Genomic DNA, 52,743 nt, shown 5'->3' with positions numbered 1-52,743 from the left:
ATCACCTCAGTGATTGTGTTCACTGGGCGTGGTCAAAAATAGGGTGTTGTTGTTGTTGTCCAGTGAGTGTGGTTAGTGAAATTATTATCCTACATTCCAATCAGTGGTTCGAAACAGCTTGTTAGGGCCACTCGTGATCTTTGAGCAGGAGAGAGGTCAGGGCATTGTTTTGGAAGATGATAGGTGATGTCTCAAACCTCTGTTTAGAGATGGCTTTTCTCGTTTAACAAAGATGGCTTCTTTTACACCTCTTTCCAACTAATGGTCCTCTCTATGCAAAATTTGGACGTTGTTGTCCTCCAAGGAACGTCCGTTCTTCTTGAAATGCAAATGAACCGCTGATTCTGGACCCATAGAACCCTCCTGTCGATGCTGCGCCATGCGCCTGAACAGCGGCTGCTTAGTCGCTCCGATGTAGAGGTCATTGCATTCCTCAGTGCGTAAACAACTTTGCTGAGTTTGCTTTTTGGGATTTTGTCCTGGAAGTGGAAACATATTTCATTCAAGAGGAGACTGAGGGCAGAATGCTAACTCGCAACAACAGAGGAGAAGAAGGGCCTCCTACATTTTTTTTCAGCGTGTGGCTGTTGACCACAGTAAGGAAGACTGAGGGCACCACAGCAGCAAAGTATTCTTGACATTTGAGATTCTATTCGGCTTGCTAAGCCTTCTAATTTCACATCCTGTAAGGTTTCTGTAGCTGTAAATGTAATATGGCGCTAGCGTTTACATAATAAAGTCAGCGTGAGTGCCAGTCAGAAAGCGAAATGGCTGCACAAGACGTGACGTCGAGTTTGCCTCCAAAACAGCTGTGGTGCCTCGTTTTTTTCTTTTTTTTGGAAGGCCTGTTGGCACTGCTCCATTCAGGGCTTTCACACCGGTCTCACTCACTTCTCACTCCACAGTCGCTGCCTCGCAGGTCATAAAATAGGTCGGGGAGGGGGCGAGGGAAGGGCGTGGAGGTGGGCGGGGGAAGCGCTCGGATTAAGGAAAAATATCATATACGCTACGATGGTTGATGTTTCAAACGCGGGTGAGAGAAGCAGCACTGTAGTGGATCGAACGCAAAAGCAAATCATTAGATTCGGGAATTGCATTTGGGGTTATCCACTATGGCAGGGGTGGGCAAATAAACAATGTTTGTTGCATTTGTATTTTTTTTTTTTTTTTTTTTACTAAAATGAGTTAAAATATAGTCACTTTTTAAAATGTATGTCATTGAATAATAGTGTGTTTGTTTTAAAAATCAAACGTAGCCCTTCAGCACAAAGCTCTTGACCACTGCATGGTGACGGGAAAGTTTATATTATGACAGTTTAATGCAGGGGTGTCAAAATCATTTTCATGGTGGGCCTCATCGTAGTTATGGTTTCCCCTCAGCTGGCCGCTATGACAGTGAAAACCATATAAATGGATAATAATAATATAATAATATAATATTATTATGTACACACAATTTAACATATTTAAACAAACTAAGTGTGAAAGTCATGGAAAGTAGTGACAACGAAATATAAAAGGTCTTGTACAATTTATGTTCAGAAGGGATTTGGTGAAAAAAAAAAAAAAAAAAAAACTAGTAATAGCTCTAAAAAGTGACAAGGTTGCAATTTTTGGACAGATTTCTTGCCTAAATAAAAAGAAAAAAATCCATTTAACAAGAAACATGAAGTAGACACTTGATTTGGCGGTCCAGATCTGGCCCCTGGGCCTCGGGTTTGACACAATGGTTTTATCTAGTGTTGCAGCATATAATAGGTGGTGTGTATCATAATATGGTTATGGTGACAAGCGCCGGGATGACGACCCTCGTCAAAACAAAGACAACAATGACGTGACTTTGAATGAAAAGATACATGATGGAATGCTTTCGGGTGCCGCCGTACTTATTCACATTTGTAACGCACCGTGATGGACGCACATTGTCCTCAATAAGGCCGCCATACTCCTCCCAGACATACGACGATGACCTCGTGACCCGGATGAGTGGGGGGGTATTGAAACCAAACGGGGTGGGAGGGTTAGCATGCTGGGATGCAGAATGATCCATATTTTGGAATTACAGTATAATAAGACGTATGGATGCTATTGCTAAAAAAAAAAAGAGAGATCGAGAGAGAGAGAGAGAGAGAGAACCTCCCATAGAATATGAGTGAAACTGCTTTGCGTGAGAGCGCGCACGGAACCATATGGGCGCCCTCCATGTCTCCTCATTTCATACATGTTTCTTTTGACATCAATAACGCCGAGGCGTCCAGCCGCGCTTGGACCCCGTCCAAAACAATTATAAAGTTGCCGTGGAAACTGAGGTCCCGTGCCAGAGCGAGGCATACTGTCTCCGCTCAGATAACCCCCGTTGGAAAGTCACGGTTGCACAAAAGCACTTGACGGGGGTTGGCGAGGTGGCGGGTGGGGGTGGGGGGGGGCCTGAAAAGCAGGAGGGATGGGCTGAGGTGAAGAGACAAAAGCTCGGACATCCATGGATGATGCAATGACATCACAAGAAAGTGCATAGTGCACAAATAACTCTCAGCAAAAAACAAACAAATAACACTGCACACAAACTCCATCAAACAGTTTTTCCCATTAGATATAATGGAAACACAGTGTCGAAAACCTGGCATTTGAACAGGGGTGTGTAGACTTTTTAGATCCACTGCATCTAACTAGAGCTGCGAAAACAGATCGATGAAAACAAATTGTTGGCAACGGATTTCATTATCAATTCGTTGTGTCGCGCGATTATGACATCAGTCACAGATGGTGCGTCGCACACAGCAGTGGACACAAAGGCTTCTCTCATGGCATGACATATTTGAATCTCTAAACCAATGAATACGCTGAATTTTGATGAGGTCATGACTGCTGGTTAACGATTGGATCGTGATTAACCAATAACAATCAAGTCCTGACTCTTTCAGTGCGAGCAGGTGGCAAATATAATTGCACAATTTCATGCTATGCTAGCCGAACTCAGGATAATTTTGAGTGTTACAACTCCGTGACAATGTTCAAAAATATTTTGAAAATATTATTGCGCCAATAATGTAAGGATTTTTTTTCCACCCAGTGGACATCTGTGGAAATGCAGTGTAGAGCAGCACTCGGCTGTTAATTGTCAATACAATACATGAATCATAAAAATACATTTTTCACTTTTTTGTTTATTCCTGATTTTGTATTTTTATTCATTTATATGTTTTTTACATGACATTCTTGTAGTGTCATGAAGTCAAAAGACTTTGAACGTTTGGTAAATGGAGAATTATTTGAACTCGACTCCTTGAATTCCGAAAATGAGGAGCATGATGAGCTAAGAGATGCGTTTTGAAATGAAGTGTTTTAACTTCTTAGTATGCTTTCATAATTGAAAGTCTTATCTGTAAGATCAAGATGGAATGCATAAGAAGTCCAGAGTGAGAATGTAATTGTTTTGTCAATAGATTCACAGAGCGACTTTGTTGAGGTTACAGGCACACAAAGGATGACAGAGGATGACAAAAAGCATACATTTGTACAGTATGTGTTGATTCATGGCCTATTATAAATATACTTGACCCCAACTTTTAGTTTTTTTTTTTTTTTAAATCACAATTAATTACTTGAAGAACTCTGGAATGTTCACGCAGCAACCTGTTTGTGAGATTTTCTGCACTGCCAATTTAACCACTTATCCGCCATGCTGCCCGAGTAGAGTCGTATTTACAGTAAACATTTGTATGGAAAACACTTGTTGGCCAAAATAGAAAACCTTGAAACGTCGCACGACAATAGATTGTCACTATAAAGATACCATCTTCAGAACATGCCTGTACCTTTTTTCTGGAAAAGCTGCAAGAAGTTAGTTTAATAATTAGCCCCGTGGGGTTCATTAGTGTAATAGAAATGGACTCTGACTCTACCCCTAATTTTGACAGTGCAGTGAACAAAATAAAAACAAAAACATCAGCGTGAAGTACTATCCAGCCTCCCTTGTGACACTTGCAATTTTGAGCTGGGAACACTGGGACCGGGCGTAATGTATTGTAACCTTACGCTAACCTAATGAACAACAAGACGAAAGCGGCGTAAAATGGAGGCCTTTTTCCACATCCATCTCGGTCGCATCCTCATTATGCGGCCGACGCGACAAGCTCGTTAGGAGTGCACGAAAGATTACCCGTGCTGCTAAAGAGCACGGCGCAAACACAAACAGACACAACAGACGGATTGTAAAACAGGTAGGAATGTGGCGAGCGCACACACAAAGAGAGCGCGAGAAACCCCCGGTGGGTGGAACTAGGCTCTTAGAGTCAGAAAGACAATCTGAGCGGCTTTCAAAGACCCCCTGACTATCCACTGTGTTTATTCAGATGGGAGCAGAGAAGGCCGGCCTTGTACTACTTTGTTTTGATCTCACTGATGAAGAACATCAGGTGATAAAATGCTCCCTTGATGGTGCAAGACTTCTGTCTTTTTTGTGTTATTGCTCTTTACATGTTTGATAGCTTGGCCGGAACATTAAGCACAATGGAATGGGATCTAATACCTTACCAGTATTTAAAAATAAATAAATAAATAAATAAAAACTATACAAAGAACATTTTAAAAATATGATAATGTAACATGAATAAATTCCTCTTAATGTCTACTTACAATTTACTGTTTAAATGCAAAGTAATCGAGCCATTCAATTGTAAGATTACGAGAATACCAGAGGAAAATTGCAGAATTTTACAGGAATAACATCATAATATCACGAGAAATAAAAATGTGAAATCTTACATAAATAAAGTCATCACAATAGGAGCTTAAAGATTCTAAACATCAGTGTTGAAATGCCAGGTTTCTGTGAGATAATAATATGAGATAAGATCAAGCATTTCAAAACTGTTGCCACCATTAACGTGGCCTTCAACCTTTACAACTGAATTGGGGGGGGGCGGGGGGGAAATGAATTAAAAGTGCGCTAATGTGGTTGCACAAGTGTCCGTGCACCCACTGGGGACGTGGCCGCATGTTCAGAGTTCACCAATCGCAAAAACTCATGTCAGTCAGTCAGTAGTACACACCTGTCACCGTTTAAAGTGCCTCTGATTAACCCCAAATAAAGTTCAGCTGTTCAGTGGTGCTTCTCTGGACATTTTGGGAGAAATTTGGAGAAATAGCCTCAAAGCATGATGCTGCAACCTCCATGCTTCATGTGTATAATGTTCTTTTGATGATAAACAGTGTTTTGTTTGTTCCAAACATACCTTTTGGCATGACGGCCAAAAAGTTAAACTTTGATTTCATCGGACCACAATCCAGCTTCTCACATGCCTTCGCGAGAGATCAAGTGTCCTTTTGCAAAATGTAGCCTGGCCTGCATGTTTTTCTTGGTAAGTCTTCCAATTTTCCAAACTTCCCCCAAGCCCAAGACATTTCAAGAAAATGTCATGTTTTGTCGGCAAGGCAATAAAGTTAAGGTTTTAGCGCGTTCCTGAGAAAGCATGACACAGAAATCAACCTTACTCCCATAATTTCTCTGTTTTCTTTTCATGAAATGTAGAAATGTATCCACGCAGAATTGTTCTTTCAGTTCTTGTGTTAGACCTCATTAGCATGCACAGGCCTTCTAATGTTGCGGCTCGTGATGTGAAGTCTTAATCAAAAACATGGCTAAAGTCTAAAAAAAAGGCATGTTGTATTTCCACATCCACATTTGTCATGCTACGGCAACACGCTAGCGATGGTGCACGCATTGTTTTCTGGGTTACGGCGGGTCACTCGGGCAATTTGTGTTACTCGAATCAATTAAAAGAAGGTTTTAGCCGCCGGAAACCAGCTGAAGTGTCAGCAGATCTGCGCCCGAGTCATCATTTGTTCTCATTAGCGTTTCTCTGGAAGAAATCAGCACTGCTTGAGGGAATCCGGTGATTTTTTACTCGCAAATAGGGAAAGTCGACCCGCTGGCGTCGCGCAATTTGTCACACAGGCACGGTGCACAACTCCGTGTGTATGTGTCCGTCTTTGATATGTGGGAATATTGTTGTTTGGAAAAATGGAAAAAGGCCATTTGTGCATGAGACTCAGTGGTGACCGTGAGGTTGTGCATTGCTAGCTCAATACTGCCCTCTAGTGGAGAAAAATGACAATATTTATTAGTACCACTAGGCATGCACAAAGGATAGATAGATAGATAGATAGATAGATCAATCACACAGACTCATATTGAATTATAAAAAATATAGATACAATTTAAATAATTTACTAATTAATGAGTGTATATATATACACACACACACGTATGTAAAATAGCCTATGATATAAGTAGTTGACGAGAAAATATTTAGAATACGTATTAAATTGAAAACGTAGTAATAATACAATAGTGTAGTAGGTAAAATTGGGTTTGTATATATAGATATTGATCAGTCATATTTTTTTAACGTATTGTTATTTGATTGCGTAATCTACGCTATCTCGTTGTAGTCTGTTCAATGGTCGCCTCGTGATTGGCTGCGGCGGACCGGAAGTGATGTGACGTCGGCCAATGGGATTACACGTTTATTCCAAGGGTTTAGTTCCGGAGTGGCCCGTTATTGATGCGAGTCGCTGGCCGAAAATCGGTGAGTTGTGGCGCTTTTCTGACACGCATGACAGTGACAAGTGGAGCGCGCGCGCGTGCGGATGCTCCTCTCGCCGCCTGACGTGACGTCGGACGTCTTCGTCACGTTTCACCCACTTATTGGCCGAGAAACGCGCAATATTGTGGACCTGGGTCCCGTTTGAGCGTCGTTGTGTACGTGGAAACAAATGATTATTGAATGTAATGATAATTTATGGTGGGTGGGCTGGAGGATTTGGGGGGCCTCATACGTCACTTGTTGGTCCTCATAAACGTACTATTCATCCAGGGATGGCGTGATTAAAGAATACCTGCCGCGGATTAATCTCCGTTTGTTTATGACTGTCCTCCCTCAAATGAACTGAAGAGGGCGCCAGATGTCAGTGTTGACTGTCCTTCCTCAACAGGTTGAGAAGACATGAACATGTACGAGGTTCCCAGCCCGGGAATACCAGGCTGTCCGGCTGGATTGGAATACCTAACTCAGGTAAAAGTGACATATTCTATTACTTTATGTACTGCACATTTAGTTTACAGAGCTTGAAAAAGTAGACAAACTCTGCAGCCTACTCAAGTAGAAGTACACATTGATATATATATTTAAAAAAGTCTCTGGTAAAAGTATGCATTGAAACAGAAGTTCAGAACATTCAGAGAGCGCTTCGGCTATTCTGTTCACCGCTTGTCTTAAATTATTCATTAGCCAGGCTGGGTTCCTATCCCCCATGAATAGTGAGGGTTCACCGTCGTGCAGATTTATAGCAATATTTTCACCGTCTGTTTTTTTTTTTTTTTTTAGGTGGACCAGCTGCTCATCAAACAGAAGGTAGAGCTGGTTGAAGGTAGGAGGCAAGACACTATCATGTTTGTCAGTTCTGAAGCCTAAATATACATGTTGAGTTGAGGCGTATCGTCGGTCCTCGCAGCTCTCGTCGGATTCGAGAGCAACAACAAGTACGAGGTGCGCAACTCTCTGGGCCAGAACGTGTTTTATGCCGTCGAGGAGAACGACTGCCTGAGTCGACAGTGCTGCGGTCCCATGCGCCCCTTCTCCATCCACGTGCTTGACAACTTTGGACAGGAGATCATCACAGTCACCCGCCCGCTCAAGTGCATGTCCTGCTTCTTCCCGTGCTGTCTACAAGAGGTGAAGTTCTAATAATCTACCTATTACTGAAGTCAGGTGATCCATCCCTGGTAATAAAATACTGTGATAGCTTAAAGTTCCAATGCACCATAAGTTGTACAATTTGGAGTTGAACCAAAATCCGTCGATCCTTGTCCTCATTAGAGTCGATGGTGGGCTGGAGCCTATGCCGGCTGATTTGGAGCAGCTTTTTGTCAACATAGAACGTGGGATATTTTGTGAGTGGGGGGGAGCTTTTTCATTCCATCTCAACGAGGATCCCAATAAATGGGAATATTGTAGAAAACATTCTTTTATTTCAGTAGTTCAATTCAAAACATGAAACTCATTATCGTTAGCCTAATAGCATGGTTGCCCAAGTCATATTTGAACTGTACTTGACTAACAGCCACACATTTCACCCTAATTTAGCCTGTAACAACACAAAGACATATAGTTATAAAATCAAACTGACAAGACATCTGAAATGATACTTTATCACACCATCACTACTTCTTTTTAAAACTCATTCACTGCCAGCCTCCCCAGTTAACATGGATATTTCACTTCTCGAGCCGTCAATGGCAGTGAACGTGTTCTAATCTGGACGCTGTTTTTAAAAATGTGATGAGCAGGATCTCTCTCCATTGCTACCCAGGCAGACTTGATCCATTCATTTTGCAAAGCATAATTTGTCGTCTGCTAAAAGTGTTGTCATTCATGTCCACCTTGTAGTAGCCTCCACATGGCTCACACGGTTCCTACCAGGAAGGTTTACGTCAGGCCGGTGACATGGTATCGGTGTCATACTATGGGAGCGTGTCAACGAGGCCGAGTACCGACGTACAGTATTCGTATCGGTGCATCCCTAGTATTTTTTACTTACTTACTAACGTTATACAGACTCATTAAACACATGGGAATTTTTTTTTCAGAACGCCGATTCCGACCTCATTTCAATATTCAAGACCCTTTTGATTCTTTCTTTCTCCTTTAAAAGTTGACTGAATCGAAGTATTGTGGTCTGCAAAGTACCACTGAAGTATACATTTTATTATATCCTGCACGCAACTTTCAAACACAATCCTTTGTGCAGTTGGAGGTGCAGGCCCCCCCAGGCAACACGGTGGGCTACGTAGTGCAACAGTGGCACCCCTTCTCCCCGAAATTCATCGTTGCTAATGAACACGCAGAGCCCGTCCTCAAGATCCACGGGCCCTTCTGCGGATGGAGCTGCCTTCCAGATGTGGACTTCGAGGTGGGTCAAGCCAAACACAGCAGCAGTCCGTTAAAGTTGTCCAAACACCGTTCCGTCAAGGGCATTTCTTGAGATGTTCAGGATTTCTCCCGGTGCTCCGAGGTAAGGAATGTGGTTCCAATCAGCGCTGCAAGTTGGTCTTTATTCCACGGCTCAGCTCGTTTTATTTGATTGAGCTAAGCAGGGAATCGAGCTGGTTGATACAGAGCTAGAAGTAAGCGTAATATCACAATGCTCTCTTTTCCCTCGCTGCCTTTAAGAGACACACAACTCGAGTCAGTGGGCCAGCGGGCAGGGAGCCTAGAAATGAATGGGAATTCTGCCATGGTTTAGAAACCAACAAGTCCAACAATTGTGTGTCTTAAAGATCCAGATGTCAGCAGTTTATATCGTATATGACTCTTCTTCCAGATCCTGACCATGGATGAGGTCAGCAAGATTGGGAAAATCAGCAAGCAATGGACAGGCCTCCTTCGGGAAGTGTTCACCGATTCCGACAACTTTGGAATCCAGTTTCCGATGGACCTGGACGTGAGGATGAAAGCAGTCATGATCGGGGCATGTTTTCTCATTGTAAGTATCCCACTGCGACACAATGGATTTACGGTCACTCATCTGCCTCTCCAGATATTTTTAGGATTATAACAGTGCTTTGAGCTCTCAGCATGAAACTTCTTTCTTCAATTTTGCCAAATTTATGACACTTTTGTCAAAGAATCTGTCTAAGAAGAGTTTTACCAGAACATCTAGAACATGTCTGGAAGGATATAAGGGTGCCTCCAGGTTTAAGAAAGCAAGATTTAAATGCTCTCATTCCCTTAATATGACCATTGGGAGTGGGCAATGAAGGCTCACTATTACTGTATATAACCAGAAGCCATTTTAAATCAATTTTGCTCCATTTATGATAACCATACATCGTACATTTTGTTTTTCTCTTGCTGTCCGCAACCAAGTCGGCATTGCAAATGAGATAATGTTCTAATTTGCTTTACGCGGATAAATAAACGTTTAAAAAAAAATTAATAAATAAATAAATAAAATACCAAGCAAAAATACCAAAATGCTTGTCTGTTGTTCTGCTCATTCCGTTCTGTGTGCTGGTGGCAGGCAATGTGACGTTTTCAAGTATAGTCAAATACAAGTTGTGCCTTATTAAGGATTCACAGACATCTTTTATTTGGTTGTATCCAACAATGCATTACTAGTTATCATTCCTTTCAGGTAAGGTACGCAAAAGGTCTGTTCTGTGTCCAATTAAAGTCGTAAAGGCCTCAAAGAACACGGCGCTTCTCTCACATGCTTCCCTTAGCTGGCTGTCACAAATGTTCCCGTAGTGGCCACTCTTTGTAGCGCTTAGTTTACATTTAGTGTGGAAGTGTGACATGAAACCAAGCCCCTCCACCGTGAACTCAAAACAGATTTTCAAATCTCTCTCTCTCTCACACACACACACACACACACACATCTGCCAGCCATATTTGTTCCGAAGCGAAAATGTCAGAACAGATTTCACAGTTAATTTAGAGGACATTGCAGACATTTCAACTTCAGTTACGCGTTGCATCATCGTCACTTTGCTGTGTTTTCCCTTAACATTCGTTCTCGTTTTCATGCAGGATTTCATGTTTTTTGAGACGACTAACTAAGGAGTTTTACAAAATGCTATCATGCAACGCTGCTGGAAGGAATGAGGCCACGAAGTCCCGCAAAGTGAGCTGACCCCAATGCCATAATTTGTCACGACTGTCCTCCAACGAATCGTGTAAGGAAAAGAACGTTTAAAGTTCTAAGAAAGTACGCCGTGAAGATGCATGGATGCGGAGAACAAGGTTTGTTTTAGTCTTTCGGTACTACGTTTTTTTGTTGTTGTTTTTTTTTTTTTTACTTTTTTGGCTTGTGCTCACATTGGGACGCCTCAGTTATGATGGAAATCACTGGAATTGTTTTTTTTTTTCTTTTTGTAATGCTTTAGTAAGACTGCATAGCTTTATGTGGCAAGGTCCTATTGATACAGATGTTAATTCCAATAGCAAACTACATGTTTTAACGTAAAAAAAAAGGACTTAAGTGTGTTTATTTTCAACAGCGCAATGTGTTTCTGCACTGCTTTATATGTGTGTGATTTAAGTGAACGGTTAAGTGGAATTTAAATACAATGATTTGAAACAATCAAAAGAATATGAGTAATAAGGATTTAAAGCGTATGTTTCAGCCTGGTCCACATGAGGTCGCTAGATTTTCATGTAAGGCACATTCGCAATGACCTCTAAATCTGCTTTGTGCCATGTTTTTATTGCGAGACCAGTGAATATTTTTCGGACAACCTCAGGTTTGAAATGCATGCTACTTGAATTTAGTGTCAGTGACTGCTCACTCACTTGCAACTGACGATGGATTGTACACATAAAAAACAAGAACATCTTGTTTTCTTCTAAATAGTTCTATTTTATATGTTGAGTCAACATTTGGTTCACTGTATAGTACATGTATTGTAGCAAGAACTCAAGTATAAGTTACAAAAGTAATTACTGATATTATGAGTCAATTGTGTAGGTTGATATTTTTCTTTGCCTTGGTTGAAAAAAAAAGTGAGTTCAGTTAAACAATAGCTTTCTTTATTTATATGGAAATGTTTGTATTTTGCAAAAAACAATTTTTGTCAAGTATATTTTATTGATATTGTGGGTGAGTTTTGCTGTCTGTTACAATTTCATGTCAAATAGTTGGTGGAATAATTTATAGAAATGTGTGATTAGCATTATTTATGTCTCGTGGTGGATAATAGATGCTACGGAACCTTCAGGCTTTGTGTTAAAACCTACTTTGTGGGTAAAATACTCTGAAAATGTCACAAATTGAAAGTACTAATCTGTTTTGGAGAAACACTGAGCGCACATAAACAATGGAATTACCAATGAATGTGAATAAACTTTTAAATGGCGCAAACAGTCAATGGAAATGTCAATAAAAATTCTTTGGAATCAGGTCTTGTGAATGATTGTGCAGAACCACATAATTGTTCTTAGAACATTTTGCTTTGGTGCGGACTGCCTCCTGGATGTCAAACTAATGCAAGGACACCACACTTTTGTTTCCAATAAACTACTTAAAACTGCAAAACCTGAATGACTTGCAAATGTAGCACATGGTATGGAAAAGCCACTTTTCCACGGTGATACAAATCAGACAACTACATGGTGGGCCAGCAGCTCGCCAGAAAAGACCAAGTTTTAACAGTAAATACAATTTCTCTGTTGTGCACTGGCACTAAAATTGTCGCTACCACCAATCCCGGCAGCATAGACTACCTGGAATATGTGGTATCCGTATCGCAACCCAGCATGATAAACAAATGGCCTAAGCAACATCTGTGCAAACAGAAAAAGGACAATACCATGTACGCATAATTGGGATAGTGACAACAGCTGCAGGATATAAAATGGGGGATGGTTATTTGCATAGAGAGACAGAAATCATGCAGAATAAAGCAATACCGACCAAAGCAATAGAGTAGATACGCAAATAGAAGTGAAAGCTGATCTTCTAACCCAGGCACAACCAGAATTGTCAGATAAGTTCTGGGAGGACTACATGCAAATAGATGAATTTAGCATACACAATGGGACAAATCTATGATGAATTGCGATGGCTGATTTAGCATTTTAAACTCTTCATTTTTTTTTATTTTTATTAAACAATGTTACACAGGATGGGCACATACTTGTAACATCCTATTTCTAGGCAATTGCAGCGAGTTAAACAAATTATGGCCTTTAAGTGGTTGCCAACTTCCCCAAAATGATCGCCATGGATTTCTTTTCTGTAACTCAGTAATATTTTGTTTGCTTGCCTTTACCACTTGCACTTCCAATTCCATCACATAAAACTTCATTTTGCGTTTGCAGTGCTCTCCCAAATTTTCTGTGGTGAAAACCATCAGAGCTACTACCTAAGGCACAAAATCCTCTTTTATATAGTATGGTTTCCACCACTTTTACAGCTGTTGCCAATAGTGCACATCATTTAGAATGAGTGCACACACAATTTAACGCCCGCTATTTGGGATCTTAGTAGTAAATCGCAATGTAGATTAGTAAATCAGGCGCAAAACGCCCACCAACAGTGCACGCTATTTTGGATTTTATGTTAAACTTACTGCTTATATTTTAATTGCAAATCTTAAAATGTTACTCCAAACATTGCTTGTACAGTTCACAATTTTATGATAAATTCCAACTATAGTGTCTCTCAATTGGACGTTTTGATCTGAAAGTCAACCAAATTAATTGTCACAAAATATGACTAACATGCCAACTTTAGCATGTGTTTAAGAAATGTAGACCACTATATTAAGAATCCAAACTCCCCCACCCTGAGCTCGGCTCTCTGATGTCTGGGTAATATATATATATATATATCTAAAAAAAATGTCACCCTTGTAACGAAAACGCTAATTTCTTTTATGAGAATCCAGGCAGCAGACCGGACTGACGTAATCCAGAATTCTGTTCTTCTTTTAATGTTTATGCAGCCCTGCAGTATAAACAATGATGAGATTCAAATAAGGGAGGTCATCCTTTGTAATTTTAGGAGCCACATTGTCCCCAAATCCCTAAACATGGTAACCAGTCTGGGAATCCATTTCTATCTGTGAATTTAAAGTCATTTGCAGCTCAAGTCTTCATGGGAATTGTCTCACTTTCTTCAACGCCATGTCCACACGAAGCGGCAATCTTTTTCTATATGTTTTGTCCTCAAGGAAACTTTTAAAGTCACTAGAAACTGACGTTATGGAAAGCTCAATTTAAGCAACAGACGATGAGCGTCACAACGAGAAAATGTGTTGGTCGTGGCTTGTCACCAAGAGTATGACATCACAGGGCCTTTTTACGTCCATGCCTTGAAATTGCTTAGTTTCGTCATAGTTATTCTTAGGCCAAATAAATTACTTAGGAACATGAAATTTGGTAGACATGTCAATCGTGAGCAGACAACTTGTCTAAGAAAACGATGCCTTAGAACAAACATTAAAACCAACATTTTGTTTTGACTGGTCATTTCCAGTTTCCAGGTGTTCTTCAAAGACTATTTTGTCCGATTGGGACTAAATGTGAAAAACATGCATGACAGAACGGCGACAATTAATCGGGAACAGTGGCATCATTGCGTGTGGTCAGAGCATGGCAGAGAAATTTGATGACTCGCCATAAAAGTAGAAAGTCTAATAACTCCACCAGGTCTGAAAAAAAAATGTCTTAATGGTAAGTGTGATGAAGACGCCCTAAGGAAGTGTTTCAAATGTGCCCGCTATTACCAGAAATGGATCAACGGAACAACTCTGACACTCGGATTTGCTTCAACCGTCCTGCACCTCCCTTCAACAGACATTAACTTTATTGTCCAGTGTAATATTCATTAGTACAGTAAATATAGGGGCCAAACACTGCAGCATAATAGCAAAAAAACTTGATGCCCCCCCCAAAGGTTCATAACTGCCTACATTCAATAATTTAAACCTAAACACACAAATAACTATAATCCCAAAATATTTTTACTATAATTTCAAACTCATTTGACAACATTAGCCTTAAAAGGAAGTGTCTTAGAGATGATTTAGAAAAAGATGCATCGGAAGTACGCATGTATACGGACATATGCAGCGAAGACTCTCCATAACCTCCACTCACAACCCAGACTAAATTTAGCTTAGATCTTAGTCTATCAGTCCAGTTGTATCACTTCAGCAATACTTCCTTGACACCAATTATTACTTTCCTATCATCCGGGGATTGGAAGCCATTTTGTGTAATCTTAGATTACAGAAAATGTTGCCATTAGGGGTTATTGTGCCACCAGTTGGAAATGACTCCGTTCCAAATTCCAATTGCAAAATAGTTTTTATGTGGTCTACCACCATTTCATTTTATAAATAATCATGTGGATGCAAGACATAAATAAAAGTGGACTTGTGTGCTTGCAAAAGTATTTTGGTCATAGATTAAACACGGCGTTGACAGTAAACCCTTCCCTTGTCCACTCTGGATTGGCACCATCACTTTTGAACCACACCCTCAGGCACCACACAGGCCTCTTTAAGTGCAACCAACGTGGACGGAACTGATGCAAAGACGAACAGTCCGTGAAAACCGACTGACTGGAAGATGTGGAACTTTCCATCGATCTGGTGGGAAGTAACTGCACTTGCGGTGTGATCAAAGGTCTAAAAAAGAAAATAAAAAAAGCTATTCTTTTCCGGTCATGGTGCAATTGTGGCTTTTCAGGCAAAGAGGAGGGGACCGAGTATCCAGGATATGTGACTTGCCAATGCAATTGCTAAAGCAGCCAGATATACCACCAAAGAAGAGTAACGTCATATTCAAAGTATCACCAAACCACAGACAGTTGCGTGGCTCAGATGCTGCATTTAGCAGATCATTCACAAGAACAGACAAGACTTTTTTATTATTCAAATGAGGTCCAACAATGTTGATGGGAGCCACCTTTTAAGGAATCACTTCATTCCACCTGGTTTGTCCCTTTTCTTGTTCCGCATTTCGCTTCCCTCAACGAGGTTTTCTCATTCATCTTCACGGAGACATCTACTTGGCAGCCTGGTGCATCATCTGCTTCTTCTTTCAGTTGATTAAATACAAACTCGGCCTGTTAAGGCAGTCTCCGCGACGGTGCAAGGAATAGAGGACGTTCCATGTAGTCAGGAAGCTGCCGCAATGTTTAGCACTTGAGCTCATGCGAAGGACAGCAAAGTCTGGATGTTTGGGGCTTTGTGACACCCAAAGGAGCTTTAAAGAAAGTGCAGCGCCAAGAACTTGCCACCTGTGCTGTACTCTGCTTCTCAAGTCTCCTCGTGGCCAAGTAGACAGACCGTGAACGATTAAATGCAGGTGTTGCTCTACATCTGGGATTCACACAAAATCATTTACCACAGCGGCTTTCCTGCTTCTGTATTTTGTATCATTCGATTCGTTTTTTTTTTTTTTGAGGAGTTGATAAGTTTGCACACCTCGAACTTCAGTGTCACGGCCAGTAGTGCTTTAGAAAGGTAGAGGAGATCTGTCATATCTCACAAAGAGGGCTCTGGCTGGACATGCACCAACAACTCTTGGACACTTTCTCAAAGCGTAATGAAATCCAGCTTTTCCAAATGTTCAGATCCTTTTTTTCCCTGAGACAGGATCCAGTGCACTGAGGCGAGCGAGCAAATTTCTATTTAACACGCAGCCAGGATCCAGAAGAGATTCGGCATGACAAACATTTACAGTATTTTCTGAGTAACTTACTGAATTAGTAAGAGCTAGTAAAAATTGGTTACCCAGAAATTATAGACTACTGTATTGAAGGGGTTTCTTGTGTTTACAATCAAAGTGATACTCAACTGCCAAGTCTGCTTTGTGTCAGCTCGGTTTGTGTTCGGTCGACATTCGAGAGGATTACAGTTTCATCTGAATGTGTTTCTACTCAAGAGGAGCAGCTACGGGCAGTAACTGTGTCATGTCATGACACAATAGTTTCCAAACATCATCCCAGCACTTGTTGAATTACTGTAAAATAACAATGAGTCGAAGTCAAATGATTTCTGGTAACATTTTCTGGCATTGTCGCTCTGGACAATTTTAAGGTATATCGGGTAAGTAATCGCTCTTGTTAAAATTTAAGCTGCCCCACATTCAGACCGCAGCCTTGTGATGTCATTAAGCACAACAATTTGAGCTTTGCCTCGCACAGGAACGATTTGCCAGATGGGGAGATTCTGCTACCCATAAAGAGTAAATGAGCCAAAGGTCAGCATGGCCTTGCGGCATTCACTGTATATACTAAGTCACAGTTTAATGAAAATGAAATTGTTTCGTTTGGATGGTGGTTCGCTTTTCAAAAAAAAAAAAAAAAAAAAAAAAACAAAGTGTATGGCTGAAGCAAGAAGTGTGTTCACTTGTTCCTTACATCTGAGCCCCACCTTCCTTTCTGCCTGTTTTTATTCCAAATGCATTTACTGCACACTTAGCCTCATTACTGCTGGTTGAGTTGTTGTTGGTATAATTGCAGTGACAAAATCTTTCCACTGACAAAGACGTACAGGCAAATAGTAGTACCACAACAACATTGCTTCAAAACTGACTAAAACTAATACGGTAATACATGATACAAACTACACTACACAGTTGTGGATTATGTTTTTTGTTTTTTTTCGCCCCGTTTTGACAGAATTCTGTTTCTATGGCGGCAATATAACCTGAGCATAGTTTACCACTAACCTATCCAACACAGTAGTAAAGTCACCATTACAGTAAATTTTGTATGAAGAGATCGAACGTTTTTTTTCCCCCCTTGAAACCTGATCGTCAACGGGGTGAGGGGTGTGACTTCCAGGTAATTTCCTGAGGATTCCCCACACACGTGGTGGTTGGCGGTCGGGGCGCCCAGCTTTCTGTATAGGGTGGCCGCAGCCAACTGTGTCCACCACATAGCTACGCCCCTGGTCTATGCCAGCTCACTTTGTGCAAGCAACGGGGTACACCCTAGATTGGTCGCCAACCAAACAACCATTCACATTCGTTGATATTTGAGCCCTGAAGCTCAGAACTGTTAGGCAGATATGCTAATATCTACTCACCTGTGCCCCCTTGTATGTTTTGTTTTGATATTTATAAATATACAAGTACATTTAATTGGGTTTTTATGGTGTACAGTATCTCCTCATGTCTTGCACCACTGAATGTGTACGGTTTAGTGGAAGAGGGAGTGGTGTGGAGAGGGGGAGGGTGTAATTAAGTGTGGAGTCTGGAGAGAGGAAGGAGGGGAGGGTTTGTAAGGGGGCCTCAAATACAGCTGCACTTGGCCACACTTTCACGCCGGACGTCCGCGTGTCAAGCACTGCTGCCATCTTCCCTACCTCCTCATCCAAGCCTCCGAACACGCTATCGCTCCATCTGGACCGCACTACGCTGCAGCAGTAATTAACAACCGGAGGTGCACCCTCCAAAAAAAAAAAAAAAAAAAAAAAAAAATATATATATATATATATATCAAACTTGGAGCTAACTTTCTCCCCCCTGCCTCACTTTTTTTCACAAAAAAAAAAGAAAAGACCCTGCAGGGTTTTGCTTTTAATTCAGACCACCTCTCGCCGGACTTGGAGGCAAAGTAACGTCCACTCAAGTGACCCTCAACGGGAACCACGCACTTTAACAGCGATGGAGTACCTCAAGTCTTGCATTGTGTTTTGGTGCTGGATGACGTGTGCAAACGCGGTCGTGTCCACTGACACACCCCGGGGTCCTGCGCCTATTCCTCATGGTAAGAAAAGCTGCACGACCGCCCTTCTTTATTCTTTGTGGAGCATTGTGCAAGCGATGCAAGTTTGCGCAGTGTCAACATTGGTGGGTGCCGCTCGCATGCCTGCGTGGGGGTCTATAGACCACGTCAAAACACATCACAGACTGCTTGTTTTATTAATTGCATGCTTCTTGACACGCAGTCTGAGCTGTAACATGTCAAGAAAACACTGTTAACACTCCAATATGTAACCCAAAAGTGTTGGGCACACTTTATACTAATTGCACAAGAAAGACAAATGAGTTTGATAGCCCAAAAGCACTTGTGTGATGTGGAACTGCATAAGTAGTTCACTTTTATTGCTCCTGCAAAAGGCTACCAGCACATGCAGTGTCATTGTTGGCCAAACTGAGGGTTGGGGCCCCAAAATTGGTCACTTTTTACTTAATCAGAATCATCTTTATTTGCCAAGTATGTCCAAAAAACGCACAAAGAATTTGTCTCCGGTAGTTGGAGCCGCTCTAGTATGACAACAGACAGTCAATTGACAGAACACTTTTGGGACAGAAAGACATTGACAAAAAAAAAAAACAGTCAAAGAGCAGCAAAGGGTTGCTAGTTATCTGATAATGCCGGTACATTTTTTTTTTGGACAATTGTGCAAAAAGATGCAGAGTCCTCTAGCACTTAGAGCAGTTTGAATGACTAATATTGCAATAGTCCGGTGCAATGACCATTGTGCAAAGGGCGCCGAGACTTCAAGGAGTGTATGCGGTTTTAAGTGACAAGTAGTGCGATAATCTGGGACACTGTTGATTGTGCAAATGTTGCAGATACTCCTCAATCAGTGTGCAAATGGAGCAGATGCTACTCTGGCCTGTGTGGCCAGTATTGGTCAACAACAGATATGCAAATAGTGCAGCGTGGCGAGACAACTACAGTGAGTGCACGAGTAATATATAATTGGCCCCACAGAAATGTGACAACGAACTCAAGTCAAAATATTGCCAGCATGTTGTAATGGAATTGTAGGTTAGGTGTTTAAGAAGTTGATCGCAAGAGGGAAGAAGCTGTTGGAATGTCTGCTAGTTCTAGTTTGCATTGATCGGTAGCGCCTACCTGAGGGAAGGAGCTGGAAGAGCTGGTGACCGGGATGCGGAAGTTTCTGATTGTTGTAATACAATGTTACAACTTATTGTATCAATCGTCAAGAAGGCACACAATGACTCGTTACCGTTTGTTTATGAAACGTATATGTCAACATTATGCTAATACATGAGGTATTTTAATGTGTCCCAGGGAGGAACCGCATTTTAAGCTGGAAAGTTTAGCGAGCTACCGACACGTGTAGCAACAGGCGCCTGCTCTGCCGTGGCAGCAACATTTAACAACCCGTTTGAAAACCATTATCTCCTTGACACGTAAGGAGCACAACTGGCCACAAAAAAGGGACCCTGCTGTTTTTGTTAGTGTGTTTTTGGCAAAGCTGCGAGTTGCTTTGTCATAATAAAAACAAAATTACTTTACATGACACTTTTGCACTACTTCTGGGAGCTGCCCTCAGATTTTGGGTCTAGACACACACAGGCCAGATATTTAACATCTTCAGCAACATTTAAAATGTGAGGGAGTCCATACAGGACATGACAATAATCGGGGGGGGGAGTGGGGACGACCCATCCCTCTTAATCAGATAATCATTTGGGATAATCTTTCAGAGGCAACCATGAATCGGGCTTTTGCTGCCTTTGATCGAAAGGGAGCGAAAAACTCGAATTTGTTCCGATTGTTGCCACTAGATGGCGGGAGCGAACGCCTGCCCGGCATCCCGTGTCTTAATCACAATTAGAGATAGCCACAGGAAGTTAAGGCACCACTGTATTTGTTTTTTAGAATTTCACAGCGGGCCTTATTAAATGCTTTCACTGGCCGTCTATGACGCACCGACCGCAGGTTCCTCACCCCTGTGTTAAGGTGTGTCACGTGATGCCAAATCAACATAAGAAGCCTATGAAAGCTCAGTTAATGATCCCTCGATGGGTTAAATTATAAGAAGCGAGGCAGCCCGCTTCCAAACTCCATATTATTATGCTGGCTGCAAAGTGTGCAAGGGCGCGCTTGGCTGTCTGCTAAATGCCACCTTGGCGAGTATCCGCCTGCACACTGCTTCTCTATGACTTCGAGCACAATGGGGTTGATTCTGCCGGGTCGGGCCACCTGTTGGCTCGTCCCGTTTTGGAAAGTAACGCTAACATTGGGAGAACACCGACCACCCCCCCAACTCGCTGTTTGACTGCCTGAAAGAATCCTTTGACTGATTTTAACTGACCTCGTGGACATCACTTCTGAGCCTATATACAGGATTCCACATACCCAGTGTATTAGAACACATTTGAATATACCCGGGATTCAAACAATTTTAACATAGCTACAGTATGCCAGAAACAAAAACAAGCAATAAAAAAGTGGAATACTATCAATCCAAATTTGAATTATCACCTTGAAATAGTCACTGATTACGAATGCGTTACATAGCACGACACACTGCCAACCATGCGACGCAATCACTATAGATACCAACCTATTAGTTAATTCTCACATATTTGCACTGAATATTTTGGGCTACAAGTTAGTGCCGCATTCGTAAGTAAAGTGGTGTAGACACATACTGATTTTAAACATCTTAACCGATTCTAAAAATGTCAGTATTGCCGCAGGATGTGGGAAAATGGTGTTGACTACACATTAGGATGAGTGATGGGAAATTACAACATTTACAACATAACATTTACAATTGTCGGCCCGACAGTTTTCCACCAGGGGGGGGGAAAAAAGAAAATCGTTCTTAAAATAATAATAGGATAATCGCTCAAGATTAGCTATGCTCAATGCCTGTTTTTTTTTAGACCGATATTTACTCTAGTAGTACGCACTCACAGAGAGTACCGATACTAATTTCAATTAAAACAATGACAGATGTTTGCGAACAAAGACCTTACTTTACAATGCACATAATGATTCCCCAATGTGTCAAACGGCCGCACTATAGCGCCAACTACTGGTAAGGAGGACTTACTTGTTATAAGAATGTTTTTTTTTTCCCTTCGGTTTCGGTGGCTTGTATCAGCAGCCTTCACGAGTATCCGATACTGACACTTGGTATCAGTACCTAAAGTAATACATTGCAATTCTGCCTCAAATTATATCCCCTGACAATTTTTCCAAATCGTTTCTCCATATCACAGCCAATTAAGACGATGCATAGCAGGTGCCCCCCATCCGTCCCTCCATCGCTCATAGATTCCCACTTACGACACATTCACGACACATTTTTTTAATTTATTTATTTATTTATTTATTTATTTTTTTTAGAAAAGACCCTACATCTTCCTACTTCCTGTGTCAAAAAGATCTTGGCTGTAAACTCCCCAAATCCTCGACTTTTTCTAGACGGTGCAGATTTGTCTACTGTAATGTAATTTTAGGGAAGAAACGGAAACTCCACCTACGTCCAAAATGTATAATCACACTCTCCATTGTCTCAAGCTCCAGTCTAACACACAAACAACCCTTTTGGCAGACATCGCCTATAATCATATCTCAGAACACCGCCAGCAGTTCATGCAAATAATCTGTCCAGTACCTCCTTTTGTTAGAAAAATATGTATTATATTGTCTTTGCTGTTTTTTGTTTTGTTTTTTGTTTTACTGAAAGAGTGCAAAGTCTCCCTTTTAACGGACTTTGAAAACATTCCAAATTGGCAACGTGGCCACTATTCTTGTGCTTTCCATATCTGATTTTCTATTTCTGGGCACATTATGAGCAGAAGTCAATATAGGTACTAGTCAAAGACAAGAATAAAACAAAATATTATTATTGCAATATTGAATTTATATATATATGAATCATAACCACAATACAACAGAATCTTGAACACAGTACAACACTGATCAACTTCGAGTAATTGGGAATGGGAATAGAAATAATTTCCTCCAGATTCATGTTCACATAACAACTTTGTGAACATTTTTTAAGTAAAATTTAAACGTTCTTAATTGTTGTGCAAGTGCGAGCTCACTCTTTACGTACAAACGAATGACAGCAGTTCCAACTCCAGAGAGTTATGCTACTTTCGAGGCATAATTATTTTCTGAAAATTTCAGTCGGAAACCAAATTGTACAATTCAGTACGATTTCACTTCAGTGGTGCTGATCATCCCCTGATTTTTGACAGGTAAAATCATTCCATTCCAAACAGTGACAGAAGAACTGACAAATTGAAATAATCAAATGTAGAACACACATGCATCCAATTTTGAAAAACTCTTCAACTTGATAATTGAATGTTTCAGTTAACACAGCAATGTGAGCCAACTAAATACATTCTGAGTTTGCCACGAAAGCATTTGCCTGCAATTCAGCCGTATGGCTTTTGTGGTACAGTCTTGCTGTCATTCCAATGATTACAATGACATTTTAATTTGAATATAAACATTGTTTTTTTTTGCGCAGGGGACACCCAAAACAATATCAAGGCAGTCGGCATTCTGGTTCTGCAGTCATGCCGTTGTCTCTTAAGCCAAGATAATTGCAAACACATGGAGTACTCAACCAACAGTACATGTGAAAGGGGTTTAAGACTTGGATATCAGATTTGTTAGAAAGATTGAATAGCATTTGAAAGCTATAAGTACTGTACTGTGCAATGTATCATCTGCATGCATTTATCTTAGTTCAGAGGCACTGTCATTCTCATAGGTGTTGCTAACTAAAACAGCAGCACATCAAGCACAAAAATATAGCTTAAGAATAACTTTCATTTACCATAATCGTGCAATTTAAAAAATATATATTTTACAGGGAACATGCAGACGTCTCGCCTATTAAAACAGAGGGAATTTTAGCCTGGATGTCTCGTCAAAGAAGAAATTCTGTTCTGTTATTCTCATGTCCAGGTCCAGGAGACATTCCCATGCTACGCATTTCCTACTGTCTCCGTGGATTTCGCGGCAGCCTGTGAGTCACAAACGTTTGCGCATCAAAGTGTGAACGTTGACTTTCAACAGATGGACCCCGTGCAATACGGTGAAAGGGAGAGGGGCCTTGCAGGTGGGCGACTCGAAGTCCAATTCCTTCCATGGACGAGAGCAGTGGGAGCTACATTCCACACCTTCTGTGGACACTTCGTGTTTACTCTGACGCAACACTCATTTGTCAAGAAGTGCCAGCGCTATGTCTTTCCTTCAAATGTTTGCCGTCTGTCCTATGGCTATATTCTACAATTAGTAAAATTATACTATTAGAAACAAATAGATCAATATTAGACTTATTGTTTTTTTTTTGTCTATTATTATATACCTTTCAGAGTCCCGCAAGAAGCTAAGAGATTGAATTAATAAATGCACCCTTCGATATTTTAGATGTCGATTGCCAGCATGAAATTTGATCGGATCATAAAGTATTTTAGTAGTACTTTGACCTGTCTGAAGTGATGCGTTTCTTGTACTTTGTTCAAGAGCGTAAGATTTACACTTACATCAGTGTGTCATAAATTAAGGAAGCGTATTGCATTCACTTGGATTAAAAAAAAAAAACCAAAAAAAAACCTTGTTTTTCTGAGTAATGTTTTTGAGGGCTTTTTTTTTTGACTAATTATTTTTCTCAGTTTTTCTGTCCAATTCCCTCTCCCTGTATTTTTTTCCTGTTTTCCCAAGTAATTTTTCCCTGTTTTTCAGAAAAATTGAAGAGTTTTTTTTTTTTTATTTTTTTTTTTTTTTTTAATCCAAGTGAATACAATATGCTTCCGTAATAAATAAAGAGGTTATATTAATACATAAAATGTGTTTTTATCAAGGTCTAAGTGGATTGTGACGCTCTGCTTGATAATGTAGGCCAAAGTTCAGCTCCAGCCACATAGTTCGGGCGTAATCATTCCACTGTGCCTTACTTTTATTTACGGTATTTACAGTACTCACTAAATATTTTTATTTTAGTCTTTTCTTAGTGTTTTACATTATATAGTGTTTAAAGTGTTTTTTTTAATTTCGGTAACCAAACATGGAGTTGCACTCCGATTTTATTACAATGACAATAACAACTTTGTAAAAAAAAAAAAAAAAAAAACATTTAATTCTATTCTCCCACAAATGTATGTTATCATTAAAACAAAAAACAGTTTAACTCCAACTTTCCTAGCTTGTGGACTATTTTGAGTTGTTTGGTTGATATTTAACATGCAAGGCTTCGGTTATCGTTGATAATCGTGGGGAGGAACGATCACATTGATTATTAAAAAAACAAAACAAAAACAAAACAAGAAAAAACAATCGAGATCAGGCACACATGCTTTAGCAATCAGAACGTTTACGCTACAAAATATAGATCACATCATGCCACCTTTCCCTTGTTAACCTTGTGCTTCATCTAGAAACAATGTTATATCGACACGTGGTTTCGCACGAGGCCACTGTGAATCCCAAATTTTCTTCCACCAGAAAGTGTGTATGGAACATTTGAGAGACTTTCCAAAAATGTCTTGTCTCAATTGTCAAGAAAAATAAGTGTGTCTGTTCCATCTGTTTTTACAACCAAGACATGTTCAAGCGGGAGAAAACAGGGTTGGCATGCATGTTCACCTTTGTGTTTACACGGAGGAAAGCGTGTTTTTTCAGTCGTGGAAATCCACACAAGTAGAATCGAAGGCAATTGGACTTCTTGGAGTGATAACTGGTGGAAAAGGTCTGCCTACTTCTTCTTGATTCACATGATAGGCCAGTTCATTTTCAGCATGTGGCTACTAAAGAATGATGACTGCTGCGAACCAGAGATACTGGCAATGAATTCCCTTTATTCGGTTCAGTTGACTTATCTGGCTGTAATTACATGAACAGACCATGTTGCGGAGTTTTCCAAACATCTTGATCCCAACCTCTTCTTGGAACATGCTGAGGTATTTATTTATTTTTTTTGCTCGGGTCATCTTCTCACAACAGCGCGGACGGCAGTGGGTCAGATGACAGTGTTCAGTGCTGGAGGCCTCGCTTACTGTCTTCCATCTGTGTCAATTCTCTGTGGGCCTTCTGGAGCTCGCTGTTTATCTGCCTCGTCCTCAAACTTACTCGGTAGCTCACTCTCGCTGCCCCGCTAACGTTGCTTTCTGCCACAGCGGGCAGTTGTTTTTACAGAAAACACATACTGTTCATTTATTTCGAACAGTGGACATAGACAGTCTGTGACTAGGCGGTGGCCAAGCAAACACAGATCCATAGGGGAGTAAGTGGTCATCAACATGACCACTATTGACTGATTTTGTTGCATCATCTGCAGGAAAGTGCATTTCCTGTGACTTAAGTTGAAAACATTTAAGAGTTACATGCACGGCCCCAGTGGGGAAAGATTCCGGGCAAATACAAAGAATGTAATCTCCTCAAAGAGCCATTAATATACATTATATTCCAGACCAGCATGACAGCACAGAGAACGTGTTTCCCAGATGCATGTGAGAAGCTTATCTTCCTACTCTGCCTACGCTACGTAGTTTTTACCATTTTAAGCTATTGCCGATTCGCCTGCGATTCAAAATGGCCAGTGCAGTGTTGAATATGAAACTCATATTGTCTCAAAGTCATCTTTTCCCCCCCCTTTATTACGTGTAACCTGAAGCTCTTAAGTGTAAGGCCGGGACTCATTCCCATTCAGTAACTGATCTTTGACTAGAGAAGATCAGGAAATGGAATGAGACCGTCATTGTCAGTAGTGGTGGAATGATTGGAAGGGGGTTGAATTATTTATTCATTTTTTCTACCCAATACCCAGTCCAATAACTATGTTTAGCATACTTTAGAGGGTTTGGCTTCTTCTTTATGACAGCGATACAGAGTAGCTCTGTGGTACTTGTTTCCAATTTGTACACTCAGATTGCAACCTTCTCGGTGAATTAATCAGCTGGTTTTTCCCAAAAATAAAAACATTTAACAACAACAGAGTGGGTGTAGTCCAACTCTCTCTGCGAGGTCAGTGTCACTAATTTATGTTTGGTCTCACCCTTCCTCAACCTCAGAATTTAGCACTGGGAGCCATTAGGAATGTCAGCAGTGGTTTGTGGGAGTTCTGGGGAGTGAAATATGACAGTAACCCATGTGGAAAGGCATCTTGTTTGGTATCAAATTTAAAAAAGCACTACAATGTTAATTATTTGAGACTCAACACATTTTTAAACAGTTTGTGTCATCAGTTTTTGGGTTATGCTTCACAGAAACAGAAATATTACCCTTGGTTTGAGAACGTTAAACATCCGCAAACTCCACTTGAGCAGAATATGATCAAATCTCTTTGTGCCAAAACTTGTGTGCTAATTTATGAATTCAAAAAAATAGCTGGCTGACGAAACGTGTTGTTGTTTTTTTTCCCCCCAGAAGATTTACTTGTGCTAACAGTGGCAACAGAAGAAACGGATGGCTTCCGCCGCTTCATACAATCTGCAAACTATTTCAACTACACTGTGAAGGTGAGAGATGGTCATTTCCCTGTTCTAAAAATGATCACTTGAGTAAACAACACATTGCAAGCGACTGATTCGACCTGGTAAAGAAAACAATGAAGTGGGCACAAACTAAAAAAAACTTCAACTCCTTGGTGAGGGTCCATCATTTTATAGAAATAAGACCGAAGGATAAGTGGCATAAATCAATTTAGGTAAATTAAAGTTATCGTCGTGCAATATTTTGCTGCCGATTCATACTTTGTAGAAGAGTCATGTACATTAGACACGGCAAAGGCAAGTAATGGCTGTTTGACCAGCTTGTTTAACTTGTTGATTGGTGATGACATCACATAGTCTTACTCTGGAAATTCACTCTAAAACCCTAAATGTCTCCTTTAACTGAAGGTTAAACAAATATGCGCCTATTTTTTTTTATTTTTTTTTTTTAAATTATCCTACTCTTCAGTTAGACTTGACAATGTGTTCTGTCACAGGTGTTGGGAATGGGGGAAGAATGGAAGGGCGGTGATGTTGGCCGCTCTATCGGCGGCGGACAAAAAGTCAGACTACTGAAAGAGGCCGTGGAAAGTCTAGCTGACCAGGAGGACCTTGTGGTCCTCTTTGTGGATAGGTATGTGGCATTTTAAGATTGTCATATCAAGAGCAGAACACCTTGAATTTTTCTTAAAAGCCATGCTGCGTCTGGCTCTATAATGAGACCGACAGTATTAATTACTGTAAAAGCGCTCCTGAGAGAGGTTTTTCTGCAGGTTTTCGTAAATCCCCCTCACTCATTCAAACAAAGGTATTATTAAAAAGTAAAGCGCGTCACAAAGCTTGCTAGATGATTTATGACTTTCCAAAACAGAAGGAAATTTTCACAGCGTTGATGTGGTTTGGAATAATGACCGCTTTATGAGTCAAGTGTGGCCGTCCGAGCAGAAAGTGAAAATGTATGTGACGGGTCTTGTCAATCATTTCTGTGAAAAATTGGCTCACTTTGGGAACAGGTTATTAGACTACCATAATTACTGCATTAAAAACTGCGCTTGTGCTTCACAGACTGTTCAAATGTAAATGTTCGAAACATGTAGTCCCACAGAGCCATCTTTAGTGTTCTGAAAGTCTCCATAGTTAAGTATACAGTGTTTAACAAATATATTGTAGGTTTATGCCGTAGTCACCCTAAATTAACAGAATTGGTAATAACCAAAATATTTTTTTCATGTTCCTGTCATGGTTAATACTTTCCACAAGAGTTATTTAATGTTAAAATATTAATATTATTGAGATCCAAGTTAACGTAGCTTTACAAAACAAGGAAATCGGAAATCATGATTATTTCTTGCTTAAAAATCTAATTATTGCAATTTACTTTTATTCCAGAATAGATAAAGTGGTTGAATGTTAAGATTGATTTATTTCTGACTTCTCAGAATAACCTTGTGAGCCAACTCAAATTTGGGTATAAAAAGATGAATTTAGTTCAAAATTTAGTTCTCATCGCTGTTGAAAAAGGTAAAATGTCAACATCACCGAAATTCGAGTCCACATGAAATGCTCGCTAGTCTGAGACATTTGTATATTTTTGTTTCTGGTAATCTGTTGCAGTCCAGATTTAATTAGGCTGCTGTGTGTTTTGGTTCTTTTCTGGCAAACTTTAATTTTCTTGTTTGTTTTTCCTATGTTTAACAAAGAGTACTGCTCATCCTCAACATTCTCACAAGCCAGTTAGCCAGAAACCACAAACTCACACAAAAAAAAAGTCAAGAATTATTAACTAGTGATGAGACACAACTGAAAATGCATTCATTTTTTACCAGGAGATCCAAACAATGCTTTTTTTTGCTGTCGTTTCATCATCCTTGGCTGCAATACCGGGGAAAAAAACAACCAAAAAACTTAGGTCGGTGTCAATAACGTTATCAAAGAATGCATCGCCGTGTTTTTGAGGCCATTGTGCACAGAACAATCAGTGATGATTTATGATGGACAGGTACTGTATTTGTAGGAACGTGTATTTACAGTACAGCAAACAGGCTTCATCACCTATAATAGACGCAGGCTTAATGGTGGGGTTTCTTGTGTATATTGACCGAGCGCTTTGGCACTTGAAACATTTGGAGTTCCCTAGATTTCCTGTGTAAACACTTAGGCACAATTTCTCCTGTCTGTCACAGAATTCTAAAGGCCACCTAAGCGTCAACATGGTTTGACAAAAGGTCGTTGAAGGAAAGCTCGCCAATGTGAAGAATGTCTTCTTGTTTTAAAAAAGATTTGTATCTACCTGGAGCAAGTAGGGGCCCAAAGCGGTGACAGACTGACCTTAAAGGAAAATCTGCCTCTGTTGTATTTCATCTTCCCCTTTCCCCATTCCAGCTACGATCTTATCTTCGCCGGAGGACCAGAGGAGATTCTCAGGAAGTTCCAACAAGCGAATCACAAAGTCCTTTTTGCTGCAGAAGGGCTGATATGGCCAGATAAGCGACTGGCCGACAAGTATCCCTCGATCCGCAGTGGCAAGCGGTACCTCAACTCAGGAGGTGGGTTCCAAAACATTCCAAATATGATAGGAATTTGCTTTTTATTTTGAATTCCTGTTTTAAATCGAGATTAGGGTGACCGGACAGGATGATGCAAATGGAGTGTAGAGTTGAGTTGATTTGCCTTACAATCATTTCACACCCACCCTTTCCCCGATAACCAAACATAATCTACATTTTATAGTCTGTAGACTGCTCATCACGCAACTGCAACTATATGAGGCAAGTTCAACATTCAAGTGGTGCAATGGCTGAAAGGAATGCCAACTGACTCTTGTTAGTTTTCTAAACACCAAACCACAAAACGTATATTATTATAGCTTGCTTCAAAATGAATGTATATTTTGACTGTCATTGCTTTTTTTTTTTTTTTTTTTTTTTTTGGAAAGTGGATGCGTCCATTCATATGACAGATGAGTAGGAACAACTTGCAACTTGGTCAATGATTGCCACTGCAACACAGTACTGTTGTATAACACAATCATTCAAGGAACTATATATTGCAAGACAGTTCATGTATTTTACATCCAAAGAGCTGGGTAACTCAAAGCAGAAAAAAATACACTAAAAATATTGATCGTAGTGTGGTCCAAGAGTCATTGGTCTCTAGGACGCCTAATTACAGTGGTCATCGACATGGCGAGACCTCCCATATTGGAGCCTTGCCGCCTTCCCTCTGATCACAGACTGCTTTTAGCTTTCGTTTTCACCGACATGACATGCGGCTTTGTCTTGGCTTGCCTTATGCGCCGTAGTTTGTATGAAATTGCTGGGTTTGCAAGCATTCTCATGGCTACTACTAAAGTGACCATTTGAAAGTAAAGTTTTAGCCTCCTGACTTTGAAATCAAGATACACAGTTGGTGCTGATGTGCACCTGCGTTTATTTGAACAGATCAACAACAATGTCACTAAAAAACAAACTAAAAGCTTTCAATTGGTTCTTGTGGGGCTTAACTGTACTATGAGCGTAGAATACCGTCACAAAGTCGGACTCTTCTTACAGTGGGAAGCGTCCCAGAAGGTAATCCTTTTCCAGCATTTACGCCCATAGCTTGGATCAGACACAAAAATAACATTTGCAAAAAAAAAAAAATTTAATAAATAAGTAAAAAATTGCATCATAATTTGACTTGAGCCTCATCTTCATTTTTTGGCAATTAACCAACATGTCTACGTGTTTTCAATTCCTGTGGGCTTTTCTAAATGTCTAAACCCTGCAATCAGTCCATGTGGTCAGTGTCCTTGAGGTATACGAGCAGACGGGAAGAAAGTGGGAGTGGAGCTCGCCATGAGAACATACATTTAGATGTGTTTTAATAGCATCACAATGTCCTCGACGCTCTCCCGTCAGACATTCAAATCGTATGGTGAAGTACATTCAGATTTCCTTAGGGATAAGAACGTCTGTCCTTGGGAACATTGGTCACAATTATATGTTTATGGTCCTGGCAGACATAATTAACTCCAACTGGTTGCTACTTATATATATATATATATATATATATATATATATCCTTTTAATTCTCTCGCACCCTATGTTTTTACGCTCGAAATGTGTTTCACACTGTTTATCCCTTGCAGGAATAATGGGATATGCCCCATACATAAACCGAATTGTTTCACAGTGGAACCTTCACGACAATGACGACGACCAGCTCTTCTACACTAAAATATTTGTGGATCCACTACAAAGAGTGAGTGCTGTTCAAAACTCCAATAATAATAATATGAAAATAATGGGTTTTTTTCTCAGCCAAATAAGACTCCGTGTCCCCACTTGTCTGTTAGGACTCTCTCAACTTGACACTAGACCACAAGTGCCAGATTTTCCAGAACCTGAATGGCGCAATTGGTGAGAAATCCCAGAGAGTTCCTTTATTCCGTTTCCTGTTAATGACTGATGTTTTCAAGATTGAAATACCAAATACACTTACTCCATCTTCTGAAAGACTGTGGACTGTGTGTATTGTAAAGACAAGTATGAGGTTTGGCTCTTTACTCTTTAAGTAATAAACCATTGCAGTTTGTGCCCATGCGTTATGTCCATTTCCATAACCTGGTCTGAAATGGAGTGTTCCCGCTTTTGGCAGACGAAGTGCTTCTCAAATTTGGAACCAACCGCGTGAGAGTTAGAAACACAGCGTACGACTCTCTGCCAGTGGTTGTCCATGGCAACGGGAATACCAAAGTGAGTAACAAATTATTCTCTTGAACGCACCATTTCACCTCAATTCATGCTTCAAATGATGCGTTAGATTGAGTAATCCCATCAAAGATGGCACTGTTGACGTTGGGCCTGACCTATTAACAAGGGAGTCGGACAAGTTTCTCTTGACGCTCAACCTCAAAGATTACTAATGAGTTTCCCACTTACAGAGGAAATATACACACTGTTCCTTCTCATTTATGAGTCACGCTGACAATTATTCATTGAGGGAAGAGCTCTGATCCAAACTAGGCCGTAATGCTTATGTGTCTTTTCTCTGTTCTTTGGAATAACAATTTCTGGATCATGCTCTGGCATTTTCTCTTGATTTCCTGGGTTAAAAAACCAAAATTGTTGAGTCATTCTTCCCAGATATTTCAACATCTGCTGAATAAAGTCAAAATGGTCGATGACATTACACCGATCCAAACTCAAATTCATTATCAAAATGTTATAATTTTCTGCAACTGAGAATTGTGTGCTGAGCGTCCTTGTGTTTACTGTGTAATTTTAGGGTATGATATTACAGCCGTATTAAAATAGATCTGTGGAATCAGAAAATAAAAATGCTCGAATTGTTGCTTATGATGACATTAATCTTCTGTAACCAGCTCTGAATTCTCTCTCTGCGCAGATGTACTTGAACTACTTGGGCAACTACGTTCCCAACACGTGGAACTATGAGCACGGCTGCAGCCACTGTGACGATGATGTCGTGGATATGTCTCAGTTGAAAGTAGGTCCCATTTTCCTTTGCTTGAGTCTGTGTTATATTGGTCTTGTGGAAAGTTTATCTTCAGCACACCTCCCTGCGAATGTAGGAAAGGTTTAAACACCGGCTGCCGTCCATCAGTGACGGTCTAGACAGTTGGAGTCAGGCCCTCATTGTCCTATTTCAACAGATAAGACTGGTTGTTGCTGCCACCCACACCCCCTTCACAAAAATAATAGGTTAGGTGCCTGCTGGACCTTTTGGATCCTTTTAAAAAAAGCGTCAATACAAGGGATACTACTCGGGGAAGAGAAAGCCCGGCAGGATATGGCTTCTGTGGTTTTCAGAGGATCTCATTTAAAGGGGTGTCGCTGCTGACCAGCCTTCCTTTTTGTGGGCTTCTCAGGATAGGTTTCATCCACCAATCTCCAGTTATAGTGGTCATGTGGAAACTATGTTGCAGAGTTCAGCCAAGACTGGCAACGTACACAAGGATGGAATGGCAGGAACTTGGAAACATCTCAAGTTATGCAGGGGTGTCTGCTTAATGATAGCCAAATTTGGGAGCACAATACTGATCCAGTTTAATCGTATATCACTACCGGTATCAACGGTCGTGAAGAAAACTGCTGAACGGCGATGTACATTATTTGTTATAAGAGCCCTGCGAGGCTTTGAGCTCAGTAAAATGAATGAATGCCCCTAAATAGTTGAAGCTGATTGAAGACAGCTGCAATTCACTTTTATCACAGCAGCTCTTGTTGGGCCTCATTCACAAACACTGTGTATGCAAAAATGTCTGCGATAGAGGCCCAGGTATCTTTTGTTGTTACGAAAAAGTGTCTTGCTTGCCTCTCCACCTTTGACACGATAACCTCATTTTCTGCCTTTGCAAAATTTCTTCTTTCAAACCTCCGTCAAATCTTCCTGGCCGATATCGTTTTGATGTAGCATATGAACAGAAATAGAGGTGTGATTTATGCGGACTGTAAATCACGGGCATGAGCAACTCGATTTAAGTGAATGCTGATTATCTAAGATATGCAAGGTGGTGAGAGGAAAATTGTCTGGTGCATACGTGTCATGGATCTCACGGTCATTTTACGTATACACTGAACTTTTGCGCAGCGTAAGAACATTGCTACGCTATTATTAGTGAAATAAGCCCACTGACCTTATTTTCCCATATAACTGTTACCGTCTCTTGTCTTGTGTGTTTGGGGATCATGTCATGCGGAGATATTGGGGACACAGTGTCAAGCTCTAGTTAAGACGGAAGTCTTGCTTGAACCTTTGTGTACTTTTTCTTGGGAAATGTTACATACAATTTGAGTTTTACCGCCAAAGACAATAACAAGCCAGGCAACCACATCCCGATGCTTTATTTTGTGTAAAAACACTGTGTGGACACTCGTCTGCTTCAGGGTCAGTCTTTTTTTTTTTTTTTTTTTTTCCCTCCCTGCGCACTGGCAGAATTCTTCAGTCTCCCTTCGTGTGCCTGAAAGCCAGACATTGCAAACCTTCAAATTAGACGCTTCGGCTTGCATCCCTTTTCATCGCTGTCCCAGACCCTCGCTGTGAACTGGTCACAGGGAGTTGCAGTCCAGGGCGAACTTTCGTGGCTGAAGCAGAGTTTCCTGGGAAAATGTTTCCTCTTCAATTCAGTTCCCCCCCCCCCCTCCCCTAACTGAGCATTTACAGGCTTGTCTCTGAATATAACTTTATACGTGGCGATGTGGGATAGAAGTTCTTGTAAAGCACTCGCAAGTAGAAATGAAAATCTTAACGGGGACTTTTCATAGACGTCACTTGATTATTGATTCTGTTGCTTGGTGTGAAAAAATCCTTTCCTAATTGATGTATTGACTGTGAGGCGCTGATACAGTATAATGTCTTCTCTGGAATAAACATTGCTCAGTTGTGAGTTACATACTTAAAATCATGACACATTTAAACATGTACTCCTGTGAGACATTTCGTTGGAATACGTCTTTAACACTGCTAGAAATAAGTAGGATTTGTAAGTAGGATTGAGCAATTCCATCCCTGTCTTTCTTCTTCTTTGAAATGAGGTCTTAACTGAGAAATATAATTCCCCCAGCTGGTGAACAATGTGTCAGAGTAAATGTTTTTCCTACAAGCTATTGTTGAAAAAGTCCACACGCAATACCAGATCGTAATGCAGATCACCGCAAAGGATACGCAGTATGGTTTAAATCATGTCAGCTAAGTGACAAAGTAAACCAAAAAGCTCCACTGATGACAATGCCATCCGTCACAACTTCAAACAAAGCTAATGTGAGATGTCAAACATTCCGTGATTGATGCTAAACAGGGCTCCATTTCCGAGACCTGATGTTTGAAATTTCCCTATTTTTAATATCAATAGGAGTATCCCAACGTGCTGGTCGGCGTCTTCATCGAGCACCCGACGCCTTTTCTCCCCGAGTTCTTCGAACGTTTGATGACATTGGATTATCCCAAAGATAAACTCAAGGTTTTCATCCACAATAATGTGAGTACGCTGCCACCCGATTTCCACCCCCCCCCAATACTTTCCCCATGCATAGCCTTCTAACCTATGAATGCCTGTCCAATTGTCAGGAGGTTTACCATGAGAGGCACATGCAGATGTTTTGGGAGGAACATAGGAATGTGTTCAGCAGCTTGAAGGTCGTTGGACCAGAAGAAATTCTCAGCCAAGGAGAGGCCAGAAACATGGCCATGTATGTACACATTTAACTGAAGAAGTAAATGTTGTTTCACACTTGTGCTTTTGGGCATCTATGAAGCTCCATCAGATTGGCAGAGGAGCATCTACAGTCATTTTTAGATCTCGCTAATAAATGTTCAATCGGACGTTTTCATTATGGGGTGTTGTGTATAAAACTTTGAGGGGGGGGTGCTGTAACATAAAATGTCGTTTTGTGTTTTCTTAATTACAAAATTATACTCCTTTGCGTTGAGAATGTATTGATAATGCAAATAAGTCTTAATGAAGTCTAAGGTTCATAAGCACTCTCTAATCAAAAATCTAAATTATCTATTAGATACTAAGAGATTAACAGCAAAGGCCAACTCCATAATTGAAATTGACATCCAATGCTTTGGACCTGATGTGTGTTTTAATGTGGTTCTGTAATGACCTGTTAATTTGCTGTCTTTAGCCCCGCATTTAAATAATGACTTGTTTTCTTTGCCTTGTTGTCTTTAGGGATCTTTGCCGCCAGGATGCCACATGTGACTTCTACTTCAGCATAGACTCAGACGTGATGCTCACCAACACACAGACTCTGAAGCTCCTCATTGAGCAGAACAGGTAAGTGCGGCACTAACTGGGGGGCGAACCTCCCGTTTTGCTGTTAATATCATTGGACTGTTGAATTTATTCTGCCAGTGGCAAAACCACAGGCGCATTTCAGCGGGGCAACGGAGAATTTAAAAATAATCTCCACCGTCTTCCTGTTTTCGCCGACCACATGGAAACGGCGAAAGCGTCTACTGCGTTAACCCCGGAGTGCCACTTTGCATTGCGCAAAAAAAACCATGCAAACTCCTGTCTCCTCACTGCAGCCCATTAGATACAAAGACAGCTACCCACAAACTAGATCTAGTCACTGTGGTCATTGCTTTGTGTTCCATGCAAAGCAAAAGTCTTCCTGGGTTATTTCAAGGGAGCATGGGAAGTCTCTGCTGACCGTGACGTTGCTAAACAAAAACAAAATAAATCTGGCATTACTGGAGTATTAACAGTCAGGTTTATTGTCATATGCTATAAAAATGTGTGCAGTTTGGTTTGAGGCTAAAATCAGTGGGATGGACATATGCTTTGCCTTTTGGTAAAATAGGGGGAGGGAATAAATTGGGGGTGAAATTGATGATTTTAGGGTTAGAATTAGGGCTTGGTTCAATCTTTTGGACATTGAATAATTCCATAAAGCAAATACAGCAATTTGCTAGCCTTCTGACTTTCAGAAGTACCCAAACTATTTTTTTTTTGGGGTGATACACTTTTGGTCATAACATTTGCACCTTTTCCTCTTTGAAGTGCTCTACCTCTATCTTGATGTTGGATACAATATTTGTGTGTATAATTTCACTGAGATGTCACAAACCATTTTCTGTCCTCTGACAAAAATATCACATACCCGCTCTGCCTCAGGAAACTCATCGGCCCCCTCGTCACTCGCCACAACAAGCTGTGGTCCAACTTCTGGGGAGCGTTGAGTCTGGATGGTTATTACGCCCGCTCGGAAGATTATGTCGATATTGTGCAGAGAAAACGAGTGTAAGTACGATGACTTTTAACATCTACATCAACAACTGCACACGGGAAATATACAAAAATTACAGTACGCTGCAAATGGCAAATGGCAAACACCGGCAAGTCCCCCACGTTTTACTGGCCGAAAGCACTTGTATGTTTCTAAAAATACATTTATAACCGCACCCAGATGGGGGCAAAGGGATAAACAGCACCCTTACGACATTAAAATAGATCATCCATGCGGGCTAATGGGCAGCTAGACCTCAGAAATGCAAATGAAAACAACATGAAACCATTACGCCGCCATACCACACACCTTTAGACATGTGGCGTGTGGATTAGAATAACAAATCTCCACGCGAACGCCAGCAAGGCACATTTGAGAAGAGCGCCTCATTTCTCGACGTTGCGTTGTTTCCAGAGGTGTGTGGAACATTCCCTACATGGCGCACATCTACCTGGTCCGGGGCGACGTTTTGAGGAAGGAGTTGAAAGAAAGGAACTACTTTGTTCTTGAGAAACTGGACCCTGATATGGCTTTGTGTAAACACACCAGAGAGCTGGTAAGAACGACTTTTGATGTAACTATTTATGCTTCGACAAAGACATTTGAGAGAAAAGACTGCTATGAATCATAACCCTATAAAGTCAACAGTGCAATGGAAGGTGACCAATGGCAAGTATTTGTTAGAAGTCTCTCTTATGTGTTGTGACGGCATGACGGGTACTGCGTCCATGTAACGGTCAGCTTTTTGTGTTGTGTTGTGTTGTGTTGTCGTCGTATCCCGTCAGTCCAGCTTTTCTGTCTTTCCTGGTCACATGAGCCCTTTTTGTTTCTAACCACTGGCTGGTGATGACCCGATCCAAGTTATCCTTTTTACTTTTTAACATACAAACTGATTATTATGGTTGCTTCAAGTTGTTAACATGCAGTCAGGTCTAATTGCTTTTGGACTCCTGCATGCGTTTCTCCCACACTATCAAAACATCAGCTTCAGAGGGAATCTTGCTTCTTTTCCCACGCAGGCGCATTTTCCTCGCCGCCCCCCATGTTGATCTGTCACCCTGTGTCTTAATCTGAAAAAATAATTTATGTTATCGTATTTACATGATGCTTCTCCTTCGTTTTTAGACCAGTCACAGAGAAAAAGAGTCCCCTTCTCCGGAATCATTCCATATGCTCAGGCCCCCAAAGGTTGCCATTTGTTTTGATTATTGTTGTTATCTGAAACATTTCCCATTTCCAACGGGTTAGCACTCAGAAGCCATTCCAAGCTTCGGCTTGTCATAATGTTTGGGTGGATGCCGAAGTATTTCATAGATACACTTGTATTCTGTATCAGTTGTTCAGCAGCATCAATATGTCATTGATGTTAGACAAAACAGCCGTTAAGGTTGTTCTGCTGTCCCAACAATCAAGGAGGAGGAAGAATGTTAAATTAAAAAAAAATATCATCACACATTCAAGACCCGTCCTGATGCTTGACCCTAAAACCAGCTGCTTCATCTCGATACACCGACCGATATCAGACTAGGCTCTTTTCATGTATTGTAATCCACCTGGACAAACATCACAGCTTTTTTTTTATTATGCACATTTGGCAATTTGGGTTTCAGCAATACTAAATTCATCTTAATCCTTACAAAGCCCAGTCTGATTTTGAGTCCAAAACCTCCCTCGTGCCTCCCTGTAGAGTGGAATATTGCTCCTGGGATTGCACCCCCTCTGTCCCTGTCCTCCTGCCCTTCCTTTCACCTCACCGACCCCCACCCTGAACTCTTCCCACCCCACCAATGCCCGTGTGAACGCCCCCTCCTGAGCCACTCTTACATCACCCATAAATAATCCTAGATTATTTATATGGCTTCTGTTCCTGCTCTACCTAAATCGGACAAACACGACAATTTTAATGTGTTATCAGAGTGCTAACCATTAATTATGTTGAAGTATAAGCATGGATAATGTATAGCTGGACCTTCCTGTGAGACATTTTTAAGAGTACATTTTATGCCTTGTGTGTAACTAACCCTTTCCTGTCTGCTGCAGGGAGTCTTCATGTACTTAACAAACCGCCACGACTTTGGAAGGCTCATTTCCGCAGCCAATTATAACACTTCTCATTATAACAGCGACTTGTGGCAGATATTCGAAAACCCCCTGGTAAGTTACCCTGGTTACCTTTCGTTTTCAGAGCTAAAGAGTAACCACCTGTGAAGCTTCGGAGCCGTAATGAAAAGAATGAAGTTAACGTGCCATTTGTAGAGGGGGGAGAGGATTAGTGCAGCCTGGAATTCAGGTCTCAAAATAGTCCAGCAAATGGCCTCTAATATGAATTACTCACTGCAGGACTGGAAGGAGAAGTACATTGATCCCAACTACATGAAAATCTTCACTGAAAACTACTTGGAAGAGGTTTGTTTGTATTTTTGTTGACAAGCATAGTCTTGACTGAATGCCGTACATGGATTCCACCATCTGTTTTTCATATGAATAATTCACATTGCACTGCGAACAACTCAAGGTGAAGGTGGGACTGAAAAATATGTCTCTGTGTGTTTGGCCTGCAGCCTTGTCCAGATGTCTTTTGGTTTCCGGTCTTCACAGAAAAGGCCTGTGACGAACTAGTGGAGGAGATGGAGAACCACGGCTCGTGGTCTGGAGGCAAACATGAGGTCAGTCCTGTTAGCGCCGCGTCACCGAACACAGTGCTGTAGTCAATACACACGCACACTAGCCTTTTCTTCATTCACGTGTCTGCCAGCAGCGTTGCAAAATAAACCAAACTCATTAGTGTTTTGGACAATTTGACCTCCGGCGAGTTTATTTTTATTTTTTTATTGCATTTGGTGGAATGGCTGTAGCATGGTTTAAGGAAGAGCCTAATAAATCTTCGGTTGGATCAATTAGATATTGCAAAAACAGTCCAGAGTCTCTGGCCGAAAAATAACAAATCTTGTGATAAATTGCATGACTTGGAACATGGGCAGACTTCAAATGAGACTTCAGCATTTTAAAGAGCGACAAAACTACCAGGACTTTTCCTTAACTTTTCCCTTCCTGATGGGTCGCAAAAACAAATAAGCCAAGAGGAATTTGTTTTGTTTTACTTTACATTTGGCTGTCAACCCGATTAGACAAACACTACTCATACGAAATGTGAGCCCATAGGGAGAATAAAGAGTACGCTAATGCTTGGTGCATGTGCCTAGAGTTTTCCCCTTTACCCCATGCGATTCTCATTTGCAACAAAAATAAACAATGTTTTTGCCTCACTGCAAAGAAGTGGTGCCTGCATGAGTAAATAAATAAAAACCAGGCAGCAATAAGAAGTGAGAGTCAAACAAATATTAGGGGCATCCCTCGTGATTTTTTTTAGGAGGTTGTGTCTTTGTTGTCTGACAGCCGTTACTTTGAAGCTCTTTCTGCTGGGGGCGGCGGGGTCGTATATTGACCAGATGTGAAAAAGAAAGTGGACTGTCTTTAGGTTACGATTAGCAACACGGCATAAACAGAGTCATAAAATGGGTTATGATGTTGCGTTGATTACATCTGTAATGTCTTAAGACATTGGTAATTAAGGTCCCAACACTGGGAGCAATAGAAAGGGTGTTATAGGCAAGAATTGCAATAAAAAGCAATAAACTCATTATAGTACCAAAGCTCTCGTGAGTAAATTGTCAGTTTGGGAATGTGTTAGCGACTCAGCACATTTTGAGACTAAAGCAGCGTTAGGAAACGACCTGCATGATCTGTCCATCGCACTCGAGGTGGCTTCATAATTAGCACTCGTGTACTTTGTCTTGTTAAAAAGGACAAGCGGATCTCCGGCGGCTACGAGACGGTCCCGACGGACGACATCCACATGAAGCAAATCGGATTCGACAAGGAGTGGCTTCACTTTATCCGAGAGTTCATCGCGCCTGTGACGCTAAAAGTTTTCTCTGGATACTATACAAAGGTCGGTAAAGCCTTGAAGAAAACTAACTACTAACTAGGTGTGTCAGAAAAGTTCTAGGACTGGTCTCAGAAAAGATGACGCAAACGCCGCAGGATCTCTTTGTAGACGTGCTAGTTGATTGTCCGACTCAGACTGAAGGGGAAAATCCTGTGTTTGGGTTTCAAATCTTTTTGGACACCGGTCCTAACACACTTTTGCATCTCAAATCCCGACAGCTTCAGGAGCAGAGAAGCTTGTCAAGTCAACATAACGTGCCTTTACATGTGCACAACTGACTTGATATATTTTCCGTCCCGTTGCAGGGTTACGCGGTCATGAACTTCGTAGTCAAATACACTCCCGGGAGGCAATCATACCTGAGGCCCCACCATGACTCCTCCACCTTCACTATCAATATTGCTCTTAATAACAAAGACATAGACTTTCAGGTAAGAAGAGAAAATGCTTATACTTTTGTTTTTAAACTTGGCTTTTCGCAACGTTTTTTTGAGCCAAGGCACGTATTTTACATTTTTAAAAAAATCTCACGGCAAACCACCAAACAAAAATGCCGCAAAAAGTACTGTATGTGTATAAATACTGAAATAATGATCTTGTCTCAATCTACTCACAAATTTACTTACCAATTGTGAAATCTGTTTAGTTGAACACAGGTTAATTTTAAATGGAAGAAGAGCATTTAATTGTCCCGCCTGTCACTATACGTCGCTGGCATAGATACAATAGATGAACAAAGATATATTATGCGTTGTCAAATAATAGGTTTTGGACCCAATACGTGAGATTGGATCATTTTCCGCAGCACACTCGCTCATCTCTCACGGCACACTAATAATGTGGTTAAGAATCACTATCTGACCACGCGCTGCCTCCTCTTAGGGTGGCGGCTGTCGTTTCCATCGCTACAACTGCTCCATAGAGTCGCCCAGGAAAGGCTGGAGCTTCATGCACCCAGGACGACTGACTCATCTCCACGAAGGACTACCCACCACCAACGGCACACGCTACATCGCCGTGTCCTTCATCGACCCCTAAAAAAAAAAAAAAAAAAAAAAAAAAAAAACTTGTCTAATTCCACTGTAATTGAAACTTTTGACTGATCTTGGCTCCTCGTGTTTGTTTTGTGTGTTTTTGTGCCCCGATCTTTTGTAGTTATGCATTTTTAAAGCTATTTGCTTTAAAAAGATGAGTGATTGCAATTAAGCGAATCTCTGTCAGACAGAGTGTTGACTGGAAATGGGACGTGAATAAATTCTCACGTTTAGGTACACAAACGAGAGGCATTTTGCTAGCTGGGTACACGTATTCCAGTTATTACAAACAAGATACTTCCATGGTGTATTTAGTGAGTGAGCTCATCATGATTTTCCAAGTCATTTTGGCTTTTAGCTGTATCAGGCTAGCATGCACATTGTGCAGACCTGATGTGTTAACATTTGAAAAACTGAACTTTTTTTTTTTTTTTTTTTAAATCAACTGGTGCTAATCATCATTCCGTCTTTTTAGACAGAATTTATTAATTGGTGATGCAAGTGAGTCAAGGTGTGTGTGGTTTGATAATCTATTTTTGTATTTTGCACGGCAGACAGAAAAAAAAAACAGGTCAGCAAAACTTGCTGTGAGTTTTGTTTGAATGGAGTCTGTTACTTGAAGGTTTGTCACTTGCCTCTTTGAAAATTGACATTCATCTTCGTTCCTGAAACCAAAAATCTGAAAAAAATGTCCTTGTATGAATGAATTTTGCTACTCTTGCCTTTTTTTTAATTTATTGTCAAAATGTAATAAAAAAAAATCTCTGAGAGTTTCATTGATTATTAAGACTATTATTTGTATTGAATGAAAATTAGCCATTACTTCAGAATTCCCCCATAATGCAACATGCCCTCTTCAGCTATAATGCTGTACGTCAGGAATGGACGGCTTTCTCACAATATCAACTTTGCTTCCCAACTCCTATAACCTGTCTTTCAGCGAACGTCACATGTAGAAACAATCATGCTTGCCTTTGGACACTGTTTACGTGTCGACCGATGAGCTCCACAAGTGCGACTGTAGTTCATTTTATCTTGGGGAAAAGAGTCTACATACATGCATGTGTGCACGTGAAAGTTGCACACGAGGAATGTTAAGCTTAGTGGAAGAATACTGAAAGGGAGGCTTGCGGAGGCAGAGGTGGAAGGTCGACCACTGTGATGTATATGTCGGAATCTGATCTGTTTGGATAGACACGTAATCCAATTTATCGGATAGCTTACATACAATTAGCTCACCAAGAAATGAACTAAATATCATCTGAGCTCCCCATCAGTTATGGTTACATTTTACAAATCAGGCTACAGTGACTGGCCTCCCACAATGAGGCCCATATCAAGGACTCCCTGTACTAAAGCACAAGCTGCTTGTCCACCTTGGTTGAAGGGTAAATGTATGAGTAGCTACTATTAAGTAAGGTGAGTGAGGGGGAGGATTGGGTCAGCTCCCTCTTCCTCAAAGAGCCCTTTGTGGTCATCACTTCCCTCAGAATACCTCGCATCCAGCCACTCTCAAAGGTGACATTGATCGCAGAAAAACCTGTGTACCTCCCCAACTAGCTGATCCTCACAAGATTCTTTTTAGCAAACGACAGAAATGGAGGAGGGGGGGGAAAAAAAAAAAAAAAAAAAAAAAAAAGCTTTTCAAGTAAGAAATAGTCCTGTTTAAGTTATAGCAGGCGGGTGTTTGAAATGAGATGATTGCATGCTGAGATCGTTTGCTTCAGAGAATCCAGCTGGAGACAATATTTTCACAGTCAACGTTTCGAGGGCTGCAAACTCATGCTGGGGTGCATGGGAACCAAACATGCTTTTCTACAATGCAGATTTAAGGCCACCACTAACTATGAGGAGGTAAACACTCCTGACGAAACATATGATTTAAATCGAGTGTATGCAATCATGTGTGATATTGCCCCAAGGGCATGTCTGTCCTTAGACAATTACAGTATATCCATCAATGCACGAATACAGTAGGCAAAAATATCAACCTTGAAATAATAGTCAACGGGATCTTCAGTGGTCCATGAGTGAGAATTGAGACATGTCAACCTGAGTCAAGTATGGGGGCTCCTCATTTAGACCGTTGCTAAAAATCAACTATTACAGTACAGGTTGTACAGGTTGGGATGCACCAATACCATTACTGGTGCCGATACTGTACATCTGTACTTGCTCGAGTTGTGTGTTTGATCGGAATAAAAACACATTGTCATCAGAATTGAAAGACCTAATGGTATCAGCTATTGGTACTCGGTATCGCCGAGTAGGCTACGCAAATCGAAATACTTGTACTCACAGTCGGAATTATCGGTGCAATCCTAATTTACAAACTAACTGCGGCTATTTGCAAGATTTATACAATGTAGAGCACCGTCACACTTTCAGTCAATTTTGCATATGTTTGGAAATGTGGGTTTATAAGGAGTAATTTTAAGTTTTCAACACCTTAAATGAAATGAAAATGTTCAAAGACCTTCTGCTGTTTCCTGTATTCAGTGACAAAGCATTGTAAATACATTTTCTAGTTTTGATTTTTGATTTTTTTTTTTTTTTTTATGTTAAAACAGTTGGCTGTAAGTGAAGTACCAGAATATCTCTTTAACGTCAACATATTGAGTTTGGCAGAAGAGGAAACGCCAACACTTTATAAAGACTTTTTTCCTTCGAAAGCTTTATTGAGCTTGTGTAAATGATATTGATATTTAGTGCTGGAAATAAAATGTACACTATATAATGGGTGCCGTGTGATACAGTGGATGTGATGTAAAACCGCACTTATTATAACCGTCCCATCAGTCTTCAGAGAGCCTTTGCGATAGAACACAATCACAGTGTACAAGATCAAATATAGCTGAGGTTTTTGTGTTTTTTTCATCCCCACAAGCCAAACTGTTTACCATCAGTAAAAAAGGTGAAAGTACTACTTTGTCAAATTACACAGCGGCTTTAATCAACTACTCCACCCACTTAGACAGATATTGATTTATGAAGACGGGATGAAGGAACGATGGGGGTTGTCCAAAACCACAGAACCTCTGTTTAGAGCTAGCAAGAAAAAAAAAATGCTAGTGACACTGAATGCTTTTTTAAGAGCTATTTTGGATACTTTTAATGATCCTTCAGTTTGTTTTGTCTGGTTCCCGTGTCTGCCGACGAAAGAATGGGGGTCTGAGGGTCTTTGTGTGGGTAATAGAAATAGGAATAGAGAACAAAAAGCTGCAGGGTGGGGACAGACATTTTGGAGTCAAACACTCTGGAACCAGGTTATTTAATTCTAAAAATAGACTCTAATTACAAGACAAAACATAATTTCATCAGAAAATGCATGGTAGCAGAAAACATTATTTTAGGGTTTGATGTTTTTGATAAATAATCCAACATGGATTTGCTCTTTGTCCGATTAAATAAATTGAGACATTTTAGGATGCCGTATGGGAAGGTAGTGGAGATCTTTCAAATGTGTTTGGCCAGAAGGAATGTTTTTTTCCAGCCAACCACTGCTTAAGCAAAACCATGATTGATCGGAATCGCAGCACTGGCAGACACAATGACATTTGAAAACCTGGGGCTCCAACTGTAACTGGAAATAAATGACAGCAAAGAAAGCTGACAGCAAACAACAGTGGGGGTTTTTCAACACTTTGAAAAAGGCAAATTGCAAAAACAGGACATTTTTCCAGCTAGCTTTTCCAGTTTAGCCTTCTGAGCAATGAAGGTGACATTGAAAGAGGGTACAAATGTTACAAGGATTATTGAACTCAACTTCCCAACAAACAAATATCCAAAATTACCACATAAGCTACAGTCCGTGCAGGGTTCACCCAAGAACACGTGTCAATATTGATGCCACGTAACTCAGTTGCAGATGAGCAGTTACAGCAGTGCAACCTAAGAGCCAATCTCACTGGATTGGCTTCTGTCTGAAGAGCTGTTTATTCATTGCTACATTATAATTTTAGGTTCCGCTTCTTTGGCTCCTGGTGGCGCTTCTTCCACAAGTCCGTCCAATTCTGAAGAGAAATTGCCCAGAAGGGGCGGCTAATTATTTTGTGCTGTTTTTCTCATCGAACCTTTTGCCCTCTGAGGAGTCCCAAGAACCAGAACGACAGTGGCAAACTAGCAATCCGTTAACCGCGAGCCATCTTGACAAAACCACCGGTGATCCACCCTGATCCTCCTCAATGACACTCTGGCTCCGACTTAAGACAGACCACAAGTGTGGCATTTTTCTGTTGGATACCTCTACTGAAGAAAGTCGTCCGCGCTGGACACTGTGGTCCGTAGCACGATGCTGAGCCAGTTTTCCGCCACAAAGGGCATCCTGCCAAGTATCTGCTTTTTGTTTTACTTTGGCAGGTTGTCGTGAAGGGATGATTTATGATCATGGTCAATGGCTATATAATGTTTAAGATACTGTACGTAGTTCCAGAGCCCCATTCTTAAAAAAAGCAAATGATGATGTTTTTGTGTTTCTCACAAGGTAGAAGGTATAGCTACTGCAATAATCAACCCTTAACACACAATCTTTCGGCATCATTTAACCCACCTTTTATAGTACAGTATGGTGCGGCTCGACATCCTGCCGTCCAGTGACTGATTGAATAAGAATCCTGGGAAATTTGGAATGGAAGAGACAGAACACAAAATGCACATTTATAGAGAAAATACCAAGAATACCAAGTGATTCCCTAACATGTTTCTTGTTGTATTGTTGTGTCTCCTAACTGATGATTTTGTGTGATATTATGTTTTTCTTGTGAGCATCGATTCTTGTCACACCTTTGAAGACTATTTGAATTAGCTAATGCCGGCTGCACTTGGTTGCCCTTTCTAGAGCCCACCTACAAGAAAGGCCTACGACAATGCCATATTTGAATGAGAACACATTCACTGGCTATACCTTTAGTACATTTTGTAAGGACAGTTGAATGGACATTTCCTTTGTGTGTGTGATTGTAATCACTTTTCTTCATGTTACAAAATCACTCCATTGGGCATTTTTTCATGATGTTTGAAATGGCAGGAGTCCGGAGACGCACTGCAATTATTGCAGTATATCGACAAGGCGCTGCACTGTGTAATATCCAGGTGGGATCTCCCCGCTTTCCGGGACCACCTTTAGTCTTGGAAGGTAAAGATGGGAACGCAAGTGCAGAGTACAGTGCCAAAGTCAAGTGCTGGTCATTATGGAGCACCAAGGACCACCCCCACACTCTCCCCCACTTCCTCCCTCCACACACACTTAATTACAGAGGTTAGATACCAAAAGGATGCACGAGGAATCCCTCAGCCCTTTCGAGCAACACAACCTCCCAGGATTGCAAAGCTTGAAACTGGCTTGCAACTCAAACATTCTCCCTCTCTCTGCTCAATCAAGCCTCTTCTTCCTGTAGCTATACCACCCATGATTCTCACAGACCAAACATACATGTGCACATTTTTAAAATACATACTTGTTTGTAGGGGCTCCTGTGTGTTGTTTTGATATTTTGGTAGCAGCCCTTTGAACTTATTTACATGGCAAAGTGCCTCCATAACTATGATTTATTGATGGAAATAAGAGATGCCGTCACACATATGGTTCCACTTTTGGAACTATGGCTTAATTTGCTCTAAACCTTTTAACTGCAACCCAAGCATCTGTATATAAATACTCAATATTAACCCACATGAACCCAGGAATCTGAGGAAAAAATTGATTTTGGATAGCGCCCTATTATTCTGACACTTCAAAATAAAGCTTGAGGCATCAAAGATTAGTTTACAATGGCATTTTGTGGCACATTAATGGTAATATAAGTCAAAATATCCATCCATCCATTTTCTGCATTTATCGGGTCATCCCTGGGATGACAAATTCAAATTCTGTACAATAAGGTCAGTAACAAAATCGGTGACAAAGGGCAGCCTTGGCGGAGTCCAACCCTCATTGGAAAGAAATCAGAAAATGGGACCAAACTCTGACATGGGTCGTACAGGGACCGAATAGCCCTTATTAAGGGTTTCTGGTACCCCGTATACTCCTGGAGCCAAAATATTTTCCAGGTAAAAAATATCCTGAGAGTCTTTCGAGGGACTAATTTCATTTAGTCTTGAGGCTGAAATAACTGAGGTCAGTTTGTGGTCGGCGCGTGAGTCACACACACAACTTCCGATAAATTTCACTTGCAGCAGTCAAAATGCCACGCGTGCTCGTGGCCACCAACTATGTACAGTTGTTGACATAGCTCAGGCTCTGTTGATACCTATTCAAGCCACCCAAACACTAGTAAACTATCTCCTAAGGCGTATTAATCTCTTTTGTTGTTTTGTTTTTTACATTTATAATGAGGGGAGAAAGTGACTGTTGAGGCTAAACCACATATGTTGTCATGACTCTATTTTCAACAGAGTTTCTTCAAACTTTCCATGAATTGTTGTTCGATTCTAGTGCAAGAGCCATAAAGATCCATACTCTAATAATTTGTGTCAAACAAATAGGGTTCAAACAGGTTCTGGTTTAATGGTAACCAGGTAAAGCAATCAACAATCAAACGAGTAGTAAAGCACTGAAACATTTCCAGCAATCGTGCATGATTGTGTTTACTTTTCCATTGCGTTTCAAGTTAAATATCGCGGCGCATCAAACCATACCAACCCAAAAAGACTTCTAGACCAGTGAAAGTTTGTTTTTTTTCCCGTAATAATAATTTCTTTTTAAAAAAGTGCATCTCCTGGCTGCTGTGGCCATGCCCCAAAATGTGGGCCAACATGAAAAGACGGCATGAACATAACAATGAGTCACGGTAGTCTGGGCAGGGCTGACATCATATCCTGTCAGCCACAGTAAGTCTGGAATGCAGCCCCCCTTAAACACACACCCACCCTAACCAGTCGTAAACTTAAACCTTGGTGGGGCTTTGAAAATAATCTGCAGAAAGTCAGCCTCAAAGTTGATCTACAAGAGGTTTCTCAGTGAAATTTGTTGTGTAGTTAATGGTACTTAAGACACTTAAAGCAGCACAAAACAACAATAAGACCTTTTAAAATGATGATTTTCTTGACTGTGTGTTCCAGAAATGCGCTGTACGTCAGCCTTGTCAAATTGCAGGGTAATGCCCTCCTCTGCGCCCCACAAAAACAGACTGAGTGTTTTTCCTCCATTATGTCCCAGCGCGGATGGAACATTAAGCTAAATGCCAAAATGGTGATGTTACTACTGTGAACTGATGGAGTACCGCTGCCATCCCACAGAGACAGAACGGAGAACAGAATATATCACTGAAATGATGTGAAGTGATATACATCATCCACAGTTACTCACACGCACGCAGTGCATAGCGTGATTCACTAGTTGACGATCAGTCAAGACGGAGCTCTCTCCAGGTGGCTGGAAACTACGTGTGAGCCTCTAATGTAGTCATCACGGGGGATAGACATCTGGTCGTTGAAGAACAGAGGTGGACGGCAGCCAATCTTGCGAAACTGCGACAATCACCTCACTCTCCACGGATCAGATATTACGGACATCCAGGAAATTCTTTTAGACACTATGGTAGTCAAAAGTTGCTTATCCTAGATATAAAGTCCTACATTCATTTTCAATACCGCTTCTCATTAGGGTCCAGTGGCAGATCGAGAGGGGAGTTTCTCTTCACCCTGTCAACTTTTTAGCCCTCATTTTAGCACATCTAACAAATGCGAAAAAATGGAACATAGCTGGTATTAACTGCTTACAGATTACAATGAAAAGGAACAAAAATGATTCAGGTCTACCAAAGTTTCAGTTTCAAGTCCTCCAGATCTCACCCTCCAACAAAGCAGACAAATACCCATAATTCAGGGCCCTTGCCATTTATGGGGCCACAATTATGTCCCTGCTGCTGTACCATCGTCTGCACCCTCCAAGCCCAAAGAATCAACACAGCTGCCCAAACTAAGTGAAGGAAAGAAATAAGATGACGCTAATGACTCGTGTGCTTAGCAATGTAAACCTGGTGCCAGCATTCGTGTGAACATGAGTGCGTGCAAACTGCCAAGTAAATTGGGTTCAATCCTCGGCCGACAAATTTCCCTATAAACCAACTCGATAGCCCTCTAATTTTGCCTGTGCATGTTAGAAATCCACACATTCAAAAAAAAAAAAAAAACATGGCGTGAAAAAAAAGGCTTTGAAAAAGATTGTTTGAATCGGTAGTCTAATTAGCATTTAGTCAGTCAAGTTTGCCTTCAAAAGCTTGGTGTGAAGTTGTGGTCAATATAATTAACAAAGCAGAACTCCAAATGAAAATGAAATATTTGATGAGTGAGATGAGAAGGGGCCGTGTGAGTATTGCAGCTAGTATGCCCCCTTGTGGCCAGAAATCTAGGTTCTCAATCTGGGGTCCCTGGACCCCCGGGGGTCTGCGAGTTGTAACATGGAGGTCTGCAAAATAATTTGGAATAAATTAGTGTGGTATCATGTATTATATATATATATTTTAAAAAGAACGATGCCCAACGAATAAAATAAATATACTGAACAAATGACTTATCCCTTATTTAGTTTTGGGCCAATTAAAAGCTCTAATCTGATTGCGTTGTATGACATATATCACAGCATTTCCAGCCCTCTCACGCTCTTCTCATGTAGAGTGGTACAGGTGATGTTCAGCACGATTGACTGCATGACTGCCCTCTCCCGGGGCTTCTTCCATGTCACACGGAAAACAAAAATGTGAAAATGATTCCCATCATGTAGTCTTTTTGCTAGCAGGAATTAAAGCAGCAGGTCACTTTTTTTTTTTTTTTTTTTAATTGTCACTTCAGGGGCTGAAAAAGTCGCTAAATTGTCAACACTGACTGTGCTTTTGTAAATCTGTTCGCAGTCATGTTAGTGTAAACGGTGCACATCAGTTAGAGAGGATGGATACGTATTGATTTCGACTGAATTTGATTCAGTTCCTTCTTTATTGAACAGGTAATAATATTTAGGTTTAAATGTTGCAAAGAAGGAATAAATCCTAATGGATTTAGATGTGCACATGGTAGTTATGTTTAATTAGCAGTAGTATTACACATGTAAGGGCTACCTGTACCCAAAGAGTCTGAGTGCCCTGCTTCAGATAATCAGATTGCCCAACTGTGCAGTAAACATTTTTCAGCAAACACCTAAGTATAGTAATTGCTCAAAGTAAGCAGTAATTTAATGTTTAATCGTATAATACAGGAGCGCGCATTCCTCTGTAGCACACAAGGAGGCGCCAACGAGCTGCAAATAGTTCTTCCAAACTCCCAAGCCGCTTTCAACTCTACAAATAACTGAGCTTCCTAATTGACAATGTGGGTTTTAAAGTTTCTGCTCCACTCTTCGGGAGCAAACTGGGTCATAATTTATAAACATCATTTAATAATAATGCCAATTCATTAGTGCAATACCCAAGCAATCTCTTTCATCAGCTGAGTACAAGAACGCCAGTGGAGGATTGAAAGGGGGGTCGTGGGGAGATGAGGGAGCGTTGGGCATGGGGGAGCAGGAGAGGGGCAAACAGCAAACAGTTTGAATGTGACTGCCTGGTGGATTTCTGCGCCTTCAGTGAATCCGTGATCACAACTGAGCTTCAACTGGAACGTAAACAAATGTTTTCATGAGGAACCGCTTGGGACTCACTCGTGTTCTCTTTTGCTTTGAGTTTCCTTAATCCCCAAACTATCTGGAGAGGCCTTATTTGGTGACATGTTTCCAATCTGCGACACATTAATTCAAAAGATAATAAAGACAAGGGGCGGAGAAGTCGGATCGATAACTACTCATCAGACTTTAAAGACAGCCGGAGGATACTATGAGAGTCAAAAGATATGAACGGTTGAGGAAGGGCTTTGCAACCGGGGAGATGTGATGGATGGATGGCTGCAGGAACAGTGACGCGACGCCAAGCGTTGCTTACGGCGTAATAGGTTGTGAGGGATTCTTCTCAAGGTGGCTTCCACATTGCTCCAAGAGGAGGAGGACGCTTATTTGCCAACATTGTGGTCCTGGGAGGCAGCTTCAGGTGGAAAAGGGATAGAATTGCCTCTCCGCTCCTCTTTGGGTCTGATTTATGGTGGCACCACAGGCTCTTTGCTGCCATATTATTATAGCAGCTTGTGAATGCTGCACACTGACTCACGTGGACACCGAAGATGTTACATGCAACAGTGGAAGAAAAAACAACCTGAAACTAGAACGGCACTGAGTAGAGCTCAGCCCTCAGACAAGGCTGAACAGTCCTCCTTTATATCAGCACAAACCATGCTAACTTCCCGCGTGTATCTGAATGTTGTGTTTAGGATTCATGGGAAGCGAAACACGCCGCATTCACACCAAAATGTACTGGTTCTTCATTTGCCCACATTATGGAAATTGGTTAAGGTATTTTTTTTGTTGTCTTGCTTGTTCAGCCAGCAACAAACAGAATGAAAAACTCGGGTATGGTCTTCGAAAAAAGTGAGTGAAATCATTTGTAAAGCCATTTATTATTGAGAGTACAGTGTTCTCTCGCTAAATAATGGCGCTACTGCACATATTTCACCTACTGCGGGAGTAGTGCGGAACCTAGCCCCCAGGATAAAGCGAGAAATTATTGTAATGTTGTAAAATGAATTGGAAATTTTTGGGGTACATCGACGAGAAGCTACAATTAACTTGTCTAAATCATTCTTGTTTATTGTGGTGTGGATTTTTCCAATGTAAAATATTCACTGTGACTCAATCAAGGTTTGGAAATGCTTTTCTAAAATTGAAGTGCCAACAACACCAGTGGGCAAAGGTCATCTTCAAAATGTTTTTACATGAATATTCTATCTTAACTGGAGGAGAACGTCTGTTTGATCGTTGACAAAGAACTTAATAGTTTGCTAGTAACATGATGTTTCTGAATTTTACCTTCCTGAAATTCGTCCTTGAACGTCTTTGTAAAAGCTTTGCAAAGCAATACCACAGTAGAAATAACCCAGTTGGCAATAAAACCCATTCAGACACTTTTCTTTTTCTATATATGTGTCTAAGTCTGCTTATTACTACCGGAAGAACATCTTTTAGAATCAAAATCTTCCGTCCAAACAAGACACACAGAAGATGGTTCACATGTTAATTTTCAGTTCATTGGACTATTGTAAAAGGGCTTTTGTAGTGCCAAACCTATGTTCTACCATAGGAGGCAAAATCTGAGAATTCTGACTGTCATAAGAATTGGAGGTAACAGCTGTGCCTGAACTGCAAAAGTGTTGCTATTAAATACCAAGTCACATGTTAAAAGTCAGTGTGACACAAA

At 40.9% G+C, this 52,743-nt stretch overlaps 2 protein-coding genes across 5 annotated transcripts; both read left to right on the top strand.

Annotated features, from left to right (window-relative positions):
* Positions 1-6,473: 6,473 nt before the first annotated feature.
* On the top strand, positions 6,474-11,960 carry si:ch73-206p6.1 (phospholipid scramblase 2). 3 transcript variants are annotated; one of them, XM_061758296.1, is made up of 7 exons: positions 6,476-6,590; positions 6,997-7,076; positions 7,389-7,431; positions 7,516-7,736; positions 8,812-8,973; positions 9,385-9,546; positions 10,593-11,960. In XM_061758296.1, exons 2-7 carry the CDS (start codon positions 7,008-7,010, stop codon positions 10,620-10,622), a joined length of 687 nt encoding a protein of 228 aa, XP_061614280.1. In that variant the 5' UTR covers positions 6,476-6,590; positions 6,997-7,007; the 3' UTR covers positions 10,623-11,960. The 3 variants fall into 3 exon arrangements, with proteins under 3 accessions (XP_061614282.1, XP_061614280.1, XP_061614281.1); XM_061758297.1 differs by lacking the exon at positions 6,476-6,590 and adding an exon at positions 6,617-6,763; XM_061758298.1 differs by lacking the exon at positions 10,593-11,960 and having other exon boundaries at positions 6,474-6,590; positions 8,812-9,075; positions 9,385-9,521.
* A 6,053-nt stretch (positions 11,961-18,013) lies between these two features.
* Positions 18,014-42,251, top strand: plod2 (procollagen-lysine, 2-oxoglutarate 5-dioxygenase 2). 2 transcript variants are annotated; one of them, XM_061758293.1, is made up of 20 exons: positions 18,014-18,288; positions 26,683-26,774; positions 27,245-27,381; positions 29,130-29,293; positions 30,877-30,989; positions 31,084-31,147; positions 31,386-31,483; positions 32,136-32,237; positions 34,603-34,728; positions 34,818-34,939; positions 35,428-35,532; positions 36,376-36,501; positions 36,902-37,043; positions 37,613-37,675; positions 38,528-38,641; positions 38,828-38,893; positions 39,049-39,153; positions 40,293-40,439; positions 40,742-40,867; positions 41,319-42,251. In XM_061758293.1, the coding sequence occupies exons 1-20, from the start codon at positions 18,186-18,188 to the stop codon at positions 41,472-41,474; spliced, it is 2,271 nt and encodes a 756-aa protein (XP_061614277.1). In that variant the 5' UTR covers positions 18,014-18,185; the 3' UTR covers positions 41,475-42,251. The 2 variants fall into 2 exon arrangements, with proteins under 2 accessions (XP_061614277.1, XP_061614278.1); XM_061758294.1 differs by lacking the exon at positions 37,613-37,675.
* Positions 42,252-52,743: the final 10,492 nt, after the last annotated feature.

Source organism: Phyllopteryx taeniolatus, chromosome 20, assembly GCF_024500385.1.
Source record: "Phyllopteryx taeniolatus isolate TA_2022b chromosome 20, UOR_Ptae_1.2, whole genome shotgun sequence".
Classification (NCBI taxonomy): domain Eukaryota; kingdom Metazoa; phylum Chordata; class Actinopteri; order Syngnathiformes; family Syngnathidae; genus Phyllopteryx; species Phyllopteryx taeniolatus.
The sequence above is the reverse complement of the archived record's forward strand: the minus strand, read 5'-3'. Positions and strand labels throughout refer to the sequence as shown.

Bases quoted from the DNA above. Each gene is read 5' to 3' on its own strand.
- plod2 (XM_061758293.1), top strand. From the start codon at position 18,186: ATGGAGTACCTCAAGTCTTGCATTGTGTTTTGGTGCTGGATGACGTGT. The intron at 27,382-29,129 runs GTATGTGGCATT...TCCCCATTCCAG, and splicing joins GTGGTCCTCTTTGTGGATAG to CTACGATCTTATCTTCGCCG. The intron at 39,154-40,292 runs GTCAGTCCTGTT...CTTGTTAAAAAG, and splicing joins GGTCTGGAGGCAAACATGAG to GACAAGCGGATCTCCGGCGG.
- si:ch73-206p6.1 (XM_061758296.1), top strand. From the start codon at position 7,008: ATGAACATGTACGAGGTTCCCAGCCCGGGAATACCAGGCTGTCCGGCT. The intron at 7,077-7,388 runs GTAAAAGTGACA...TTTTTTTTTTAG, and splicing joins GATTGGAATACCTAACTCAG to GTGGACCAGCTGCTCATCAA. The intron at 7,432-7,515 runs GTAGGAGGCAAG...CGGTCCTCGCAG, and splicing joins GAAGGTAGAGCTGGTTGAAG to CTCTCGTCGGATTCGAGAGC.